This window comes from Macaca nemestrina, chromosome 3 (genome assembly GCF_043159975.1).
Source record: "Macaca nemestrina isolate mMacNem1 chromosome 3, mMacNem.hap1, whole genome shotgun sequence".
Taxonomy (NCBI): domain Eukaryota; kingdom Metazoa; phylum Chordata; class Mammalia; order Primates; family Cercopithecidae; genus Macaca; species Macaca nemestrina.
The window spans coordinates 166281515-166353603 of record NC_092127.1 but is presented as its reverse complement, the minus strand read 5'-3'; the positions used below and the strand labels follow the sequence as shown (position 1 = coordinate 166353603).

The 72089-nt window shown below is 35.4% G+C and overlaps 1 long non-coding RNA gene across 1 annotated transcript; it reads right to left on the bottom strand.

The window, feature by feature from the left end:
* Positions 1–25779: 25779 nt before the first annotated feature.
* LOC105487785 (uncharacterized) lies at positions 25780–36629 on the bottom strand. Its single transcript, XR_011620622.1, has 3 exons — positions 36561–36629; positions 34657–34932; positions 25780–26114 (listed from the first exon to the last, which is right to left on the bottom strand). It is a non-coding gene; the product is annotated as an uncharacterized lncRNA (long non-coding RNA).
* Positions 36630–72089: the final 35460 nt, after the last annotated feature.

Genomic DNA, 72089 nt, shown 5'->3' with positions numbered 1-72089 from the left:
GTTCAAAAACTGGAGAGCTAATAGATGTAGTTGAGTGTTAGCGCCTCAGAGATCTGCATCCTGGAGGAGTAGGAATAGAATTGTAGAAAGTTCATTTCTCGGGGAACGATGTGTGTTGATGTGGGGTCTTTGTGAGGCTGTTTTTCAACTGTACGTTATGAAGCAAAAATTCTTAACAGCTTTGGAAAGTAGATGGTATAATTTTCCTATCATTTTTGTCTCATGAAAGCTTTTATTTATTTTTTTTCTTGTTTTCAAATCTTAATGTCTGTTTTTGCTATTTCTTGGAGAGGGAGATTACATAATGTTAAAACTTTACTGTATTTCTGGAAATAATTACTATCTTACTGTCAATGTGTGTGTATTTATGCTTGAGCAAAACTTATTGTAAGGCTCAAAGGATCCCGTTTAAAAGAAATTTGGTTATGTATAGTTTAATTAAAATAATTTTCCATTTCTACTTCTTAGAATTTTAAACCCATTAGGGCTTTGAGAGATAGCAGCAGCTAAATTGAATGCAATTTATGCCAGGCGTTTTAGGTACATGTGGCAAAAATTGCCAGCTATCCACAGCATTCTTTTTCCATTATTTGGACACACAGATTACATTTCTCAGAATTTCCTACAGGTGAGTACAGTCATATGACTGGATTTTCTTTACAGAAATATAAGTAGAAATAATTTACCATCGTTGGCCTTGCCCACAGAATCCCTCCAGGTGCATTTACCTTCTCTCTTTCTCTCTCTCTTGCTCTCGCTCTTGCGCGCACTCTCTCTCTCTCTCTCTGTTACAGTCTCAGCTGTGGTCAGCCTAGCTCCCTGATGACCACATGATGAAGATCCACCCAGCTGACCTGAATTCCTATCCAATAATTTTATATGAATAGCATATAACATTTTAGTCTGTTAAGCCACTGTTAAGCCAGATGCAGGTTTTGTTACTTCAGCAGCACAGTCTTCCCTAACATATATATATCCATCTCACCTAGGTTTTATGACAATACTGAGAAACAGTTATTATAATCCTCATTTTACCAATGAGAAATCTGAATGATCCAAGGCCAAAGTGCAAGAAAGTAGAAATGCCAAACTGGATTTCTAACTCACTTTGCCAACGCCAAAGCCTGCATCCCAAAATGTCCCATTTAAAAGGTGAGACAACTGTTTGGAACCAGTTTTGTTGAGGAACATCAACTTAGGAGAGTATAAACATGAAGTGGCTTCATTTTTTCCAGTAAACACCAATATTCACAAGTATCTGTTGCAACTTCACTTTGCCAAAGGTATAATAGAAGGAAGGCATAGCGATTCTCATCCTAGCTCTACATTTTTTCAACTGCTGACAATTGTGAAAACAGAGACTTTCACTTTTAAGTATTTATTCTATTCGTTTAAAAAATTCAGTATCAACTCAATATATATATATTTTTTGCTTTGTCTCCACCACCACCATTTGTTTGTGTGGCTGGTTTTAAGCAGAGAGGGACATTGGCTTTGTCTGGCACGGTTTGACCATATCTCAGTAGAGACTGCCTGGTGTAAACACTACCTCTGTCATTTACTAGCAATGTGGCCATGGGCAAGTTATGTCACTTCTCTGTGACATGGTTATTTCACTTGTAAAATGTTGGTGATGATTCTCCCTGTTTCAATAGTTATTTGGGGAAGGAGGTAATGATTAAATGAAGTACTAATGGCAGAATTTAGCATATAATAAAAGCTCAATAAATGTTCGGCTTTTAAAAATGCATTATTTTTGCCCTGGCTGATGGCACCATGCTATATTCCTCTGGTACACAATCATATGGCTCCCCTGCTCTGTACATCCAAGACAAGGCTGTAGCCTCCAATCCTGTTGCTCTCCAGTGTCAAACCTATGGCCTCATGCAGTATTCGACTTCTACATCACTTAGGAACTGCTGATTTACAGTGGAGGGAGGTGGTCCTATTCCACTCTCACTGTCCCTAACATGTTTTACAAGATGTTTTCTCCACTTCTTATCAATGTCAGATGGGATATGATCACTTCTCCCTCACTGATGGAGGAAGAGGAAATGTGCAGCCAATCCTCTAAACTTCATTATTTTCTTCAATCCTTGATCCTGGGCTTTGCAGCGAGAAACAACCTCATCTCCTTTATGGGGAAGGAAGGAAAGAGAATGGCCTTTCTGTGCCTGCTCTTCTCCAGAATACAAGCTTTTGTCTCCAAGCAGGCCTCTTGATTATATTAAGAAGAGTGACATAGCTGTAGGGAATGTATAAATTCCAATAACTGTTCTCTTTGCAGTTGATATGTGGGAAACTGAACATCTTTCATTCTTAGCTGTGGAAGCTCAGTAGTGAATTTCAGGGAAATGGAACCCAACTCAGCACTAATATCATCTAGTTACATTTTAAATTAAATGACTAGATCAAGTCAAAATGATTAAATTAGCTTGTGGTATAGGTAGGCTTAACACCCAATTTTGGCCGGGCGCGGTGTCTCACGCCTGTAATCCCAGCACTTTGGGAGATCGAGGCGGGAGGATCACAAGGTCAGGAGATCGAGACCATCCTGGCTAACATGGTGAAACCTCGTCTCTACTAAAAATACAAAAAATTAGCTGGGTGTAGTGGCGGGCGCTTGTAGTCTCAGGTACTTGGGAAGCTGAGGCAGGAGAACGGCATGAATCCAGGAGGTGGAGCTTGCAGTGAGCGGAGATCGAGCCACTGCAACCCAGCCTGGGTAACAGAGTGAGACTCCACCTCAAAAATGAAAAAAAAAAAAAAAAAAAAAAAAAATCTTTGGGCTCTTGGTACCATATTTCTAAAACATTTTGAGTGCCTCTATCAAGTCCTGAATATAAACAAATAACAAGGCACATATGAATTATTGAATATGCACATATATTTCTATTTTATACATACATATATATTTATGTATAAAATATGTGCATATTCAAAAATAGGAAATATGTATATATGTGTATATTCTTTCAAAGGAAGGAAAAATAAAAACTCTATCTATCTGTAGACCACTTTATGAGGAGAAGAAAAAATTCCTCCCTGTAGGTGATGGCCGTGAAGAAGCAAGTCTTTTTAGAATCTGCTGAAAGGAGAGGGAGAAAAGGAAAGAGAAGGTAAATGTTGCTGTGGCTAATAAGATGCTTTTCATTAGCTCTGGAGCTCGTTTTTAATCTGACAAGTTTTATGATCAGGCCATCTTTTTATAAAAGGGTTTAATACGGATTTCAGCATCACAATATCCATATACTTAACCTTTATTTATGAGGACAATTTCAGAGTATGGTCTTTTCTAGCCTCTCAGTGGCCTCTGCTAAATGTCAATTTTGGTTTAAAGCTGTCATCATGGAGGAGCCCTAGAGGAGCCAAATTTCTCTTCTCTAGACATTATAATGCTGCAGCTTTGACTGCTGCGCACAAATGCAGCTCTTGCATATCTGAAATTTAGACCCACAAAGGGCAATCTAAACTTAGCCTTTTACAAACATGTTTTTAATTCATACACCTTTACAACACAGCTAAGTGTTGTAAAGGTATACGAGTTGGTGATTTCGTGGAAGGATTGGGATTCGTTCCTCTTATATTTGAGAAATTAAAATCAAAGATGGTATTTTTTTTTAATTCATATGACTATATCACAAATAAGACAAGGTCACAAAATATGGTCCCTCAAGCAAAATCGTTACTATATATCCATGAGATTTTCTTTTTACTCTAATATCAAAACCATAGTCTCCAAAAGCTATTAGGCCAACCTATGTTGAAGCAAAGCAATAGGTTCGATTATATAACCAAGCAGTTTATTTTCTTTGCTCTCTGATTATGAGTGGTTGAAACATTGCTTCACAAAACAGTTGCTCATCTAGAATTTGGGACTCATTCAAGCTTCCAGTCATTCTCTTTTGCCTGCTCTTTTTTTCTCAGACTATCTTGCAGAGCTAAGCATACTTGGTAGGTTTTGATTTTGTTATAAGACTATTTGGTTTTTGTGAATTTTTCATTTTCCATTAATTTTGATAAAACTAGTGTTTCTTTAGCTTAGTTGTGAACAAATCACAAGAGATTTGAAAAAATGAAAACTTACGTAGTGGAGTATTTCAGGGAAATTGCTTTTAAGCAAACCAGAAAAAAGTACATGTGAATTGGCAATGAAGGAAAGTTGTTTTCTTTGGTTATGCACTCTGGTAACTAGAAATCACCTTGAGTAAGAAAAAACCAACAGGAAAACCATAAGAAAGACACCTTCAATATATCATCTATGAAAATAATCAGTGAGCCCATGAGTCTAAAGAAAAAAACAAATTCAGTATTCTCAATTGATGATCATTTACTTAACTGTAAATGGTGCTATTACTATTTATGGGACATGTAAAATAACTTCTTTAAATATCTTAATATATTTCATATATGCGTGATGTCTCATGCATTTTAAACTAAAAGAACATATAAAAATGACTGAACATAATTACCATAAACCAAACGATGTCTGTGCAGTTAGTTACTGTAAAGAAAATATATTAGACACATCTCATATTTTGTAATTGTTTCCACAACTTGTGTGCTTAAAGTCTTTCAATGACTTCACATTGCTCTTCAAATAAAAATCTCAAATTTTGAAACACACAAAAGGCCCTGTACACCCTGTCTCTTTTCAGTCCTATTTTGTGTTGTGATTCTCCTCAGTTTTCTCACTGCTCCCATGATGACCAGTTTTTCAGTTCTTCCAACATACTGGGTTCCATTTCAGGGTCTTTACGTATATTTCACAGACATCCATTTCTCTAGCAGTGATACCATTCCCTCCATTTCTCTAGCAGTGATGCCACTCCCTTCCTCACTTCTTCATCCATCATCTCCACGTTTGCTCCTGTACATCCACTTTCAGCCAAAGATGACAGTTTCAGTGAGAACTTCTGTGAATTCCACCTCAAATTTAATTCGGTTTTCTAGAAATATTCTGTCTTTGCTTTATACATTTCATTTTATAGCACATAATTATGTTTATGCATGATATTATGTGCTTAATGTGCATATTAGCTAAACTTTTTGAGAAACAAGAACCCCATTTTACAATTTAGTTTTTCATTTGGTGCTTAACCTAGTTTCTAGTACAGAAAAAGAAGTCTTTGCAGGCATTAGTTAAGTATAATTGAACCACACTTAAATTATTTAAATGATAATTTAGAGACAACTTGAAACTCTGAAATTCCTGGAGGTTGATATAACATAGAGAGTAGAATGGTCTCTAGACATAGTAACACCAGTTGTTCAATCAGGAAGCATTATCAGCCTGGAAGGGGAAGGCTCTTAAGGTATGTACAGAGTTCAGGCCTTCTGAAATTTCATCTGTCTGCTTACATTGCTGGCCAAGACAACTCTATCCAAATATTGTCTTTAAGGAAGTTCAGGCTGACATGTGTAAGAATAGCCCCACGGAAAGAAATGGAGATAATCTCTTCTACTAAAGGTAAGAGCGTAATAGACGTTCAGAGTCACAAGATTAAGAATATTAGTTTTAGTAAGTTCTGTGGCTTTTTCTAAGATTAAAAAAAAGGAAGAACAAAACACAAAAGGTCAGATCCTTTCCCCGCTCAAAGAGATTCAGCCAATGTCTATGCCTCCTCTTCTCTTTGTGCCTACTTCCACTGCTTCACTCATCTCTCTATGTCATAATTTGTCTGTTTACATGCTTTTTTTTTTTTTTTTTTTGAGACGGAGTCTCTCTCTTGTTGCCTAGGCTGGAGTGCAATGGCGCGATCTTGGCTCACTGCAACCTCCGCCTCCTGGGTTCAAGCGATTCTCCTGCTTCAGCTTCCAGAGTAGCTGGGATTACAGGCACCCACCACCACGCCTGGCTAATTTTTGTACTTTTAGTAGAGACTGGGTTTTGCCATGTTGACCAGGCTGGTCTCGAACTCCTGACCTTAGGTGATCTGCCTGCCTTGGCCTCCCAGAGTGCTGGGATTACAGGCATGAGCCATCACGCCCAGCCCTACTAACTTTAAGACTTTCCAGAAGACAATTACATAATTTTGTCAATGACTCATTAAAATAGTTAAGAGCTTTAGAGGTTCTAAAATTTGGATGCTCAAGAAAAAATACACAGTTGACCATTGAACAACACAGGGGTAAGGGGCACTGATCCCCTGCAGAGTCGAAAATCCACATAATAGCTTTTGACTCTGCCAAATCTTAACCACTAATAGTCTACTGTTGACTGGAAGCCTTATTGATAATAAAAACAGTTGATTGACACATATTTTGTATGTTGTATATATTATGTACTGTATTTGCACAATAAAGCTACAGAAAAGAAAATGATTAAAAATCATGAGGGGAGAAAATACATTTACTATTCGTTAGATGGAAATGGATTATCTTAAATGCATTCATCCTCATCATTTTCATGTTGAGTAGGCTGAGTAGGAAGAGGAAGAGGAGGGATTTGGTTTTGCTGTCTCAGGGTGGTAGAGATGGAAGAAAATTGACATATAAGTGGACCCACACCATTCAAACCTGTGTCGTTCAAGAGTAAACTGTATTTTACTGTTCAACTCAGTGTATTTCTCTTCCCCCTTATATAACTAAAACAATATTAACAAAAAATAATACTATCTGTACTTTGTGTAGCATCCTTACTCTCATATTTTCACTCTATTTTACTATATTTTCATTTTTGAAATATGTTCTTCATACGAACCACTTGGTTGGTTTCATTGCCCAGCAATGGTTTGTGAATAGCATTTTGGAAAACAGGGCAATAGACTGTGAGCCAAATGGGGGGGCTATGTCTACCTACGTTTAACAACTCAACACTGACTGGCACACGCTAAGTTTGATGCATAAATTAATGACTGTATCTTTCACAACTAGAAACACTGTATGGGATTTTACGCTCATGTTGCAGAATTTAGTTTAGCTAAAACTTGGGTTCTTGTCACACGACCAGGAAAATTTAGGCACATGGACACATTGGAGGGTGAGCAGAGCAGGATTATTATTCGGCGAAAAGGAAAACAAACAAACAAACAAAGAAACACCTCAGCAAAGCAAGATGGAGTCCTGCTAACAAGACCCCCACCTCACAGACTGATTCCCACGTTACCACAGGGGCTGAAGAGAGCAGGCTCCTCCCCTGCATAAGGCGCAAATTCCCCATGGCTCCACCCACTTCCCCAGTGCGCATGTCGGGCTCCAGTCCTCTGTGGGCATGCCCAGACAAGCCCTGGGCAGGTTCTGCACAAAAAAGTATGATGTAAACACTTGTTGGGTGCGTGCGAGATTCTCTAGGGATCCACTTTTAACTGTTTCGGCATTTGGCTGTTGAATAAATAGGTAGGCAAAACCTTTCAGACTTTGACGGAGGTCTGGGATATTTCTTTATTTGCCATTTGCTGATATAATATAAATAAATATATGTGTAACAAAGTTATAATATGTTAGTCTATTGAAATGTTCATATTAACCAGTAAATTATAAATGAAATGATACAATTGAAATGATAAATAATTTTTAAGATCATTGATTCAAGTACAGGCAATATAGTCCATTATTGAGACACGATTATTAGTTTCATGAATACCTTCTCTATGTATGTATCTCTTTGATACATGCCTGTATCAAAACATCTACATGTACCCCACAGATATATACAACTATTATGTACCTATAATAATCTAAAATTAAAAGTTTAAATAAAGGCCAGACATGGTGGATCATGCCTGTAATTCCAGCACCTTGGGAGGCCGAGGCAGGCAGATCACCTGAGTTCAGTAATAGGAGACCAGCCTGGTCAACATGGTGAAACCCCGTCTCTACTAAAAATAAACAAAAATTATCTGGGCATGGTGGCATGCAACTGTAATCCCAGCTACTCAGGAGGCTGAGGCAGGAGAATTGCTTGAACCTCGGAGGTGGAGGTCATAGTGAGCCGAGATTGTGCTATTGCAGTCCAGCCTGGGTGAGAGTGAGACTCCATCTAAAAAAAAAAAAAAAAAAATTCTTGACAATGTTTCTCTGCTTCTACATAACTTTTTGATGAAAATTTCGAAGTTCAAGTATGAGATCTTTCAAGCATATTAGACACCTTTCTTAAGGTTTTTTCTTCCTGGCCATAATTTGATGCTCTTACTTCTACATTTAGAAAGAAAATCTTCTGATTAAGGAAGAGTTCTTGAAAATGCGTCTGTTTAAACGCAAACACCTAAACAAATCAAAAGTATTACTTTAATAAATAGTGAAAAGTAACGCAAGGAAATTGAGCTAATTAAAGAAAGTGGAAAGGAAAATAAATTATCTTTTGTTCACAAGGACAGTTCTAGCTAGGACACAATGGCCAATGAGGTATTATGAGAAAGCCAGAGAGTATGAAGGACACGAGGGAGTCACTTACCTTTGGAAAAATAAAATAATCTTTAGAGCTAAATATTTCTCCTTTTTTGCTATAGAAATATATTTATTTTATATTTTAAAATTGTACAACTATTATGTATCCATAAAAATTAAAAATAAAAAAGACCTGAATATTTCTGCAACCTCATGCTTTCCTTTAATTTTCCTTCCCAGTGCCTTCAATTCATTAAATTGCTTTCTAACCAATCTCCCTGTCTATAGTCTAGCCCTTTCTACACCACTGTCAGAGTGAGCTCTTACAAATTCAAATCTGATTATGCCATTCTCCAGCTCAAAAAGCTTAAATGACTCCCCAGAGCTCTGAGTGAAAAAAAATCAAAGCCATAGACTGGTACATAAGCGTTGCCACCTGTTTACCTCTCTACGCCTTCTCCCTCCACCTCATCACCAGCATTGCGAGCATCAGCAACAAAACAAGGTTCTCTGTTCCCTGAATGTATTTTTTCTTTTGGATCTCTTTGCACATGATTTCTCCTCCCACTGGCAAGCTCTCCCTGCCTTTGAATACATTTTCAGTTTTTATTCACCCTTTAAAAGAATTTTCTTGCAACTGTATGAAGACTTCTTTACCCTCTGCCTCCGGCCCCTGCCGCCATGAGGACTGTCTCAAACAGACCCAGGCTGATAAAATGGCAGCAAAAACTGCACAGATATCACATGAAGGCAGCCCTCTATTTGACTTCCAATTTTGTTATGGTTATAACTGTTGAAACCTGACAGCGCTACTTGGCTTCTCTCTATTTCAAATTCCTTGGCAAAATGGAGATATGCTGATGCAAAAATTTGAAGTTTGTGGGGGTGACACACAATACAGACTAAAGCAGGGTCATTGTCATTTACAGAAATTATATTTCCAATTGGGAGGGTATATTCACCTTCAAGTCTTATTTTCCTTTGAAGAGGTAGTTTATGTCATCTTTCATATCCATAGTACCTCATACAACCCCAGGGAGTAGGATCTATCATTATTTCCACTTATAGAAGAGGAAAGTGAGTCACAGAGATATTAAGTCGTTGCTCAAAATGACAAACCTTGCATGTGTGGGTGCTGGGCTTTGGCCCTAAGCAGTCTGGCTCCAGAGTTCGTATTCTTAATCAGTAGTCTACGCTGCTTATGCTGTTAGTCTGTTGTAAGACTCTGACAGCCCTATACTGTAATTCCACTTTGTAAGATTCAACTTCTTGATTGGTCAAACAGGAAAAATAAAAATTTGTGAGATAGTGGAGAACATCAAAGCAGACAATGAATGGTGAGCACATTAGTGCTTAGCACGTGGTAGTGAGTAGATGCTAAACTTACGTTGGTTCCCTGATATTTGAATGCCTCTTTCTAATCAACAATAGATAATGTGAAATACATGTACACATTGTTTCAAACTAACTCAGATTCCTCAAAACACATGTGGATAGCATAAAGTGAGGGAACTTTTACATTTCCAGGTTTACTTATAATTATGATCTCTTGCCCCACTCGCCAGACACTGTAACCCCTTCTAACAATGGTGACTCATGATTTTTCAGAATTATTCCGTGTAACATCACGCCATTATCTTCATTCTGGATATTATCTCTATTTTGAATTATTTTTGATCTCTTTAATGACTTTCAAATTACTCATTCTCTAAGGTATGGAATTCTTCCAACTTTCCTGGGCAGAATCAAATGTTCTCTGTTCTCCTCCCAATAATTTTTACTCTCTCAGAGCACACATTAACTTTGCTTACAGTGCCTTATTTGTATTTTTGTTTTTCTTACTGGGTAAGTGATCTTTGAGCAGTGGCTATGTTTTATCATTTTATGAATTCCATATACGATCTAACACAGTACCTGGCACATGACAATTATTTAGTGAGTGGCAGTTCCGGGTTTGAACCTGGTTTGTTCACAGCCATTACAGTTATAGACTAGGGGGAATAATTTCATAAATAGACTTACCTTCTCTATAGTTTAATTTTGTTGTATAACTAAAATGTCTAGATTTAATATGATTATTTCCTTTTAAAAAATGTGTAACAAGTCTGGGCAGGGTGACTCCTACCTGTAATCCCAACACTTTGGGAGGCTGAAAAGAGAATGTTTCTTTTTTTTTTTTTTTTTTTTTTTTTTTTTTTGAGACGGAGTCTTGCTCTGTCGCCCAAGCTGGAGTGCAGTGGTGCGATCCTGGCTCACTGCAAGCTCCACCTCCTGGGTTCACGCCATTCTCCTGCCCCAGCCTCCCGAGTAGCTGGGACTACAGGAGCCTGCCACTGCGCCCGGCTCATTTTTTGTATTTTTAGTAGAGACGGGGTTTCACCGTGGTCTCGATCTCCTGACCTTGTGATCCGCCCGCCTCGGCCTCCCAAAGTGCTGGGATTACAGGCGTGAGCCACCGTGCCCGGCTTGAGAATGTTTCTTGATGCCAGGAATTCAAGACCAACTTGGGCAACATAGCGAGACTTCCTTCTCTAACAAGAACAACAACAAAAATAGTGAGGTGTAGGTACGTGGCTGTAGTAGTCCCAGCTACCAGGGATCACTTGAACCCAAGAGTTTGAGGTTACAGCAAGCTGAGATAATGTCACTGTACTCCATTTTGAATGACATAATGAGGACTTGTCTCTTTTAAAAAAATGTGTAACAGTTCTTCTCAGAAATGCGAATGATTGCATATAAATAACAATAATTAAAAGGATACTATTTTATAAAGTTTCTCTTTGTATTATTTCTTTTTTTTTTTTTTTTTTTTGAGACGGAGTCTCGCTCTGTCACCCAGGCTGGAGTGCAGTGGCCGGATCTCAGCTCACTGCAAGCTCCGCCTCCCGGGTTTACGCCATTCTCCTGCCTCAGCCTCCCGAGTAGCTGGGACTACAGGCGCCTGCCACCTTGCCCGGCTAAGTTTTTGTATTTTTAGTAGAGACAGGGTTTCACTGTGTTAGCCAGGATGGTCTCGATCTCCTGACCTCGTGATCCGCCCGTCTCGGCCTCCCAAAGTGCTGGGATTACAGGCTTGAGCCACCGCGCCCGGCCTCTTTGTATTATTTCTAGAGCACTCTTAATATTAAGACATATTTATAGATTCTGAATAATTCCAGAGTGGACTTAAGTAAGAATGACAAATGCTAGCTTTGACAAATACTGGTTCTCAGAATGAGAACTCATCTCTGAACCTGTGGTTTACTTATAATCTTATATTGTTTCTAGGACATCATTTTTTTCTTGAAATTATCAAATATTTATTTAAAACCAAACTTAAACCTCAAAGGGACTCTCTTTCATCTCAATAGGCATTCAGAAAACTTTTATATTTGGTAAAAAAAAAAATCATATTAAAATGGGAGAGTTCCCTGACCCGCTTTGTAGGACGTGCAACAGGGGTATGCTCATCTGTTGGGCCTCCGCATGCTCTAACCCCTTAAAGGAGGGGCAGCACACACACGGGCAGGTGCAGGAGCCAGAGGAACCAGGGAGAGTGCTTTTGGGCTCTGTCCCCCTGCTAGCATTTAGGGGTGGGTGCTTGCAACTCCCAAAGCCCTAGAGGGTGTGTCACAGTGCTCTTTCAGCTCTGATGTCCACAGACAGCTCAAATGTTTACCAGCTCAGTGCCCTCCTCGACCTGCGTTCTCGTCTGGCATCCAGAAAGAATCAGGTCACATGGACAAACTGAAGGATGGTAAATTAGGGAGATTTTATTGCCAGATGGAGGTGGCTCTCAGCAGGGTGGATGGGGAGCTGGAAAGGGGATGGAGTGGGAAGATGATCTTTCCTTGGGGTTCGGCTGTCCTGCAGCTGATCCCCTCTCCTACAGTCCCCAGCCAAACTCCACTTGATCTTCAGATGTTCTTTCTCTTCTCACCTCCTCTGCCATGCCACTCTTCTGTTCCTCTGCTTTTCCATTTCTCTGTTCATCTGCTCATAGAGCCTGGGGTTTGGGGTTTATATGAGTACAGGATAGGGGGGTGTGGTAGGTCAAAAGGCAAAATCTGTTTTGAGTGCAAAAACAGGAATGGTTGTACCCATTTAGAACTGTGGGTTTCCAGACTTGAGGGTGAGGCTTTTGCTGGGGAGCCACCCTCTTCTACCCAGGATTTCCCTGCCTCCATCAACATTATTTGTTTGTCAAAATAGAGTGATTTCTAAATAAACTATTATATCACACACCAATAAATGATTTAGGAAGAAAACTTGCTTGAAAGGATAGATATTATCTGGCTTGATTTTTATAAAATAATAAAAGGAAATTCACATTAAAAATGACATTTAAGAGTCATGTCTAAAAGTTTTTTAAAAGCATTTTTATTTGAGAATGAGAAGTCGTGACATTAAGAAAATGTATTACAATATTGTTTATCGTGGTCCAGCAATTCTGCAGTCTGCTTAAAGCTTCAGCTTTTTGAAAGGAGGTCCAGTTGCTGCACTGTAATAATGGTTTGCCTTTATTTATGTACCTACCCACTGTTTTTGAAGTCAGGTAATAGCAGCAAATCAAATGGCGTATTCTCATTCCATGTCACACATCTTACCCCTTAAGCATTAGGATAAACAGATGTGGCTTCGCCAAAGCTGTTGTCAGCAATACACTACTTCCAGTGACAATAAATTTTTCCACTAATGATATTAGGTAATAGAATTGGTGTTTTGCACTGTCTTTTCCCACTACTCTATTTTAAGGCAATGCCTTTGTAAACAAACACTTATATAATGCAAAATATTACATGGTGTGAAATAGGCTTGATCCATTAGTATGTTGTGAAGTTTTGGCCTAGGAAAATAAAAGAATATGATGTGATCAGCACAGCAAGGGAAGGGAACATTCTGTGCAACATAAACAACCTGACAAAAGGCAGGATGGCTTAGTTTTATTTATAAAAGCCTTTACATGCTCTTACATTTATGAAAACGTGACCCTCTTGAACTCAGTCTGAGCGATATTAAAATGCTGACAGAGAAACAATAAGGAAGAGTCTGCCAAAACATTTTGCCATCAATGGTGATGCTTTTCATTTATTTTACCCTAGATTAAAAAAGAATAAGGGAATTAGGGAACTAGCTGCTTGTAATTTTAATAGCAAATAAACACCTACCTAATAATACCTCTGAGAAAGTTGTTGGAAATTTATTTTTTATAAGTTCTCATGCCATGAGGGAGAAAAAATTGCTTTTTTCTCTTGAGAAACAGAATTTAAACCACTTAATATCTATTCTATGTAATAAAACAAGGGGAAAATACTGTTTCTGGAGATTTGCTCTCATATAAAAAGTAGGAAAAACATTTCCAGGAATTTTGACATACTACAAGCCACTTCCATAGGCTTTTTAGAGGAAGCACTCAGGATTGTTTTCATAATGTTTCCTCCTCTTCCTCTTTGTTATTTTTCTTTCTCTCCTTTTTTCAAAATAAGTTTATATTTTCAAAATATTCAAGAAAGTATATTTGAGGACTTTAAAAAAGTCCAAATTAAATGTAAAATATCAGGTATGTACTTTTATATATTTTTAATGCAAATATAAATGTAAAGTTTTTAAAAGGCATTGACAACGTTCTGATATGGAACTGTCTTTCTTTTCTGTTTCTTAGGCTAACAGGTCTTCCCTGCTTTTGACTTTCAGCTAGATTCTTCAAAGGCTTGGGGACATGATCCTGTACCCACAGGACACCATACTTATTCTTATTGGAGCACCCAACAAATAGAAACTGTTGTTTATCTATTGGTGTTTTCCTCTCAGTGACAATAAACTTGTCTGGCTTATTGATACATTTCTAACATATAGTATAGCATCTGCTATGAACTAACTACAAACATGATGTTGAGTTGAATTGAATCTCATTGAGTAAAAATGTCATTTGGGTTGAAAATGTGTTTGCTTCTATGTGCTTTTCAGTATATGTATATCTGGTATATTTGTAAATAATTGTGCAAAACTAACATAAATGAAATTACAGACAATTCTTTTTTTTTTCTTTCTATGCAAACACGTATGATTTTATTCTGAGTTTGCAGGTCATAAAGAGATGATCAAAGCATGCTTTCTGCCCTTAAAGGAGCTATAATCTGAAGATATAGGCAGACAAATAGCTAGAATACATGAGTTATAAAATAACTATCCAGACAAGCTGTAATGACATGATAATTAATGCAGGTGGCAGTGGGATTCGAAATAAAAGGATTTGTGTAACAGATACTGTGGAAGTGGAATATATTGTATTTGCCACTTAGATCATTAACAAAAAGAGATATCAGAAGGATTAATTGGTCTTGGTAGAAATATGCCTTTACTCTTAGAGCTGTTGCTTTCAAAGTGCCAAGAAAGCATTTGAATAAAAATGAATGGCAAGCTGTTGAAATTGTGCTGAGAAATTGGAAGATTAAGGTTTAGATATTGTAGTAGGCTGTATCACGGCCACCCAAAGATGTCCACTTCCTAATCCTCAAATCTGTGAATATGATTCTTCATTTGATGGAAAAAGGGACTTCACAGAGGTGATTAAATTAAGGATCCTGTAATGGGAAGATTACCCTGCATTATCTGAGTGGGTGTAATTTAATCACGAAAATTCATATGTGATGGGGTAGGAAGTAAAAAGTCACAGAGAAAATGCATTGATGGGAACAGAGGTCAAAGAGGAGAGAAAATGCTACTCTGTTGACCTTGAAATTGGAGGAAGGGCCATGGACCACATCAGCCTCTAGAAGCTGAAAAATGCAAGAAAATTGCATCACCCTCCAGCCTGTGGAGGCAACAGGCCACTGCTGACACCTTGATTTTGGCCCAGTGAAACCTATTTAAGGCTTCTGACCTCCAGACCCATAAGAAAATAAATCTGTGTTTCTTTAAACTACTACATTTCTGGTAATTTGTCACAGCAGCAATAGAAAACAAACGCAGGTTTTGGTACTTGAAAGTGGGGTACTGGTGAAATAAATACCTAAATATGTGAAAATGACTTTGGAACTGGGTCATAAACAGTGGCTGCAATAATTTCAAGGAGCATAATAGAAAAACCTAGATTTCCTTTGACAGGCTGTTACTCAAAATGTCAATGTTGAAGACTCTCCCTGTGAGGGGTCAGATGGAGATGAGGATGCTAGAGAAAATCTGTGTCGTCTTACATGATACATCATAAACAGACTACTGGTAGAAATATGGAAATTAGAAAGCACTGCTTATGGCCAGGCATGATGGCTCACGCCCATAATCCCAGCACTTTGGGAGGCTGAGGCAGGAGGATCACTTGAGGTTGGGAGTTCGAGACCAGCCTGATCAACATTTAGAAACCCCCCATCTCTACTAAAAATACAAAATTAGCCAGGTGTGGTGGTGCATGCCTGTAATCCCAGCTACTTGGGAGGCTGAGTCAGGGAGAATCGCTTGAACCTGGGAGGCGAAGGTTGTGGTGAGCACCATTGTACTTCAGCCTGGGCAACAAGAGTGAAACTCCGTCTCAAAAAGAAAACAAACAAACTAAAAAACAAAAGCACTGCTGATTAGGGCTAAGAATGAAATTAAGAACAAGCTATAGAAAACTAATACAGATATACAGGTAGTTTTAATTATGTTCAGAGTTGATAGTCTTGACATACACTGAATTGCCATGGAAAGCAATGCAGATGGACAACTTCTGAGAGCCGAGGACCAAACTATTAGGAATATTTTCATTTGGGATGATGAGGAACGTAGCAGAGGTGGAGAAGAAATAGAGAGGGAGTTGTCACGTTATGTGGGATCAAAGGATTAAGGAGTTTAAAGGGGAAAAGGGTTTCGGCAGCATCAAATACTACAAAGAATTTGAAGAATGAAAAATGCTATTGAATTTCATAATCAGGAGACCATTATCGTTCCCAGGAGAGCAATCTCTCTCTGATAATGTGTGGTGAAAACACTGCAAAGTTTTAAAAGTGAAAAAAATAAGTGAGGCAATGAAGGCAGGATATTCAAATAAAATATTTGGTGATAGAAGGAAAATAGTATTGTAACTTGAGGAAGAGATATTTGTAAGGAATGACAAAAAATAGCATTTCCTTTAGGGTATGGAAGCTCAACATGCCGTGGAAGATGGGGAAGAGGTCAATAAAAGGAACTGAGGCATCTATTACAAGATAAAAATGTCATCAAAGAAAATATTTGGCAAGAAAGAATAAAATTTTATATGCAGATATGTTAGCAGATTAAACACAAAGAGGAGACATAGCAAGAAGACTTCGAGTTGGAGAGAAAGGCCAACACTTCTGTACAGTTCTATTAGGAACTGATATTGTATAATAAAAGTAAGAACTTTAGGAATAGGCATCAAGTCTCGAGGTGAGGATGGAGAAAGTTTAGGAAAGGCTTTTTTGGGAGGATCATGAGAGACAGATATTAGGAAGTTGAAAGCAACCCAAAGGGAACCATCAAGGTTAGATAGCAAGCAAGTACTTGCAATTAATGAAAGTAGAATTTCTGCAAACTTCTAGCACTACTACGTAGCTTGGGAGAGAGCAACGAAGACAGAAAATGCAGTTTTCTCAGAACTGTCGAATAGCAAAAAAGTTCAAGATTCTAAGTGGTAGTGAATGCATTTTTAAAACACTTCCCATGTATATAACCTAGAGGCAGAACGGAGCACAATGCAGGTGATGGTCTGAAGTGGCTCAGGTTTGATTTTCACATTCCAGTGGAAGTGTAAATCTAACCTGGGATGCTTGACAAAATTTCCCTGGACCCACTCCAGATATGCCATTTCAATAGAAATAAGGTGCAGCCAAGTTTTTGTGTTGTAATGAGTGCCCCAGGTGATTCCGACACAGGTACTCTGAGTCACATATTGAGAATTATCACTCTGATCCCATATTGAGAATCCTGGCCTTGGAGAATAGAGAGTAAGTTAAGGGGCTATAGGTCACAATGCTAATGAAAACTTGGGTTGTTATTAGAGAGTAGATAAGGTAAAAGAAAACAGTTGTAGGAAAGGGGTTCATGTCAGAGAGTCAGTATTGGAAATGAAGGTTTTTCCAAAAAGTTTATTATATTTTAGGGAAGACAGAAAGTTTTTCTTCTTGTTCCCATCCTTTTCTCACTGCTTGCTACAATCCAAGAAGGATCTATTTCACAGAATTGTAGGACAATAAATTAGTCACATTTAGTAGTCACTGGAGCTATATTGTACAAAACATTGAAACTCATGGGTATAATATTATTCTTTTGCTTTCTCCTTTCATGTAAAAGACATTGTAAGAAATCTAGGGCCTATGAAAAGGCTAGCCAAAGAGATGTGCATGACACTAGTCCAGTTCACAACAAAGTTGTATTTTATCATTGCCTATTTCTGTGTGTTGTTTTTCCTCCAGGAAACTACAATAAAAAAGAAAAATTATGATTTGCAGTTTCCTTGATCTCCTAACAAAATTTAATTTATTAAAATCCCAAACCACATCTGATTCCTCTATCAGAGGTCAAAGACTTATAATGCTTTCATAAGATTGCCTTCTTCTCATTATCATTTGAAAACAGTACATTAGAAGAGATCTAGTGAGAGAAAATGTGTAATATACTAATCATAGAATCTGGTACATACTTAAACCTCAGTAAATGGTCTTGTAGTGGGGTAAGTTAGTGGAAACTCATGTTGGTATTCCATATATCCATTCTGGGAAAGAAATTCAGAGTTACATATAAAAGCAGTGATTTGGGATTCTATGACAAGTTGTTCAATGATTCAGTGATTTAATTTAGTCCAGTGTGGTATGGAAGCAAGCTGACTTCACCACTTTCCTCAAAAACAAACAAACAAACAAAAACAGGCCCAGCACTGTGGCTCACGCCTGTAATCCCAGCACTTTGGGAGGCCAAGGTTGGTGGATCACCTGAGGTCAGGAGTTCGAGACCAGCCTGGGCAACATGGTGAAGCCCTGTCTCTACTAAAAATATAAAAATTTGCTGGATGTGGTGGTACATGCCTGTAATCCCAGCTACTTGGGAGGCTGAGGCAAAATCACTTGAACCCTGGAGGTAGAGGTTGCAATGAGCCGAGATTGGGCCATTGCACTCCAGCCTGGGTGACAAGAGTGAAACTCTGTCTCAAAACAAACAAACAAAAAACTAAAAAACAAAAACAAACATACCATACCAAGATCATCACCAGAAATATCCTAGAACTCTGGGAGGCTAAGGCAGGAAAATCACTTGAACCCAGGAAGTGGAATTTCCAGTGAGCCAGGATTGCACCACTGCCCTCCACACTCCAGCCTGGGCGACAGCGTGAGACTCCATCTCAAAAAACAAAGAGAAAATAAATATCCTAGAAGTCAAATATGAATATGAAACATTTTCTGGGGCTGCAGAGAAGTGAAAAAAGCCCTGAGTCAATGGTAAATGAATTGGACTTCCACATCCATAAACACCCTCTTCTCATTCCACCCAGCATCAAGCATAGAGAAAGCTTTTTCCAACTCATTGTGGCTACACTGGAAAAAGTGAGATTGTGGTGGACAACAAGCTTCTTCATTATCCTGGATTCCCTGGCAGGAGGTTTGTCCCTGCCTTAACTTACAGGAAGATTGTGAGTGCCTGAGGGAACAGGTGTAGACAAAGGGGGAGGTGGGACTACCATCCTCACTCCTGGGAACTCGGCTCTGTAACACTGCCAGAGGATCTGCCAAATCAAAGTTGTTATTCAGCAGCACCATACTGTAGGAGGCATAAACCACTGCATGAACTTAGGCATGAACCACTGACCTGTCTTCCCACATTGCCAGGGTCTTACCTTTGGGTCCTCCCCGATTCAGGAAGGGTGATACACCAGTTGTTTATGAGAGCTGAGGTGAACCTGGGCTTAAGGAGCCATCAAGAGCCAAAAAGTAGGCAGCAACCTTGTGGTAAAGAACTTCTAAGTAAATATATGGAGCCAAAATCAAAACAAATCAGAGAAGAATGAAATAAATAACTAATCCCTCAATTTCATAGACATAGACATAGATCCATAAGAAACAACAGCAAACAGGGAACCATGATCTCTCTAAACAGACAAAGCAAGGAATCAGTAACCGACCCTGATGAGACCGTGATATGTGAGCTCTCTGATCAAGAATTCTAAATAGTAGTTTTAAGAAAACTCAGTGATCTCCAAGATAACATAGAAAATCAATTTGGAAATTTATCAGATAAGTTTAATAAAAAAATTTAAATAATAAAAACATCAAACAGAAATTGCTGAACTGAAAAATTTATTAGAGACCATCAACAGCAGAATGTATCAAGAAGAGGAAGGAATCAGTGTGCTTGAATATAGGATATTTAAAAATACATAATCAAAGGAGAAAAAAGAAGAAAGAATGAAAAACAGAAAAACAACAAAGATCACCCACCAGATATAGAAAATTAGCTCAAGAGACAAAATTTATTGATAATCAAGTGGAAATTGAGGAAGAACAAGAAACATAAACAATATGTAAAGAAATTATAACAGAAAACTCTCCAAAATATGATACAGATATAGCTATCCAGGTACAGGAGGGTCAGAGAATACCAGATTGAGCTCCAGTAAGACCTCCTGAAGACATATAATATTCAGACTCTCAAAGGTCAAGGACAAAGAGCAAATCCTAAAAGCAGCAAGGAAAATGAAGCAAATAACATAAAAAGAAGCTCCAATTTGTCTAGCAACAGATTTCTCAATAGAAACCATACAGGTCAGGAGGGAGAGGAGCAATATTTTCAAAATGTTCAAAGAAAAAGAAAACTGCCACCATGAATATCGTATCCAGCAAAATTGTCCTTCATGGATTAAGGAGAGATGATCTTCCCCAGACAAACAATACCTGAGAGAATTCCCTACCATCAGACTTGTCTTGCAAGAAATGCTAAGGAAAATTCTTCAATCTCAATGAAAGAAAGAAAGAAAGAAAGAAAGAAAGAAAGAAAGAAAGAAAGAAAGAAAGAAAGAAAGAAAGAAAGAAAGAAAGAAAGAAAGAAAGAAAGAGGAAAAAAAAACAAAACAAAACGCTAGCATGAAAATAGAGAGCATTTGAAGGGGCAAAATGTGCTGGTAATATTAAGTACACAAACAGACCCATAGTAATACTATAATTATAGTTTGCAATCCACTCATAAATCTAGTATAAAGCTCAAAAGGCAAATCTATCAAAAACAATAATAGCTACAGAATCTCTTAAGAGACAAGTAACAAAAAATATGTAAATTTAGACAATGCAAAGACAAAATGTGGGGGAATGCAGTTAAAGTGTGGAATTTTTATTTTTTTCATTCTTTTATTTGTGATAAAGAGAAGTTGTCATCTCTATAAAAATAATTTGTTATGTTTGTAAGCCTCAGGGTAACCACAACACAAAAACATATGCAATTCACCAAAAATAAAAAGCAAGAAATTAAAACATGCTGGCAAAGAAAAATAACCGCAAAGAAAGACACCAAGAAAGAATAAACGGTAGAGGGGAGTTAAAACAACCAAAAATGCCAGCCAAAATGGCAGTAGTAAGATCTTACACATTAATAATAACACTGAATGTAAATTGACTCAGTCCTCCAGTTAAAAGGTAAAATGTGACTAACTGGATAAAGAAACAAGAGCTAACTATACTCTGCCTATAAGAAACAGATGTCATGTATAAAGATACACATAGACTGAAAGTAAAGGGATGGATAAAGATATTCTATAACACTGGAAACCAAAAAGGAAAAAAAAAAAAAAAAGCAGGAATAGCTGCACTCATATCAGATAAAAGAGACTACACATTAGAGACTGTGAAAGGATACAAAGAAGGTCACTATATAATGACGAAAATATGTAACAATTATAAATATCTGTGTACCCAACACCAGAGCCCTCAAGTATGTAAAGCAACTATTAATAGATCTATAGGGGGAGATAGACTGAAACACAATAATCCTAAGGGATTATAATATCCCACTTTCAGTAATGAACATATCATCCAGACCAAAAAAAAAAAAAAAAAAATCAACAAAGAAACATCAGAGTTAAACTACAAACTGGACCTAATAGGCCTCATGGACATTTATAGAACTGCTGCAGAATATACATTCTTTTTATCAGCACATGGAACATTCTCCAGAAGAGATCATATTCTAGGCCACAAGACAAGTCTCAGCAAATTCCAAAAAGCAGCAATCATATATCAAGTATCTTTTCTGACCACAATAGAATAAAACTAGAAACCAATCACAGGAACCTTGGAAACTTCACAAACACATGTAAGCAACATGCTCCTGAATGACTGATGAGTCAATGAAGAAATTAGAAAGGAGATTAAAAAATGTTGTGAAACAAATGAAAATGGAAATACAGCATACCCAAATCTATGGGATACAGCAAAAGCTATAGTAGGATGGAAAGTTCTCACAATGAACACTTGTATCAGAAAAGTGGAAAGACTTTAAATAAACAGCATGAAAATGCACCACAAGGAATAAGAATACCAAGAACAAACCAAACTCAAAATTAGTAGAAGAAAAGGAATAATAAAAATCAAAGCAGAAATAAATGAAATTGATACTAAAAACAATATAGAAGATCAACAAAATGAAAAGTGGTCTTTTTTTGAAAAGGAAAATAAAGAAAAACCACAAACTTTTGGCTAGACTAATTAAAAATAAAAGGAGAGAAGACCCAAATAAATAATCTCAGAAGTGACAAAGGAGACATAACAACTGAGTCCACAGAGATACAAAGAATAATTTAAAACTATGATCAATAACTATACTCCATTAAACTGAAAAACATAGAATAAATGGATGAATTCCTGGACACATACACATAATAAGATTAAATTATGAAGAAATAGAAAGCATTCATGAGACAATGAGTATGAAAGCTGTAATAAAAAACCTTCCATCAAAGAAGAGCCCAGGATCTGATGGCTTCACTGCTGAATCTACCAAACATTAAAAAATTAATACCAATTCTACTTAACGTCTTTAAAAAAACTTGAAGAAGAGAGAATTATTCCAAACTCATTTTATGAGGCCAGCATTATCATGATACCAAAACTAGATAAGGATAAAAATAGATGCAAAAATTATCAACAAAATACTAGAAAAACAAATTCAACATTACATTAAAAAAATTAAGCCCTTTGATCAACTGGAATTTACCCCAGGGATGCAAGGATGGTTCAGTATATCCAAATCAGTAAACACGGTACATCACATTAACAGTAACAAGAACAAAAAACATGATTATTTCAGTAGCTGCTGAAAAAGCATTTGATAAATTCAACATCCCTTTATGATTTTTTTTTTTTAAAAAAACCTCATCAAACTGGGTATAGAAGGAACATATATCAAGATAATAAAAGCCACATATAACAAACCCACAGCTAACATTGTACTGAATGGGGAAAAACTGAAAGCCTTTCTTCTAGGATCTGGTGCAAGACAATGATGCCCACTTTTATCATTTTTATGCACCATAATGCTGAAAGTCTTGGCTGGAGCAATTAGGCAAGAGAAAAACAAGGACATCCAAATTGAAAAGGAAGAAATCAATTAGGCTCGTAAGCAGATGACGTAATCTTATACTTAGAAAAACCTAAAGACTCTATCAACAAACTGTTATAACTGGATAAAGGATTTCAGCAAAGTTGCAGGATACAAAATCAACATACAAAAATCAGTAGCATTTATATATGCCAATAGTGAACGATCTGAAAGAGAAATCAAGAAAGCAATCACATTTACAACAGCTACAAAGAATGTAAAATACTTTGGAATCAATTTAACCAAAGAGGTAAAATATTTATCCAAGGAAAAACTACAAAACGTTGATGAAAGAAATTGAGGAAGACACACAAAAAATGAAAAGACATTCCATGCTCATAAATTGGAAGAATTAATATTGTTAAAATGACAATACTACCCAAAGCAATATATAGATTCAATGCAATCCCCGTAAGAATATCAGTGACATTCTTCACAGAAATAGAAAAAAAAAAAGTCCTAAAACTTATAGGGAACCAAAAAAGACTGAATAACCAATGCAATCCTCAGCAACAACAACAAAGCTGGATGCTTCACACTACTTGACTTCAAAATTCACTACAAAACTATGGTAACCAAGCCACATAGCACTAGCATTAAAACAGACACATAAGTCAATGGAACAGAACAGAGGAATCAGATGAAAATCTATGCATTTGCAGTGAACTCATCTTTGACATAGCAAAGAAGATTAAAGTTAGAATTAGACAAGTATTTTCCCAAAGGGATCTTAACTTAATTTCACTGAAACCTCTTCTGTCATAGTTACCAACAAGCTCCATCATACAAAATCCAATGGTTCATTTTTTTATCCACTTCTTTCTTCCTGAAATATTTTTCTCCCTTGGCGTTTTCATGAAGATCAAATAAATTAATATGCATAAAATTAGAATAGTGTCATATATAATAAGTGCCATATGTTCATAATCATAGTAATAATAATTATAATGATGATTACTATTATTGTTATCATTGTTATCTAGCCATTTGGTTTTAAATATAGTTAGTCCTGTTGTTAATGCTCGTTTTGGGAACACAATTTTTTTCAACGAAAGCTATCTATTAGGAAAAAATTTGAGCACATTGTAAATCTCACCCAGGAATAATGCTAGGCTAATGTAGAAAACTGTAATCAGTTGAACTGAGTAATGTAGGACAGACATACACATATCTCATGAGGACAATGAGCTACTCTCATCCACATCTGTTGTTACAACGTTCCTTCCAATTTCAGATAACTTTCCTTGTACCACATCACAATAATATACAAGTTACAACCTTTCCTGAGGCCACCCTGGCCAGATGACTCTACTTCTAACTCTTTTTAAAAATTATTCTCTTTCCCCTTATCCTACTTTTTGTTTTTCTTCTCTATCCTCTGTTTTATTTTCCTTATTTTTATTTTGTTTCATTATTTTCTATACGTCTTCTGTTGTCCTTTTGCACACAGTAAGCAAATTCCTCAAGCAAATTCCACAAGCAAACTTTTGTACCCCTCCTAGGCAGATTGATTCCAGACATAAATATACACATCACTTTCATACTTATTAAGATCCATTTCTCTGTTCAACATACTTACTTAAATTTCATCCAAGGATGTATCTTTATTTTCCCCATAAACTTAGGTGTCCCATGTTTTCCCACTACTGCCAATAGCATCACTCGTAACCCAGTTGTTCAGGCCAAAATCCATTTTTTGTCTTAATTTTTCATTTCTCTCTATCTTTACATCAAATTTTTCTAAAACTCCCATTGGTCATACCTTTAAAATATACCCATATCTCAACTATTTCATACCCTTTTAACTTCCAAGACCACTTATAACCACCATCAATTCTTACTTAGACAACTGAAAGTAGTCTCTTAATTGGTTGTACTGCTTCCTTTATTGTCGTCTCACTCCCATACCCTGCCCCGTTAATCTATTTTGCACGCAGCAATGGGAGTAATCTTTTACAGTTAGATCATTTTATTTCCCTGCTTAAAATCTTCCAGAGGACTTGCAATCCACATCAAATAAAATTCAATCAACTTAAATAGTTTATGTTCCCACCTATTCTGACTACCTTTCTAATACTATATCCTACTCTTCTTTCCCTCCTTAACTAAGACTCAGGAACACAGACCTTCTGGCTCTTTGTAGAAGTGTGAATGATTTTCTATGACAGAAGGGAAGAATGGGACAAAGCAAGGTTTGCCACCATTGTTAAGCAAGCAGCAACTACTAATCCCAGCACTTTGGGAAGCCAAGGCAGGTGGACCACTGGAGGTCACGAGTCCAAGAACAGCCTGGCCAATATGGTGAAACTCTGTCTCTACCAAAAATACAAAAATTAGCTGTATTTTTGTAGTGGCAGGCGCCTGAAGCCCCAGCTACTCGGGAGACTGAGACAGAAGCATTGCATGAACCTGGGAGGCAGAGGTTGCAGTGAGCCGAGATTGCGCCATTGCACTCCAGCCTGCGCAACAGAGAAAGACTCCGTCAAAAGAAAGAGAGAGAGAGAGAGAGAGAGAGAGAGAGAGAGAGAGAAGGGAGGGAGGGAGGGAGGGAAGGAAGGAGCAACTATCTTAAAAGAAGGGAATGCTACTCATTTTTGTACTTTAGGTCTGGCCATGTCTGTTTCCTGTTAGAAACATGTATTGTTGGCCCCTCTGTGTTTGTTGGAAACACTATTTATGTTCTCTTAGGAACATTGTGATTGGAATAACAGTAGGATCTACTTTCTTTTTCTCATTTCTTTAGAGAGGTGGTCTGAGACTAGAATGTCATGCATGATCTTAATCACTCTAGATTCCCTTTACCCTGCTTATTTGTTTCCTAACATTAACTGAAGTAGTCTTGTTTATTTTGCCATTTGACTTGCTTCTGTCTTTTCCAAAGAAATGTAAGTCCCATGATAGCAGCAATTCTCTACTTGTTTATTGTTTTATTCCACCATTGAGAATACTGCCGGACATCTAAGAAGTACTTAATAAATATTCAGTGGAGAAATGAAAATATGGCAGCCTCTTTTGTGGAGCCAGGACTAGTATTAAGTCATGTGGTTCACTTCTTCAAAAGTTTCATGACATTTGAAGACTTTGTCTCCCAAGGCTTGAACACAGTAGTTCCTGGAATCCAGAAGTGGGTCAGAGAGTTGGGAATGAGATGCTGCTTCTCAGTTTCTACACCTGGATCTTTAACTTCTCCCTCCTCACTCATTAAGCTTTACTGGGCTCCTCCATCGCTGGAGCTGCAGAAGAACAAAATGCAGATTTGTAACTGGTTTCATAAGAATCTTGAAATTAGCAGAATGGCTGTTATTAAAAAGTCAAAAAATAGATGCTCGTGAGGTTGTGGAGAAAAGGGAGCACTTATATACTGCTGATGGGAATGTGAATTAGTTCTGCCACTGTGGAAAGGAGTTTGACGATTTCTCAGAAAACTTAAAACAGAGCTACTCTTCAACCCAACAATCTCATTACTGCCTATATACTCAAAGGAATATAAATCGTTCTATTGTAAAGACATATGAATATGTGAGTTCACTGCGGCACTATTTGCAATAGCAAAGACATGGAATCAACCTAAATGCCCATCAATGGTAGACTGGATAAAGGAAATGTGGCACATATGCACCACAGAATACTAGGCAGCCATAAAAAAGAATGAAATCATGTCCTTTGCTGCAACATGGATGGAGCTGGAGGCCATGATCCAAAGTGCATTAATGCAACAACAACGAGAAACTAAATATGGCACATTTTCACTTAGAGATGGGAGCTAAACATTGAATACACATGGACACAAAGACAGGAACAAGAAACACTGGGGTCTAGTTGATGGCGGAATGTGGTAGGAGGGTGAGGATTGAAAAGTTACCTCTCGGATACTGTGCTTGTTACCTGAGTGATGAAATAATCTGTACATCAAACCCCTGCAACATGCAGTTTACCTATGTAACAAACTGCACATGTACTCCCTGAATCTAAAGTTAAAGTCAGAAAAGGGGAAAAATAATATTGTACAGTGCATTCTCAGTTAAGCAGATTTAAAAGGTTAATTTATTCTCTAGTGGGGTTCTTTTCTGGGTTTTTTGGAAACCACCCAAGGGACTCTCTTATGCAAAGTTCCACTCATGTAGAAATACACAGCTGCGGCCGGGCGCGGTGGCTCAAGCCTGTAATCCCAGCACTTTGGGAGGCCGAGACGGGTGGATCACGAGGTCAGGAGATCGAGACCATCCTGGGTAACACAGTGAAACCCCGTCTCTACTAAAAAATACAAAAAAACTAGCCGGGCGAGGTGGCGGGCGCCTGTAGTCCCAGCTACTCGGGAGGCTGAGGCAGGAGAATGGCCTGAACCCGGGAGGCGGAGCTTGCAGTGAGCTGAGATCCGGCCACTGCACTCTAGCAAGGGGGACAGAGTGAGACTCCGTCTCAAAAAAAAAAAAAAAAAAAAGAAATACACAGCTGCTGGCCACTCATCACTCTCCACTCGTCCCCTTGGCTTCTAGTGGGTTACTTCTCTGTGGTGCTCATTTCATGTCCTTGTGCTATTCTTTTGTCCTTGTGGGCAGGTATCCTCTCAGGACCATTCCATCTGGCTTCCTTTTTCAGAACCCATCTATATACATGCCATTGTCCTACCAAACACTTGAAAGCATTAGCCATACTTAAGATTTCTTTTCTTCTTACTCAGCCAACAGGCAGAGGATGCTCCAGCCAAAATCTCTAGCTTTTAGACTATTCCAGGTAGGTGAAAATCAGAAACGTAGCTGTATGTTCCTCTATCTCCAGGGAACCATGTAAAACTCTCCAATTTATTTTCAGTCCGCATCACCTGGATTGAAATGAGAGGGAGAGAGGGAACTGTCCTCTCCTTCTCTCTGTGGACAGAAGTAATGGGGAAACCCAGAATATACCAACAAGTCTTTCCTTATGTCTGGACTTCTCAAATTCCAAGGAATGCTTTTCTCCTCACATATATACTTAGGGTTAGAGGTAGGTGCAGGCTGAATGCGTAGTACTATCTTCTAGCAAGTCTACGTAGATAGATTGGAAACTTGATTGAGAATGTAGGACTTAAAACATTGTCTCCTATTTTGAGTCCCCTGCAAACATCTGAGATAACAGGGAAACGTTACTTTTTTTTTTTTTTTTTTTTTTTTTGAGACAGAGCCTCACACCACCGCCAGGATGGAGTGCAGTGGCGCCATCTCAGCTCACTGCAACCTCCACCTCCTGGGTTCAAGCAATTCTCCTGTCTTAGCTTCCCGAGTAGCTGGGACTACAGGCGCACACCACCACAGCCAGTTAATTTTTGTATTTTTAGTAGAAACGGGGTTTCATCATCTTGGCCAGGATGGTCTTGATTTCTTGACCTCGTGATCCACTTGCCTTGGCCTCCCAAAGTGTTGGGATTACAGGTGTGAGCCACCGGGCCTAGCTAAAATGTTACTTTTAACATTCTGTTACATACATAAATATTCAAAAGTGCTTCTGCTGTTAAGTTTTAGCTGGAACTTGTTGATTCATGTAATTGTGAGGTAGACAGGTAATTCTGGCTTCTGTTATAGTTGGATCCGGGACCTCAAATGATCCCAACAGCACCCTCCCTCTGTCTCATTAATTGCTGTTCTCATTTTTTTTTTTATCTTTCTCTTACTTAGGAGATTCTGTTTTCTGATGGAAATTATCTCATATGATTAACGTAAATATGGTTTGGTTAAGAAAAATGGATAAATCATGAAATTTTATGGTCTTAACAAGGTATAAAACACCACTTGACTACCAACAATTGTCATTGGTTTAATATCCTATTAACTAGGATAAATTAGGTTCCTGTATTATTTTTCCATTGATTTTGTTGAAAAGATAATATAAATCTTCAGCAACTATATGCATTAACGAGAGAATGGTAAAGTATATTTAATAGTGGAAAGTATATTAGTACACACATATTATTATTGGCAAAATGCACAAAGAAATTGAGTTATAAATCTGCCCTACTGCTCTCTATGTAACTATTTCTACTGAGGTTCTCATAATATTATACACATATATTTGTTGACCTTCTAGACAAAGAAATACATTCTGTGATATGTGAAGTATATTGTAACCCAGAAGAGGAATGTTTTCCCCAGTGAGGGTTCATTTAAATAATTGTATCATCACCATGGTGGGGTTATGTTTTTTTTGGTTTTTTCACAACACGGTCTATGGTACACAGCCTCGGTAACTATAGTCCCTAAAGTGAGATAAAATATGTTAGAGAAGAAATGAACACCTGCTGGAGTTATTTTTGTTTTGACTAGAGGCACTTTGATATTCAGCTAGAGAGAGGCATATGCAAGGGAAAGGATGTATACAGTGATTAAAACCATGTTTTCTTGCCAGTGGGGGTTCTATACACATTTTATCACTGTTTCTGGAGGTAAAACAAGAAGGTGTGTAACCTTTGTATCCCACGGCCACACCATTAATCTCATCCAGAATGAAGACAGAAGGTCTCAGTATGTGGTACCCATAGAACAGATATATTTTAATAGACCAGAGCTTGATGCTATCACAAACACCAGCATTTGCCAAGTTTAACATGAAATAAACTCTACTCTTACAAATAAGTGAAATAGAATAAAATACATAAAACATCTGTTTTTAAGTTATTTTAAGGTTTGTAAATGAAATGAGACACCTCCTGGCTCAATCAACTTGTTTTTATGAGTTAATGGGCTGTGATGCCAAGTTTTCTTTTAATACTAAAATCCATTTTAAGGTGGTTCTTATAGCCTTTAGTGAAATGATGCTTCTCTAGAAAGAAAGGGTTTGTTTGTTTGTTTGTTTGTTTTGTTTTGTTTTTAGAGATTTCTGTGATGCCTGCTTGCTCACAAATAGTGCATGGTGTTTGTTTGGCACATATATGAGCACCTAACATTGTATGTATAATGAATTGTTTAAGAGATATATTAGTGGGTTATCATTTAGCTCATGGCCAATACTGGGAATCTGGTGGAAGGGAGCAACTTTTTAGAAAGACCACTTTTAGGGCTCCAACTGCTTGGTTTACAAAATCTTATTTATTTGTCTTTTATATTATTCATTTATTATAATTATTAATTACTATTTCCCTGTTTTTCTCCATCTCAAAAAAAGCAACAAAAAAGGAAAAAGAAATGTGTGTTCATGAAAAGCTTTTAGTAACTAAAACTAATTAGTGAAATTTAAAAAACAAAGTTCTGTAAGAACTGGGATATGACCCAAAAAACTGTTAGAACAAAATACACCAGTTTAAAAATACCTATAAAGGAGCAGGACATCCAAAAGCCATCAAGATGCACCCTTTCTCAACTTTGTAGTCCTTCTTTCTTCATTTATTGCTGCACTACGGACTGTTTTCAAGTTCAGGGAATTCAGAAAATCCCACCCTAAACATGGCACCTTGGCATGTTGATTGTTTTAAATTGAAGAAACTTAAAAAAAAAAAAAAAAAAAACAGATGTAGAATGGGCACTTTGACCTTAAAAGCAAGAGATAAAACTCCCACGTAGAAGAGGTGTCCTCTCTGTACCTTAAGGAAGAAAGATGTTCCTATTATGAGAAAGGGCAGTCAAAACCCAGAGAAATCTGTACGAGCAAACTTTGTTCGAATAACCCTTATTTTCCTACTCACAATTAGCTACCATAGTCCCAAATCCCCTTTCTTTGTCACGTTTTCACGCTGTCTGCCACTTGGTCCTACTCAGTAGATAAGTGTTCAACTCTGCTTCTTGGGGTCTTCATTTCTTTTTGAGAGATTCCATGTCATGCGAAACTTATATTAAATACATTTACATATTTTTCTTCTGTTAATCTATCGTATGCTAGTCTAATTCTCAGGCTTAGCTGAAAAACCTTAAGAGGGTAGAGATAAAATTTTGCCTCCCCTACGGTTTTCAGAAATATTCTTTTTGATGCCTACTCTGAGGTTTGCTGTAGTAAAAATGTTCTTAGCTTAGTGTTTGGCATTAGGAAAAGCAATCAATGTTAATAATTATTTATAGGTATTGGTAAAGATATCCCAATGACCCCATCTGTATTAGGCAGGATAGATTAGGGACTGCTGAAATTATAAATGGGCCTACTGGCTGTCTCGGGCAGCTACTGCATCTGGCGACTTAGATATCTAGACTACTGTCACCTTGTATTTTGTTTATCCCAATGAATGCACATCCTTTATAATCACTGTGTAGGGGAAGGCAGTTCTGGAGTGTAACCTAACTGCAACTAGACTGGGAAATGTGGGAGGACATATATTCAGTATGTAGAAAATATTTGGGTTACATCAGTCGTATAGCAAGGACATATTTATCTGATTTGTAATATGATTACTCAATCAATAGTAGTTGTATGTGATAATTTTCTATACTTTAAGTAACAGGCTGAAAAAAACAATAGTACTGGTTAAAACCCTTATATGGAGAGTGACGTATTCTGGAAATAAACGAATAATTGAGTATTTAAAATATAACTTTCTTATATATTTTACATTCTTAGAAGGATCATATTTCAAAGTAGAAAGCCATGCTCTATGCTAATGGCTAGAATGGCTTACTTTATATTCAAACTATCTTCATTATTTAAGTACACTGTAGACTTTTGAACTGATACTTGTGTCGTATAATGTTCTTCAGGTTTCATTAATTAGAGTATTTATTATATATTTTACTTCAGTTAAGTTACATATGTGATTCTATTTTCAACAAATATTTACTAGTAAATATGTTACTTAATCATACATAGTAAAATTTAATAAATATATTATATTAATATTTTGACCTAAATTTCCATATGTGAGTTATTATTTCAAAGTTTGAATAGGTTATTTTTTCCCAAAACTATTAATAGTCAGAGCTACAGAACAATGGATATTCTAGGATCAGAAATCTCCTGCCAGTATGGTTCTTACATGGTCTTTGAAGATTATCCAATAGAGATAGAGGTTTTTTTTTTTTTTTTTTTCCAATTCTTGATTTACCTAACTTCAATTACTTGGTCGCATGTAGTAGAAAGGAAAAAGGAAGGGAGAAAAAGAAAAAAAAGAACCTATATTTAAAATATTGTCTCAGATCATGTAAAAGAGTGGATACATAGACAAACTACTGGAAGGTAATCAAATTTTGTCTTTTTATCTGTCTACATTAAGCAATAAAAAACTTCTTGTTCACGTAAAATTGAAAAAATGTTTTTTTTTTGTTATTCAGAAGGAATAATTTATTCTTCCAACTCATGAAATTTTGTGTGTTTGGAATGATTGTGGTGAAATTGATTTATATCTACATCTATGGTAAATTTTCACTGTATACAAAATGATGCCAATGATGAAATAACATTTGTTGAAAGCTTACCACATGCCAATTATTTTTTAACCTTGTCACACACTTTATTAAATTGTTAATTAATTAAAATTACCTGATGGGACTTCCCTTTTGTACCCTTTTGCTTTTAAGAAAATGTAAGCATGAATATTAAATAATGGTATGATGAGAATATTTACAAATATTAAAGCAATTTATATTTCAGTCAGTCATAGAGAATGTTTTCTTGTAGTTTTCTACTGTTAAGATTAAATTCCAAGGCAATGCTATTGAGAATAAGTCAGCCATATCTACTTTGAGACTTACAGCAAAATTTTGGATTCTAGATTGAGACAATGCATTAGAAATCTACACATTTTGGAGATAAAAAATGTTTTTTTTTATTTTTAATTTTATTTATTTATTTATTTTTGAGACAAAGTCTTTCTCTGTCACCCAGACTTGAGTTCTATGGCGGGATCTCAGCTCACTGCAACCTCCACCTCCCGGGTTCAAATGATTCTTCTGCCTCAGCCTCTCTAGTAGCTGGGACTGCAGGCATGTGCCACCACGTCTGGCTAATTTTTGTATTTTTAGTAGAGATGGGGTTTCACCATATTGGTCAGTGTGGTCCTGAACTCCTGACCTCAGGTGATCTGCCCACCTCGGCCTCCCAAAGTGCTAACATTACAGGTGTGAGCCACTGCACCCAGACAAAAAATGTTTTATTTTTTTAATACCAACTTCTTTGCACTCTTTGGATTTTTTTCCTAGATTCAAATAATGAAAATTGACTATAAACAACAAGTAGAGAGGGCTCAGATTATAACCAAAGATTAAGTTCCCATTCAACAGGAAATGTAAATAGAAGCCCATTCAGATAGGAAAAAGGAGAATGGATAGATATCGTTGGATCTTTATGTATCCTTGTTTCTCAACATTTCCTCCAACATCCTGTGATCAACGGGGCAGTGAGTGTCCTTTTGAAGAGTCTGTAATCATTTGATCTCTTGTGTTCATTTCACCATATACATAACTTTGGTAAGGAAGTAGACAGAAAGGAGGGAGGGATAAAAGGAAGAATAAAGAGATGAAAGGATGGAAGAAAGGAAAGAAGGAGGTAAGAGAGGAATGAGACGGGAAAGAGGGATGATATCCAGAAGGAAATTGAGGAATAATGGGATCAATTATTGAAATATTTTTGTTATTCCTGGGATTACACCCTAGAAAAGTCATTGCTTTTCAACCCTAATGATTTTTCAATTCTACTGACACATTAGAACCATCTGGAGAAATTTTTATGGGTATTACCCAGGACCCACTTGTAGAAGCTAAGCATCTCAGTCCATTAAAAGTAATTCAGCTGTTCCAGTTTAAAATTTAGGTTTTTTTTTTTTTTTTCAGATATTTTGTCACAAGACTGTTTGAAAATAAATTTAGGCTGGGTGTGGTGGCTCACACCTGTAACCCCAGCACTTTGGGAGGCCCAGGTGGGCAGATCACCTGAGGTCAGGAGTTAGAGACCAGTCTGGCCAACATGGTGAAGCCCCGACTCTATTAAAAATACAAAAATTAGCCGGATGTGGTGGCATTAGCCTGTATTCTCAGCTACCCAGGAGACTGAGGTAGGAGAATCCCTTGAACCCAGGAGGCAGAGGTTGCAGTGAGCCGAGATTGCACCACTGCACTCCAGCCTGGAAGACTAAGAAGAATTTTTTTTTTCTCAAAAAAAAAAAAAAAAGAAATCCATTCAAAATGAATCTTAATATTAAAACTGTCCTCTCATTTAAACAGTCCCTCCACCTTTTCTCCATCTTCCTCTTTCTTCTACAACTCATGCTCTCTAAGATGGCAATAGGGCAATAGGTTAGGGGGGATGGAGATTGGAATGACTTCAAGAGTTTGAGATGGAGGAGTCTGATCTTCATTCCATACCCTCTTCCTTGCTGATTTCTGCTGAGATGATTGATTTGATTCATCATTGTATATTTGCCTCTATCCACTGTACACCTGCTTCTCATGAAGTTCTTCTCTCACTGTGTTGGCTACAAATATCTCTGCTCTCTAGCTTGGCTTCTGATTCTGGGATTCACCTACTTTGAATCTTACCTACCTTAAATTCTTCTATCAACTATTCCAACCCTGCTGTAACCATTACGGGGGAGTGTGATAAATTGGGAACCCCATCAATACTATGTACAGCCTGCAGGCTAACTCCTACCTTCTATCTAGCCATAACAACTTCACCATGCCATTTCTACTCATGATCCACATGCAGTGAGCCATCAATAAGAAGAATGACTCCTGCAGACCTACACAATGGACCATTCACTGCTAGAGAGAATACAGCTACATTTTTTTTTTCTAAAAAAAAATTAAATATATTTCAGAGGTTGTATCATGCCACATAGTTTTATTTGCACTTAATTAACTGAACTGCCATGGACATATAAGTACTTACATAGTGCTTGTATGTTTCCAAGTCTGTGAGTATTAAGTATTTTTATACAGAATGATTCACATCTTTTTTTTTTTAGATTTAGTACACACTTCAAAGCTTTAACATTGAAACTAAGTTAGGTGATGTATATTGCTAGTTAGGTTGTGATATCCAGAGGTTCATGGAGAGATCAGATAGTGAGTCAGTTTAATCACATAATTTATACAAGAAGGTCTCCTGCACTGGAATTTGTCCACCTCCTTGGAATTCTCTACTCATCTATGCAGAATGTTGGCCCTAAGGGAAATCAGAAAGAAAGCTCCAGGTAAGTCTCACAGTAGGATCTACCTTCCTTCATTCTTCTTCACTTTTAACCTCTTAGTCTCCACCTTCCCATCAGAAAAATATTTGACCTCCTTCTTGGCTCTCTTGCCATATTCTGCATTCTTCACTTTATGGTTTTCAGTAAAAGTTCAATGCTGTTTATCTAATTTGGCACTTCCTCTCCCTGATGCAAGCTGATACGAATCTTTTCAAATACTAAATTCTTACAGGTTGAAAAGTGCATTGATTTCAGGTTATTTCACTTATTGTAAGTTGAAAAGAAAATACTAAGAAGAATTTCATTTAACTTATTTATTCTAGGCTATATCTGTTCTGTATATGAAGCCATAAATGACAATTAACTAATAGACAAGGGCCTTAGAACAACATATATATACAAAGAAAGCTTGTGGTTTAATATTTCCGAATATTATACCCTGCATATGCAACGGACCTTGTAAATATTTGGACAATAGTAATCAATACTTTTAAAAGATACTGTTATTTCTTTATGTTTCAACCTCCTTTTGTTTATCTGTTTTGATAAGGTTAGGCTTTGTGTCCCCACCCAAATCTCATCTTGAATTGTGATCCCCAGGTATTGAGGGAGAGACCTGGTGGAAGGTGATTGAATCAGGGAAACAGTCTTTCCCCATTCTGTTCTAGTAATAGTGGGTTCTCACAAGATCTGATTGTTTTGTAAGTTGCAGTTTTTCCTCCTTTGCTTGCTTCCCTCTCCTGTTACCATGTAACAAAAGTCCTTGCTTCCCCTTCGCCTTCCACCATGATTGTAAGTTTCCTGAGGCCTCCCCAGCCATGTGGAGCTGTGAGTCAATTAAATGTCTTTCCCTTATAAATTTTACCCAGTTTCAGGTATTTCTTTACAGCAGTGTGAAAATGGACTAAAACATATGTCTTGATCCATCTCCTTAATAACTACCACCTGTCTGCCAACTTCACTTGATTCTATAATTTCTAGTTTCTGAGACTGACACCTTCAACAATGACCTATTGCTATAAATAGGTCTGTGTATTAATTGATTTCCAGAATCTGAAACTTATTCTATCTCATTTCAACCATGCTTCTGATAATAATAAAAACTCAATATATTAAAAAATTATTTTAAAAATCCACATTATTTACAAGTTAGATTATGCAAACCATAGTTTCAGTAGGTAACTTACAGACCCTCCAATTCATATTTGTAACATAAAATTACATTTATATTATATAAATGAGCCGCAGATGGCCTCTGTGCATTGGCACTAAGGTGCTTTATTTCTTCACTATAGTTTGAGGCCTATTTGCTCAAAAATCTGCCAACATCAAACCCAAATTTTTACATATCTAATTTAAAAAAAAATAACCCACATGAGAAGATCATAGCCATTTTGAACTTATTTGTTTTATACTACCTTTAAAACCTTATACAACAACTGTTACCCATTAATAAGATAAGACCTTATAGTTATAAGGACCCAAGCTGCTATGAACCTTCAGAGTTCTCTGACCCAAAGACTCCCTGATGTACTGCAGAGCAACATCACCTAGACATGTAAGCACTCGCTTCCGTTCCCCTCTCCCCTGGAAGTTCCCTTACCCTCCTCTCCTGGATGGTGGCTCCTGGGCTAAGCCTCCGGCTAGTATCATGCTGTAAGGGTCTTCATATCTCATGCAGTCCTGTCCAAGTACCACCCATTAATGCTCATTGTGTGTTATTGCCTATTGTGATTCTATCTTTCCCTTGATCAACCTCAAATCCCTCAAACCCCCTATAATTTCCCATCTCAGACACCAGAGATTCTTGAACTCAAAATCTGTAACACTGTACCTCGGTCAGAAGTAAGTCATCAGGCAGGGAATTGATACCATCTCCTTACAAAAGTATTTACAGCATTGAGATCTTTTACAAGCACATATGTATTTAAAATATTGATATCTACTATTAATCGAATTTTACCAAATGGCAGACACTTTACAAGGCAGTTTGCAAATATCACATTTAACATAATTACCATGACAATAAAATAAAGTAGGTGCTATTATTTCTATTTTATCTATAAGGAAAATGAGATTTAGAAAACTTATATAAATTACCCCAAACAAAATAATTTTTTCATGGGAGGACTGAGCCATGATTAAATCAAGTCTTTCTTCTAATAAAATGTTTAGTCTTTTTATCTTTCACTACCTTATATTCCTCTTGTGGTGACTTTTATTATTTTTATAATCTTTGTTTTGTTTGTTCTGTTTCACTAAGCAACTGTTTTTTTCTGATTTTTACTGTGCATATTAGTTCTACTTCCCATACAAAATAAAAACAAATGAAAAAACTCTTTAAAAATATTGCATTAACCCTGAAGAAAAAACTACGTTTTTTGTCCTCATATTCTATTTAATATCCACAAATCATTTTATTTAAATTGACTTTCAGTTAATCAAGTTCTTGATGATTATAAATATAAATTATGTATACTTTTGGCATAAATGCTAAACAAATATGTTGCAATAAATGCAGATATACAAATATTCTAGTGGGGTATATCCTATACATATTTACAGCAGGAATGCACTGAAGGAATTTTTTTTCTTTAATATTTCCATTTAGGTAACTAAGTTACTTGGTAAATTAAGTTTAGCAATGAAATATGACCATTTGTACTTAATGTAAGTGAAAAGTGGTAGCGTCAAATAATCAGAAATCTGGAGAGCTTGCTAATTGAAAAGATCAGTGGAGGAAGTGCATCTTCAAATGGCCATCATTAGGTCCTAGGAAAGGCTGAGGGAATGTGGTTCATGAAAAGTCCAAACATAATTTAGTCAGTATGCAAGGAAAACTTGGTTCTATGAGTTTGAATCACAGTTAACTAAAAATCTAGTGAGACTGAGCTAGACATCAGAATAATGTGTGTTTATAACAAGAAATAAAACATCACATGGATCAGATTATTTGTATCATTAAATCTCAAGGGGGAAGACAAAGAGTCAATAAAAGGCAGCATTTTTATTTGCTATGAAAATTCCAGAACATAAAGATAGGAAATACTCAAAACTTTTTATTGAGCACTGTATCAGAAAGCAAATTTTTATAGGAATTAAAGACTATATATTGAACAAAGACTCAAAATAAGGGGAATTGGCTGTGTTAAATGTTTAATAACATCAAGTTTAGTTAGCTAGTCTAAACATCTAATCATAGGTACTATCTTGTCAACAAGTAGTGAAAAATATTTATTTTCTCCTGTGATTTATACTTAGCCCTGTCCTTATGATAACCCAGACACTAGAATGAGAAACATTCAAATTTCCATGGGCAATGGATCCACTTTCTTAGGCAATGGCTAAATTAAACACAGAAGGCAAGTATCTCTATCTGTATGGTTCCTCCTTCTGTAAAAATATATCCTTCAGTTTTATCTTAGCATGTCAGTGGTGTCCTTCTGCTCAGGAAATCCCTTCTTCCCCTTGGGTTAATACTGAGATTTAATTATCAAAGAGCAATCTTATCTTCTTCACTTTCTAGCATTAGGGGCAACTTATTGGACTCTCTCTTTCCAATGCTAACCAAACCGATGTTTTGATCCATTAAACAGTGACAAAGTGTTTCATGTAATTCTTCCTCTCCTGAGTGGTAGAGATGGGAATCTTCAACTTATAAAATATGTATATCACTTTTTACATGCTGCTCTGGTATACTTAAATGAATGATGTGTGTGTGTGTGTGTGTATGTGTGTGTGTGTGTGTGTGTGTGTGTTTTGAGATGGAATTTCGCTCTTGTTGCCTAGGCTGGAGTGAAATGGCAAAATCTCAGCTCAATGCAACCTTGCCTCTCCGGTTCAAACGATTCTCCTGCCTCAGCCTCTTAAGGAGCTGGGATTACAGGCATGTGCCATTATACCCGGCTAATTTTATATTTTTAGTAGAGACGGGGTTTCTCCATGTTGGTCAGGCTGGTCTCAAACTGTCGACCTTAGGTGACCCACCGGCGTTGGCCTCCCAAAGTGCTGGGATTACAGGTGTGCACCACCGCACCTGGCCTATATGTGTCTATTTTTAAATGTCCCTTCTTGTGTCATAAACTTCTTGGTGTAACTCATTCTTTAGTATTTCTCAGTACCTTGAACTGTGTCTTGCCCTGAGTATACACTCAATAACTGGTTGTAAAAATAAACTGAAATCAACTGAACCACTGTTAGCCATTGCCAAAAACCTGATGAAGGGAAAGGCATATCCTTTTTCATATTCTGCTGTTTTATAAAAGCAGAAGCAAAATGTTCTTCAGAGTTCAAAGCAGACAGGGCAAATTAGAATTCATACATAAAGGAGAGGAGACATTCGTTACTTGGAGTTTCAGAATATTTACGATTTGGGGCCTGTTTTCCCAGTACTTTGGGAGGCAAAGGTGGGTGGATCACTTGAGGTCAGGAGTTCAAGACCAGCCTGGCCAACATGGTGAAACCCCATCTCTACTAAAAATACAAAAATTAGCTGGGTGTGGTGGCGCGCGCCTGTAATCCCAGCTACTCGGGAGGCTGAGGCAGGGGAATTGCGTGAGCCTGCGTTGATGGGGGGCCAAGAATGCGCCATGGCACTCCAGCCTGGGTGACAGAGTGAAACTTTGCCTCAAAATAAAAAAAAGAGAATATTTATAATTTTTGAACTTTAATCTATAAAATGTTATATATATGTCTCTCTAACTATATACATACATATTTGTGTGTGTGTGTGTGTATGTGAGAGAGAGAGAAGGGTTGGTATCTGCCTCCATGAAGAGTCTTCTTTCAGGTTCTCTATTACGAGATTGGTTTACAAAGTATATGAAATGGAATATTAAAAGCTTGCAATCAACATACTCTCTTTCATGGAGATTTATCATCGTGATTACTGAGGGCAACTTAGCATTGAAACATTGAGAATAAAAAAGAGGACAAAGATTTAGGATGAAAACCTTTTGATTATGTTAATCATTAGCAGATTTTCAGGATGAGAAGTATGATAAGTGACTGCTATCCAGTTTTCCCTACAATCAACCTTCTTTATGGGAGGCATTTTCTTGCGGAAGAAAATGTGGAAGGCACTGTCTTCCAAAAAGAACAGCTCACTGCCCAAAAATTTGAATTTCATTTCCTGAAATGCCATTGGAATAAGGCACATCTTCATTGTTAAAAGAATTTCTCATTGTAGTTGGTCAAACGTGCTTGTGTGTGATATTCAGCAATAAATAATCTCTGATGTTTCAGATCTGGTTTCAGAAAACACTGCATCCAGCAATGGGAAAAAGGGAAATTGTATCACTTCATCTGCTCTGAGTTAGAAAACCCCAGAATCTTGTTCCACAGGGGAATCATGTCACTGGAGCTACCTACCATGGCCGCAGAAAATTTAATAAAAGACTCAGCGACAGCAAGAAGCTCTCAAGGTGAGGTGGTGCTATAGTTTTATTACCTTAACCGTGCCTGCATAATAAAACCATTACGGAGCCACAGTAAATATTGTAAATCATGCATTCTCGCCTATAAAAGTTCATAATGAACTGAGCATAAATATCAGTAAAATATATGAATAACAAAACTACTCAAATACATACTGCATAGTAATGAAGACAGAAGTTTATTCTTGACTTTTCTGGGGTGCAGCTTAAAATGCTATTGCCAGCCGCTGGAGAAACCCAGTGACGAAAAGCAAAAGACAGAAAACTGGGAGCTGGTAAACAATGGCTTCTGCTTGTAGTAACCCTGTCACTTAGAACAAATTCTTGCACTGGTATTTTCTGAATACAGGATTTATCAGCTTTCTTTGTGTTATTGTGTGCATTTACGTGAGTCACTGAAGCAGAGGGTTCGTTGCTTATCCAACAGCAATCTGAGATTGTTTCTTGTATATAGGACCCTGAATAGTTTCAAGCATTTACCCACCGGATTGCGATTCTGTTCTCTTTCAGGGGTGGATACAATAAATCTATTCTAAAACTCATACGTATTTTGCCAGTGACTGGTTTAGGAGTGGGTATGGATCGTGATTTAGTTAGTGCAATGTGTATATAGGGACTCCTTTCCTACATGATTTGTACAAATAGGAGGCCTTGAGTTAAGCAGGCCCATAATCCATTTATAACCATTCTGTAACTGTGAATGGAACACATTTCTGAATAAGGCCAACAAATAACGTTGGTATAAAGAAACAGAAAAAACCTGAGTCGTGGATAATGCTAGTAAACTGCTGAATTAACTTACCTCCTAATTTCTTTCGTTGCTTTTTTTCTTTTTCTTTCTTTTTTTTTTTTTTGAGACAGAGTCTTACTCTGTCGCCCAGGGTGGAGTGCAGCGGCATGATCTCGGCTCACTGCAAGCTTCGCCTCCTGGGTTCATGCCATTCTCCTGCCTCAGCCTCCTGCGTAGCTGGGACTACAGTGCCCACTACCACTTCCAGCTAATTTTAATATTTTAATGTGAGATAATACATTAAAATAAATAAAATGTGAGGTAATACATGTGAGATAAACATTTTGCGATGTTTAGACTAGGAAGTCAATATTTTCTATTACTTGGAGTTGAAATCAACCTCAGTGATAGATACAAGATTCTTAAGAGGAATCCCCATTTGTAGAAAATGTTGATTCAGAAGACAATTATTTATTTATTCATTTATTTTTATATATATATATTTTTTGAGACAGAGTCTCGCTCTGTTGCCCAGGCTGGAGTGTAGTGGCTCAATCTTGGCTCACTGCAACCTCCTCCTCCCAGGTTCAAGAGATTCTCCTGCCTCAGTCTCTCGAGCAGCTGGGATTATAGGCATGCACTACCACGCCTGGCTAATTTTTTTATTTTATTTTATTTTTTTAGTAGCGACAGCGTTTCACCATGCTGGCCAGGCTGGTCTCAAACTCCTGACCTCAGGTGATCCACCTGCCTTGGCCTCCCAAAGTTCTGAGATTGCGGGCATGAGCCACTGCGCCTGTCCCAGAAGACAATTATTTAAAAATTGTCAATGGAATCTGTGATATCTTTATACACAAAGTAAATTTATTAAAGACAGTAATAACTAGCCTATTGGGTTATATGGATAACATATTTAGATTATATAGGTCTTGCATTATTTTCTCTAGGATGTGTTTTTATAGCACACATTATTCAAATTTGTATTAATTCTTAACAGCTTTTCCCCTTGTAGAATATCATAAAAATAACATAGAATCCTAAGAAAATAAATACTAGCACTTTTTAATAGAATTTTCAGAAAACATGATTTTTGTTCATTTTTTGACGTATAATTGTTGGCATTATTCCCTAAATTCTAAATTTTAATGAGTAAATGAAAGAACTATCTTAAGTCGTATAGAAATTTTACTCAAATTATGATTTTTATAGTTATGTGCCACTTTATCTTATATGTATTTTCAGGCCAAGAAACTTGTTTGATATTAAGCAAATCACTAATAGCTATACCACAGTTATTTTTCATTCATGTTTAGGGATCTTGATAATACTAAGCCCCGAAAGCAGCCATTGCTTATTTATGAAAATTCTCAAAATAATAACATGAAGTTGTCAGTTGAAGTCACAACCTTTATAACCAAGAAATTACGCAGGGCATGACCTGAGATGGATTCATTTTCTTTTAGTCTATGATTTATTTATATCATTTTCAGTTAAAATATGAAAATGACAAATATGTCAAAAAATCATTCTAGATGAAAGAGTCTATAACACTAATTCAAAAATTGATTTAAAAAATTTTGATTAGATGTTTTCCATTGGTGTTATTATGTCAAAGATGATGATGCCGAGTCCATAGCCCTAAAGGAGTACATGTACCTAATAATCTTAATATGTCCACCTTTTGAAACTTTATTAGGGCAAGGAATTTATAGACAATTTATTCACTCAATAATTACCTATTGAGTCAGTCGATCTATCATCTATCTATCGATGTATGTATCTCAGACATCTTACTAAGTGCTGAATAACTAAATATATAATTTCCAATCACGTGAGAAAGTCTATGGAGCTGGAGAATCAGTAAATAGAGAAAAAAAGAAAAATAAAACAACACAGCACATCATTACAGAATATGAGAATATGTAATCACTATAAATAAACCAATGCAATTTTGTATGTTGCCCTTTCATTTATAAAGTAACAGGGACTGGGAATTAGGTTGGGGAGTATACTTACAGGTTTTGCAGTGAAGACCCAGCTGTAGAAATGGTCTTTCTGGAAACCAGATGATGAAAAAGAACTGATCCTGCAGGAGCAGAGAAATTGACCTGAAGTGTGTAAACAGCTCATCTAAAGGTCTTGAAGCTGAAAAGGGCTTGCACCATTTGAGCAGAAAGTTCAATGTACATGGCTCATAGTTCTCATACATCTATTAGATTTATTTTATCTCCTGCCTTTTTCGTTTATTATTTCTCTCTTTTGTTACAGAAATAAAGCCATACCAGTCTGATTTTTATAATAATTATATGGTTGAAGTACAATATTTTTTCAGTTTTATTGAGGTGTAATCGATGAGGTATCAAGTTTAAATGAGAGGAGTGAATAGGACTGGGCCAAGAGCATTTAGCTCCTTGCACTTCTAATCAAGTTTGAAATATATGACCCTTTTTGTATCTGAATGCTCTCTTTTATGTCTAGTTTTCCAATTAACCTTGAATCTGTATTTAAATTTTCAACTTGAATTATGTTCTTCCCTACCAGGCTTGCCCAGGAATTTTTCCAGGGAGGAAGGAAGTCTTTTCAATACAATAGGGTTTGAATGTGAAAGGAGATACAGATAAAATCTTACCTATCACAATCTGACTTGGCACTGAGGTCCTCATTAGTTTGAAGAGAGTGTTAAGTACCCAGGCTTTGTAAAGACTTGCCTGAATTTGAATTCTGCTTCAACTTCTCAGTTGCTGGATGGCCTTGTACAAATTATTACACTTCTATCTGCATTTTCTTCACCTTTAAATAATGCTAATATCTACTGTACAGTGTAAGTATAAATAAAATGCCCAATGTACTGCATTTTGTAGAGACAATATTCAGCATGTGATAGCAATTCCTTACTTTGATTATTTATACATGTGTTTTTTCTAGACTATAATTCCCCTAGTTTTTTGTTTGCTTTAAAATATGCCTCATTACAGGATTAACAGGGCATTCTAGCAATTCATTAAGTGTTCAAAATCATACATTGTTTTCAATAAAATTCTAAGAATTACTTTCATTATTAAACAAACTATTGATTCTTTATAGCGAAAGTGTCAAATAGGACAAGTTGTTAAAATAATTATAAGCACATAAATCAGAACTTTCATTCTATTGACTATCAACAAATATCTACTAGGTATGTGCTAAGCAATTAGAAAACTATGTTATTGTGTGTAATTATAAAAATATGGTTGATTTCGATTTAATCATTACAGAGTACTGCTGGATTTCTATAACATACACAATTGAATTTATTTCTTCATTCAATATATATAATTGAATTTTAATGTGAACTTAATATAGAGAACATTCTAGTGGGAAATAGTATTTCTCTCTTTCCCTCTCTTTCTTTCATTCTGGTTTTCCTTGGTTGTAGTAAAATAAGTTTTTGGCACAGGTCTTCACGGTTAGGAGACTAGTTACGTAGTGGCAAATTGAGTAAATAAAGAAAATGAGAATAAAGAAAGGCAAGTTTATTATTGTAAAAGAAAGAAGTTACAAACTTATTATAAAGTTTTTATAAACTTATTATATAATAATAAACTTATAAGTTTATAATAAGTTATAAACTTATTATAAAAATCAGACTGGTATGGCTTTATTTCTGTAACAAAAGTGAGAAATAAGTAACCTCTTCTTTTTATGAAGGGAAAAAGTGAAAGCAAAAATAAACCTGTGATGTTGAATTTGAATGGTTATATATGTGCCAATTCATGGTTTTAGATCAATTTGTCAATAGCTGTATATACATGTGTGTGTGCATGTGTTTGTGTGTGTGTGTTTGTACCATATAAATGTGCATGTGCATGTGTGTGTGTATACATATATATATTATTCATCTTGTTAAAAATTCATCTTATTTGGTCCCTAATTAAAGAGGGCAAATGAGTAATGGCACTAACTATAGCTAAAACTGCAGACATTTCTATTCGTTTTTTTTCTCTCTCTCTCTTTCCAATGTGTGTGTGTGTGTGTGTGTGTGTGTGTGTGTGTGTGTGAATATAAAAATCTTTGTATATTATTTTTTCCTCATAAATGGATGTACACAATCTGTCATTGTGGGATTCACCGTCAACATACTCTAGCACTTTTTAAAATGACTATCCTATAGCAAAGACTTGGAACCAACCAAAATGTTCATCAATGATAAACTGGTTAAAGAAAATTTGGCACATACACACCATGGAATACTATGCTCCCATAAAAAAAGATGAGTTCATGTCCTTTGCAGGGACATGGATGAAGGTGGAAACCATCATTCTCAGCAAACGAACACAAGAATAGAAAACCAAATGCTTCATGTTCTCACTCATAAGTGGGAGTTGAACAATGAGAACACATGGGCACAGGGAGGGGAACATCACATACTGTGGCCTGTCGGGGGTTGGGGGCTAGGGAAGGGATAGCATTAGGAGAAATACCTAAGGTAGGTGACGAGTTGATGGGTGCAGCAAACCACCATGGCACGTGTATACCTATGTAACAAAACTGCACGTTCTGCACATGTACCCCAGAACTTCAAGTATAATTTTAAAAAATGAGTATCCTTTTGTAAATGGCTGATTTCTATTGGTTCTCTCTCTCTCTCTTCATATACACACACACACACACACACACATATATGTATATATATATGTGGGTCTTTAAAAGGTTTATAGGGGCCGAGACTTCACCACTACACAATATATTCATGTAACAAAACTGCCCTTGTACCACTTATTTTTGGCATCAAAATAAACTTATACTGACTTGTTATAACATATCAAAACAGGATCTGGTTGGAGGCACTAAGAAGGATATCAGTTTAAAAATAGCCCATATCAGAGCAACATGAATTCTGCTAAAATTGAAGCAAGAAGAAACACCAAATTTATGGTGAAGCTTGGGTGAAAGAATGATGAAATCACTGATGCTTTACAAAAAGTTTATAGGGACAAAGCCCAGAAAAAAACATCAACCATTTACAAAAGGATACTTATTTTAAGAAGGGACCAGATGATATTGAAGGTGAAGTCCATAGCAACAAATTATTCACACCTATCTGTAAGGAAAAAAATTCCTCTTGTTTGTGCCCTAAGTGGAGAGGACAAATGATTTATGGCACAAAAAATAATAAATAAATAAAATACAAACAGCCAATACCTTAGGCATTTCTATTTTTTCAGCTTACACAACTCTGACTAAAACATTAAAGTTGAGCAAAGTTTCCACTTGATGGGTACCAAAACTGTTACACTCAGCTGCAGACAGGAGCCAACGTTTCAACGGAAATTTTAAACAAATGGATTCAAGATCCTGAAGCATTTCTTTGAATAATTGTAACAGGAGATGAGACATGGCTTTACCAATACAATTCTGAAGAAAATGCACAATCAAATCAATGGCTATCAAGATGTGGAAGTGGTCCAGTCAAAGCAAAAGCAGACCAGTCAAGAGCAAAGATCACGGTGACAGTTTCGTGAGATGCTCAAGGCATTGGTTTGTTGGCTTTCTGGGGAGACAAAGAATGATAACATTTGCTTATTATGAGAGTATTTTGAGAAAATTAGCCAAAGCTTTAGCAAAAACATGCCCAGAATACTATTCTCCACCAACAAGGATCAAGACTCCTGGAGGAGTGGTTGGTTCCAGAAATAGAAAGGGAGAATACCAGAATCTAAGAAATTGCTCACAGAACAGTTACATCAAAAGGACACAGGAAACAACTTGAACAGAGTCTCACTGATACAATTTGCAATAATTTGATCATTAACATAAAGTAAGATAGTAAAAAATGTTAAATCACTAAATTCAATTAGAATTCATAAAATCATACTAACATACATTGCAAATGAATAAACATCTAAATAAATAAAAATAAGAAAATATTTGCCTTTCAATGGAATATCAGTAAATATAGAATAAGTGGTACAATTAGGAATTCACTGTTATGAAATTATCATAGTAATAATTGTATCAGGCAAGTAACAATGGGTGTTAAAATGAGGGATAAAATTTTTATGAAGGAAAAGATGTTTCTCCTCACAAAATATTTATCAATTACTTGTTAGTTAGTAAGTCCAAAATAATGATTACTATTACAGGGAGACACCTTATAAATACCATTTTAACTTAGCAATAAATGTTAACATCACCAACCATAGGAAAAATCAGCATTGTGCATTTCCTACATGAAGCACTGAGAAGAGCCCAGCAATCCTTCCATGATATTTCTTACAAATCCCCATTTTCTGAACATAACTGTGAAGAAATATCCACACCAATATGAACTGAGGGACATTCAAAAATGTTATTCATTTTATTTTTAACATTTTGCTTACAAGAAATTGCCAATCTCCCAAACTGGTGTTTCTTACAACTTCTTTTTAGAGATATATAATAATTTTACATATGTGTGAAGTACATGTGATATTCTGATAGATACATGCATACAGAGTATCATAGTCAAATCAAGCTATTCAGATATTTATTACCTCAAATATTTAACATTCGTTTGTGTTGGAGATATTTCAAATTTTCTCTTCTAGTTATTTTGAAATATGCAGTAAATTATTAACTACAGTCACTCTACTGTGCTATCAAACACTAGAACTTATTACAGACTCTATCTGTATGTTTGTATCCATTAACCAACCTCTTTTTATACCCACACTCCAAGCCTCTCCAGCCTCTGGGAACCATCATTCCACTCTTCATATTCACAAGATCAACTTTCTTAGCTCCCATATGAGTGAGAGCATGCACTATTTGTCTCTCAGTAACTGGCTTATTTACTTAATATAATAACTTCCACTTTCCATCTATGTTGCTACAAATGACAGGATTTCATTCTTTTTATGGTTGAATAATACTCAATTGTGTAAATATACTATATTTTCTCTATCCATTCATCCATTGCTGGAGACTTACATTGATTTCGTATCTTGGCTATTGTGAAAAGTGCTATAAAAAACATGGGAGTAGAGTTATTCCTTTGATATATTGCTTTCCTTTACTTTGCATAATAACCAGCAGTGGGATTGATGGATGAAATGGTGGTTCTGATTTTAGTTTTTTATTTTTTTTTGAAAAATCTCCATTCTTCTTATAACGGCTGTACTAATTTATATTTCCAACAACAGTGTATGAGCGTCCCCCTTTTCTGCATCCTTGCCAACATCTGTTATTGTTGTCTTTTTTTATATAAGCCATTCTAATTCAGGTAAGATCATATTTCTTTGTGGTTTTGATTTGCATTTCCCTGATGATTAGTAGTGTAGCACATTTTCTCACATACCTGTTGGCCTTTTGTATGTCTTCTTTCAAAAAATGTCTTATAACTTAATAAATTTTACTTCTGGAAATCCTTACTAGGGCAATCAGGCAGGAGAAAAAAATAAAAGGAATCCAAATTAGAAAAGAAGGCATCAAATTATCCCTGGTCATGGATGATATAATCTTATACCTAGAAAACCCTAAAGACTCCAGCAAAAATCTCTTAGATTTGATAAATAAATTAAGTAAAGTTTTAGGAGACAACATTAGTGTACAGAAATTAATGTACAGAAATTTCTGTACACCAATAACTACTTAGCTGAGGAACAAATCAAAAAGGGAATCCCATTTACAATAGCTACAAAAAAAACTTAGAAACTATATTTAACCAAGGAAGTGAAAGATCTTTACAAAAAGAACTACAAAACACTGATGAAAGAAATTGTAGATGACACAAATGGAATATCATCCCATGCTTATGGATTGAAGACACAATATCACTAAAATGACACACTGCTCAAAGCAATCTACAGATTTAACTCAATCTCTATCAAATTACCAACATTATTTCTCACAGAATTAGAAAATACAATCCTAAAATTTATGTGCGACCCCAAAATAGCCCAAATATCCAAAGTAATCCTAAATCACAAAACAAAACAAACTCAAAACTGGAAACATCAATTACCTGACCTCAAATTATACTACAAAGCTATAGTAAGCAAAGCAGCATGGTAGTAGTATAGAACTAGACACATTGATCAATGAAACTGAATAGAAAACTCCAAAATAAAGCCACATACCTACAACCAACTGGTCTTTGATAAGCTCATTGACAATATACACTAGGGAAAGAACACCCTATTCAATAAATTGTGCTGAGAAAATGGGATAGCCACATGCAGAAGAACAAAACTGGAGTCATATCTCTCGCCATATACAAAAATTAACTCAAGATGGACTAAAGACTTAAATGTACAACCTGAAACTATAGAAATCTTAGAAGAGAACCTAGAAATAACTATTCTGTACATTTGCCTAGGCAAAAAATTTATCATCAAATTCTCAAAATCAAACACAACAGAAAACAAAAATAGACAAATGGATCTTTATTAAACTATAAATCTTCTGTATAACAAAAGAAACAATAAACAGTGTAAACAGACATCCTACAGAATGTGAAAAAATATTTTCAATATATGCATCTGACAAAGGACTAATATCCAGAATCTACAAGGAACTCAAACAACTCAATAAGAAAAAAAAAAAAAAAAATAGAAGCAAATAACCCTATTACAAAGTGGGCAAATGATAGGAACAAACATTTTTTGAAAGAAGACATACAAGTGACCAAAAAAAAAAAAATTCAATAAATGTTCAGCATCACTAATCATCAGAGGAATGTAAGTTAAAATCACAGTAAGATATCATCTTCTACCAATCAGAACGGCTATTGTTAAAATGTCAAAAAACAACAAATGTTGGTAAGGTTGTGGGAAAAAGGGAATGCTTATACACTGCTGGTGGGAATATAAATTAGTGCAATCTTTATAGATAAGAGTATGGAGATTGCACACAGAACGAAAAATAGAACTACCATTCTATCCAGCGATTCCACTATTGGCTGTATACACAAAAGGAAATAAATAAATAAATAAATAAATAAATAAATAAACAATACCTGCACTCACATGCTTATCACAGCACTACTCACAATAGCAAAGATATGGAATCAACCCATGTGTCCATCAATGGAGGATTGGAAAAAGAAAATAAGGTGTATGTATACATACATACACGTATACACACACACACACACACACACACCATGAAACACTACTCAGCCATATAAAGAGCATAAAATTTTGTCTTTGTCAGTAACATGGATGAAAGTGGAGACCATTTTCCTAAATGAAATAACTGAGAAACTTAACTGGGCATGGTGGAATGTGCCTGTAATCCCAGCTACTCAGTAAAATCAAATAACACATTCTCACTTAGAAGTGAGAGCTACACAATGTGTACACATGGACATACAAAGTGGAATAATAGATATTGGAGATTCCAAAAGGTGGGAAGGTAGGAGGATGTTGAGGGTTGACAAATTACCTACTGAGTATGATATGTTCACTATTCAGGAGATGAGCGCACTCAAAGTAATAAATGCACGTAAGAAATATGCACTTGTACCCTCTAAATCTATAACAACAATAAAATGAAAATTTGAAATAAAAAGTTAAAAGCAAAATCAAAAAAGAAACAAGCAGACAAAATCATTACAATATGAAAAGAATAATGAAGTAAATACACAAAAGGTCACCTGGCAGAGGGCATCTACTATAGATAGATCATCAGGAAAAAGAAGAAGAAACAGTATTGATACTGAGTTCTGAGAGATGTAGAGAGATTAGCCAGGCAAAAAGTAGAACAACCTCCCAGACAGACAGCATAGCATCTGCAAAGGTCCTGATACAGGAAGGAATTCAGTATATTCGAGGAAGGCAAAGATTTAATGTAGCTGGAGCCAGGGCAAAATTGAAGTTGGAGAGAAAGACAAATCAATGCATACAGCATAATTTGTTGATTCCTCTAGCAGATATCATGAGGTCAGATTGAGCCTGGGACTTTCTTGGCTTCTTCCCATTTTCTAGCTTGTTTCTTCCATACGTTTAGTTTTTCCTGAGCTTATTTTCCCAATAAACCATTTACACCTAAATCCTGGCATCAAAGTCAGTATTTGGGAATGTAACAAATCAAACTCTAAATCCACTGCATAAAATATAGAGATAAATAAGAATGCAATATTGTTTTTGAGATGTTACTAAGTGTCAGAGAACATTGTATGATTAATAAATCATAGACTTCTTAACATAAAGTCCCTAGTGAGCTGGCAAAAAGTCATAGAGTCATAGAATTTTACAGCTGAGAGAAGCGCCTTTGAAATAATCTAATGCAAGCTTCTCATTTTACCAATGAACTGAGGCTTGAGCAATTTGGGAATTCTTATCAAGAACTTGTCAGAAAGGTCATACTTTATGACCCTGTAATCCATTTTTTATGGAACATAGCCTAGGTAAGTAGTCATAAACTCAAAGATTTATGTATAGAGATTTTCATCTGACTATTATATAGAATAGTAAAATATTTGGAAGCCATCTAAATGTCCAAAATACGAGAAAGGGTAAACACATTACAGACTGTGTATTGGCATATTTATTCATATAATAAAAATGATACTTTAAGAGAATATTTAAGAGATGTGAAAAAGCTCACAATTTGAAGTGGAAAAAAACATTAAAACAGGACCATTCATTAGAAGAAATGAAAGGAAGGTATATATCAAATTATTAATACTGGTTATCTCTGGGTACTTGATTTATATTTCCTTTTTTATACTATCATATATTTCCAAAACTCTCCAGAGTAAGCTCATGCATTACTTTTATTAGTTTTATATTTTAAAACATTATAAAAAGAAATACAAATGGGCTGTTACAGAAAAAATATGACATTTTCCAAGGTCAAACTGACACATCACTCAGGGTTGGAACTTGCATTTGGGAATCCTAATTCCTAATCCTGGTCTCTATTTTCCCATAATAAAATGATTTTTTTTTAGTGGAGCAGAGAATTTCAAAAGTGAATTGTTTGGTTAAAAATTATTTAGTAACTTCCTGGCATAGGTGGAAGTATATGTAAGGATCTAATATTTCAGGTCTTCTGGTTTTGTCCTTCTCCATCTCTTCCTTTCCTTTTGTTTCTTATTTCTTGCCTCAGTTTCTTTCACTGATCTTCTATTTCAGTCTTCTTTGAGAAGCAGAATTCTCTTCAGTTTTTCTTTAATGGAATATTATCATCAGTACTTTTATTTACCTATGAGGCTACTTGTAGTCATTTTGAAAAATAAATAGAACCTTTTTCTCTAAATAGTAGCTTAAAGAGCTTGACTTACTCAAGTAAATATCCATTGGTTGGTAGGAATGTATAAGGAGGAACAATGTGTTTGTTTCTTCCAAAGTATTTTTTCAACATATTCCTTTGGAAAATGGTAATACATTTACATGGGAGTCAAGAAGCTAATGACAATTAATTAAAGTTTTTCCAATAGATTGTGATTATTTCAACCACATTTTCATTTAATATTAATGAGTCTCAGAGTAAAAAGTACAAATGGAGGCCAACTGGCATATGTCTTAATGCTTACAGGTTATAAAACATGACAACAAATATGAAACCTTGACAAATACATGTTTAGAGTGACTTGGAAAGATGGATTTGAATTTAGAATTTTTGTAACCATGTGGAGGGAGCTAGCCCACAGAGCCATCTCTTCCCCCTTCTCTTACTAACTGCAGCTCCAGTGCTCCCTGGTTAGGATTTCATGCACACACAGTAGACAACAGGACAGATATTTAAGTTTCATCCATACCTGCTCTTATAGCCTGATGTGGTTTGGCTCTGTGTCCCCACCCAAATCTTATCTCAAATTGTAATCTCCATAATCCCCATGTATTGAGGGAAGGATCTGTTAGGAGGTGATTGGATTCACAGGGTGGTTCCCTCTTGCTTTTCTTGTTACAGTGAGTGAGTTCCCATGAGATCTGATGGTTTCATAAGGGCCTCTTCCCCCTATGCTCTTGCTCTTCTCTGTTCTGGCTCCTTGCGAAGAAGATGTTGGCTTCCCCTTCAGCTTCCACCATGATTGTAAGTTTCCTGAGATCTCCAGCCATGTGAAACTGTGAGCCAATTAAACCTCTTTCCTTTATCAATTACCTAGTCTCTCGTATTTCTTTATGGCAGTATGAAAAAGGACTAATACATAGTATTTCCTTGGTCCTTTCATAGTTCTCGGTTTTTGAACATGCCTGGCATAATCTGCTATTCCGAGGATGGACTCAAAGAGGAGGTCCCTGAAGGTCTTGGAAGTTCAGGCTGTTTGAGAAGTGATTTCTGGGGTCTCATGTATCCATACCATGGCCTTGTCTTCTTAGCCCTATGAATTCTTTGATTCATGGGTGGCATGTGTGGCCAGAAGAGTACCAAAGCGAGTTCCTCTAATGTGTGGAGCTCAGGGCTGAGTAGTTTTGCCTGAGCTTAAAATTTTGTATTTCAGGAAAATTCTCATTATCATTTACCATTTGGTTCCAATGGACACCCACCCTCTTTTTTGAGTTTTTTTTTTTTTTTTCCTCCAACAATAACATTTTTCAAATCCATGTTACAATATAATGAGTAGGATATGGACATTGACATGATGCACTGATCTTATGTAAATTTCCTCAATTTTACTTACATTCATGTGTGTGAGTTTAGTTCAATCAGTTTTATACTATATGCATTAATCTTCTATGACTGCCATAGCAAAATATCACAGACTGGGTAGTTTAAACAATGGAAATTTATTTTCTCACAGTTCTGGAGGCCGTTAGTTCAAGGTCAGGGTGCCAGGCTTCAGATGGCTGCTTTCCTGCTGTGTTTTCACATGGCCTTTTCTCTATGTGTGCGCAGGGAGAGAGAGCTGATTTTGGTGTCTCCTTTTCTTTGTATAAGGACACCAAGCCTATTGAATTAGGGCTCCATACTTATAACCTCATTGGACCTGATTACCTGCTTAAAGTCTCTATCTCTAAGCACCATCATGTTGGGGGATAAGGCTTCAACATATGAATTTTAGGGGGACACAATTCCGTCTATAACAAATGTAGTTTCCACAACATACACCACCATCCTTGTCAAAATATTGAACAGCTCCATCAGCACAAATGTCCCTTCTAGTCTCCTTTTATAACCGCAGTCACCTCCTTCATTACATGATCCCCATCAACTACTATTCTGTTTTTCCTTTCTATAATTTTATTTTGAAAATATTATGTCATTGAGGTAATACATTATATAACATTTTGAGTTGATCAATTTTCACTCAGAATCATTCCTTGGAGATTCAACAAGCTGTTGTGTATATTAATATTTCATTCCTTTTTATTGCTGAATTTTATTGCATGCCAGAGCTATACCATGATTTTGTTTAACCTTTTCTGCATTGAGAGACATCTGGATTATCTCCAGTTTGGGATTATTATGAATAAAGCTGCTATGAACATTTACGCACATTATTTTTTTGTGCATGCGAACATGCACAAAAACGCATGTTTTTGTGTGAGCATAAGCTTTCATTTTTTTTGCTCTGCAGAGTATGCAGGTTTTGGGCTGTGTGATAATTGTATGCTTAGTTTTATAACAAATTGCCACAGTGTTTTCCAGAGTGGTCACACCATTTTACATTCTCACCAGTGTATGTATAAGTGATCCAGTTTCTTCACATGCCCACCAACATTTGGTGTTGTCATTATTTACATTTAGCCATTCTGGCAGTTAAAGCTCATTGGTAATGATATCTTAGTGTGGTTTTAGTTAACATTCCACTGATGATTAATCATAGTGAACATATTTTCATGTGTATACTTTCCATCTCTATATCTTCTTCAGTGAAATATCTGCTTTCATCTCTTCTCAGTTTTCAAATTGAGTTTTGTTTTGTTTTGTTTTTGCTTTCATTGATGTGTTTTAAGAGTTCTTAATACAGCCTAGATTTTAATTTATTGAAGGTAAATGGACTACAAATACTTTTGTGTGTACTCACTTCAAATTATTGTGCATTCTTGCTGGATTGACTCTTCTCATTATGCAACAACTCTGTTTTTCTCTGGTGACTTTGTTCTGTTATCTACTTGATGAGATATTTACTAATTACTTTTACTTTTTTGATTAATATTTGTAGGGTATATATCTTTCCTTTTTCTTAACTTTAACCTACCTGTATTATTTAATTAGAAATGTATTTATTTTGTAAATAGCATAAAGTTGACCATTTTTAAAAATCCATTATGTTAATCTCTGGTTTTTGATTGATGGATTTAGACCACTTATATTTAATTTTGATATGTTAGAGCTTAAATTTGCCTTATTATTGGTTTTCTTTTGTTTTTATTCCTCTGTTTCTCTTTTCTTACCTTCTTGTGAGTTATTTAAACATTTGAAAAGATTTCATCTTGATGATTTATATAATTTTTTAAGTGTATTTATTTTTATGGTAGTTTTTGTGGTGCCTTGTTGAGGCTGTTACAATATACATTGGTTACTTATCACATTCTAGCTGTATAACATTTTATCACTTCCAGTAAGTGTTGGAATTCTCACTTCCATTTAGGTCCCTTTCCTGCCCCAACTTTTAAATATCATTGTCTTCAATATCAGATACTGATACATATTTTGTTTCAATTATCAAACTTGATTCATAAAACTCATGAAGGAAAGCATAGTTTCTTGTCATTTCATTGTTCCCTTCTCCTTCCTAATGCTCCAAGACTACTTCAGAGCTGGATTACCTTACGCTGGGTGAGGGGACATAAAGCACCCTGATGTTATGTCATTTCTCTGGTCCTGAGATCTGAAACACTTTGCCTTTAAAAACAAAACAAAACAAAAACAAAGCAAACAAAAAACAAGCAACAACAATAACAGCAACAAATCTGTTCAGTCATCTCTTTGGTTGGCTCTTGTATCATTTCCAGGATTTAGAGTTGCATTTAGTTGGGGAGGATCAGTGCAAAAAAAAATTGCCTGTATGTGAGATGTATGAGTGATCCGGTTTCTCCACATCCCCACCAACTTTAGGTGTTGTTATTGTTTATTTTACCTAATTGTAACTTTGTACTCATTTAATTGTAATTCCTTTTAACTGTCACTTTGTACCCATTGGTGTTTATATATAAAAAGCCATTTTATTAATCATTTTCAGAAGCAACTATCTAGGGATACTGAAAGTTAGCTTTATAAAAATGTTTAGTAAGAATTTAAAAACAAGTAAACACAAATATTATTACATTTACTTTCCAATTTTTAAAGTGGCATATACCCAAAATGAGCCTGCCTCTGAATGTAACTACTCATTTCCTACTGTCATTCATCACCCTGGATCATATCTTAAAAATATTGATTCCTTATTTCAAGTACGTCTCAAACGAGTACTAGCTTATCATTACTTCTGCTGCTTCTTATGTTTGCATCATTAAAACAAAATAGCTGACACATATTTTGAAACCTTTGACACCTCCTGATTTTGTGGCAAAGAACACACTATCTTCCTTACTCCATAATTGAAAAACGTTTTAGTTTATAGATTTATAAACATAATTTAGAAGGACTTAACCAATTAATAAATTCATTTTGACTATTTCCTGCTACTCTCTATATTCACCTGTCTTCAGCATTTGTTTGCTTACAAATTCTATCAGGTGCATTTTGGCACTTAAACCTTTTTAAAAATGAAATCCTGCCCCAGTTTCTTTCAGCAAAATGGGATCGTCCAGGTGCTTGTCACAAAACACTAATGATGAAGTCCTTCCTGTTGACTGGCTATTTGGATGAGAATGACATAATTTGTTTTATATCCTTAGAAATATGTAATTCACACATTAAATACTGGGTTTGAGCAAATTCATTCACGATGTTATTGTTTAAAGACACATCATCTGGAATTTTACTTATATAAGATCAATTTCACCCTTTTTAGAGTTAGGACTCAGCGCTGCTATCTTTTTACGTTTATCTTTCGATGCATGTAATTACAGTGAGATGTCTTCTTCTGATAATTTTCTTCTCTTTACCTTTAAGAGCAGAAAAGAATAAATTGTGAACTTGATCTCTGTCCAATGAAAGCTAGAAAGCCAAATGCAAATATGGTGCTTCTGGTCTTATTTTACAGTGTCTTGAAAGATGATGCAATATGTTAGCCTATGTAATAAGAATACTTCAAAATTTTGCATTAGTGACAATGTATTGCACTGTTGATTCAAGTAGAGTAGTTAGTGTATTTATCACCACAGGTATGCATTTCACTCTTTGAAGAGAGTACATCATTCTTCTATTTTCTTATTACTTCAGTGTATTTTAGTGCAGTGTGAATAATTCATGAGTAATGGTTAAATAACAACAGTATGGATTAATACTGATGATTAGTAGCTTAGGCAGCTAATAAGGTGGAAAATTTTTTAAAAAAGTTTCAAGGTATACAAAGTTACCATTCAAATCCCATAATGTATCTTAGATTTACACAAGGTACAATGAATCGTTAGGGTAATTGTAAGTAGAATTAAATTTCATTCTATTAAACATAAGTATTTTTCTTTCAAAAATCTCTAAGAAAGGATAAAATTCATGAAATATATGTTACTACATAAAGAACTGCTCAGAAAAGGAGCAGAAAATTTAAAATTGGGCGTAATGGAGCTTGTTATTATCCGGAAGGTTTATGGAGATAGGATATCAATTGATCTGCAGTTGCAGAATAAGATACAGAGGACTCCAGGCTGGGCGTGGTGGCTCACGCCTGTAATCCCAGCACTTTGGGAGGCCGAGGTGGGCAGATCACCCGAGGTCAGGAGTTCAAGATCAGCCTGGTCAACATGGTGAAAACCCCTTCTCTACTAAAAATAAAAAAAAAAAGTAGCCAGGCAAGATGGTATGTGCCTTTAATCCCAGCTACTTGGGAGGCTGAGGCAGGAGAACTGCTTAAACACGAGGTAGAGGTTTCAGTGAACCGAGATCGTGCCATTGCACTCCAGCCTGGGTAACTTTTTTTTTTTTGAGACTCCGTCTCAAAAAAAAAAAAAGATACAGAGGACTCCAAAAGGAAAATTTTACATGACAGATGAGGGTCTATAAATAATTACCTGAATTTAAACCTAAATTATAAATTTAGACTAATAATCTTCAAACTTTTTTGTGAAGTTTGAGAAATGATGTAATCTCCATGGGAATTTTAAAATTGACATACATATTTTGAAGTCATGTTTCAATAATGCAGTGATGTAATGTTTATAATATAGTAAATATTGATATTTTCAAATAAAACTGTGACATCATTTTTCAACTCTAGTCAATGGAATATAAATGACATAGGGTTTCAATTTCTACTGTATCCTTTTAGAAACATACGGAAAATTTCTTCCTTAAAGCTGGGAAGTGTTACCTCTTCCTCTTTTCTCCTTTAATTGGTATTTCTCATCAATTTCCTCACAAAACTTAGTCTTAATGTTTTCTTTAGTGATCATTTGTTAATCATCCTTTTATACTTCTTTACAACTGTGTGTATATGTAATTAAATTTATTTTCATAGTAGTTACCATTGTCTCTATTATTTTATTCTTTTTATAGTACATCTAAAAGAATTATTACTAACAGTTGATTAAAACATGATACATACATTGCAGAATTTTTCTCATTTTTAAAACATTATTTATGTATTTATTTTCCAATTGACACACTGTAATTTGATGTTTTGATAAATATCTATTGTACAATGATTTAATTAGAATAGTTAGTGTATCAATCACCATGTGCATTTACCATTTCTTTATGGTGAGAACATTCGAAAGTCTCTCTTCTCCACGATATCAATAGACATTATTTTACTGTTAACCATTGTCACCCTATTATGCAATAGAACACTAAAATTTATTCCTTTTACCTAATTGTAACTTCGTATCCATTGACCAACATTTCCCTACCCCCACCAAATCTACCCTCCCCTCTCAGATGTTTGATATCCTCTGCTCTACTCTCTGCTTCTATTATATCAAATATATTTTTTAAATATTCCACATCTGAGTGAGATCATGGCGGATTTGTCTGTGTTTGACTTATTTCATTTAATATAATGTCTTCTAGGTATATCCATGTTGTCACATGTGACAGGATTCTATTACTTTTTATGGCTGAATAGTATTCAATTATATATATACACCACATTTTCTGTATTCATTTATTGTTGAACACATAGGTCGTTTCTATATCTTGGGTTTTGTAAATAGTGCTATAAGAAGCATGAGAGTTCAGGTTTCTCTTTGACACGTTGATTTTTATTTTCTTTGAATATATCCCCAATAGTGGGATTCTGTTTTTAATTTTTGAGGAACCTCCTTACTGTATTTTTGTAATAGCTGCACTAGTTTACAATCCCACCAACAGTGATAAGCATCTGTTTTCTTCACATCCTTGTCAATATTTATTTTCATTTTTTGGGTAATACCCATTCTAAATTGAGTGAAGTTATATCTCATTCTGGTTTTGATTCACATTTCTCTGATGATCAGTGATATTCAGCATTTTTTATACAACTATTGGCCATTAGTATATCTTCTTTTCTGAAATGTCTGTTAAGGTATTTTATCCATGTTTACATACCAGGTTTTATTTTTGCTGTTTAGTTGTTTAAATTTCTTACATGTTTAGGACGTAGACCCTTTGTCACATATATAGTTTGCAAATATTTTCTCCCATTCTGTATGTTGTCTCTTCAAAACCTTTCACAAGTTTTCTTTGCCATATGAAAGCTTTTGAGGTTGATGGAATCTCATTTATCCATTTTTGTTTTGCTGCCTATGCTTTTGAGGTCTTATTTTAAAAATTCTTACCCAGCCTAATGTCATGAAGCATTTTTCTTAAATTTTCTTCTAATAGTTTCATATATTTGTGTTTTACATTTCAGCCTTTAATCCATTTTTTTGGTTGTTGTTGTATATGGCAATAGGTAGAGTTCTAATGTTATTCTTCTTCACGTAGTTATTCCATTTCTCCAGCATCATTTATTGAAGACACTCTCTTTCCTCCAAAGTGTGTTCTTGATACCTTTGTTCAAAATCAGTTGTTTATAAATATGTGGATATTTTTCTGGGGTCTTTGTTCTGTTCCATAGGTCTATGTGTCTGTTTTTATGCCAGTACCATGATGTTTTGGTTATAATAGTGTTGTAATATATTTTGAAGTCAGATAGTAATGCCTCCAGGCATCAGGATTGCTTTGAATATTTGGTGTCCTTTGTGGTTTCATATGTATTTTATAATTGCTTTTTCTATTTTTGTGAAGAATGCCATTGATATTTTGATAGATATTACATTAAATCTATACATTTCTTTGTGTAGTGTGGCCATTTTAGCAGTTTTAATTTTTCATTCCATGAATATGGGATACGCTTTCATATATTAGTGTCTTCTTCAATTTCTTTCATTAAGTTTTACAGATTTCAGTGTAGAGATCTTTCACCTCCTTGGTTAGGTTTTTTACTGGGTAAATGTTTTTGGTAACTATCATAAATTGTTAGGGACAAGCTACCCCAGCCGCCCCCCGCCCTCCCCACACACACACTTCAATGTAGCTGATCCTTATACTGAATACCCCATAGCTGCATTCCTGAACCCTTATCTAGGCACTACAGCAAGGTCAACAGACTTGCTTACAGCCCTCGGGGTGGCATGGGGTAGCTAATGAGAAAGGTAGATAAACCTAAGTTACACCCTCTTGTAAATTCCTATATTGTAAGCCGGTCATGGGATGATATGTGGTAGTTAACCGACAAACAACCCCAGGGTCTCTCTCCGCCATATAAAGCCCTCATTTTGTAAGCTCAGGGCTGCCTCCTCTGACTGGTGGAGCAGCCTGGCAGGTTAATAAACTCACTCGCCTGATCTTGAGTCTCTCTCTCTTGTCCTTTCTCTCCTCTAACCTTATATAAATGACATGATTTTAGTTCATGTTTTGCATGTAGAAATACCACTGATTTTTGTATGTTGACTTTTTATCCTGCAACTTTACTACATCTGTTTATTCATTCTAATAGTTTTGTTTGTTTTGATGGGATCTTTAGAGTTTCTCTATATAAGATCATGTCATCTGCAAACAGAGACAATTTCACTTCCTCTTTTACAGTTTGAATGCCATTTCTTTCTTTCATTTGCCTAATTGCTCTGGCTACAACTTCCATTATTATGCTAAGAGAGGTGGTGAAAGGCATGTGCCTTTCATAGCATCAGGGTGCTTTGCGTCCCCTCACCCAAGTATGAGCTTATCCTCATGAAGTATTATGTTATCTGTCAGTTTTGTTATATATGGTCTTTATTCTGAGAAAGATACAGTGTATATTTAGTTTGCTGAGAATTTTTGTCATGAAGTGATGTTGAATTTTATCCAATTTTCCCCCCACATCTATTGGATAATCATGTGGTTTTTGTCTTTCTGTTAACATGGTGTATCACATTTATTGAGTGAAATATGTTAAAACATCCTTACATTCCTGGGATGAATACTACTTTATGATAGTGAATGATCTTTTAAATGTGCTCTTGGATTCCGTTTGCTAGTATTTCATTGAGAAATTTTTCATTTTTGTTCATCAGTAATATTGGTTTGTAGTTTTATATTTTTTCTGTTATGTCTTTGGTTTTAGAATAAGAATAATGCTGGCTTTGTAAAATAAGTTTAGAAATATTCCCTCCTTTTCGGTTTTCTGGAAAATTTGAGGAGAATTTAGTTTATCTTCAACAGTGAAGCCATCAAGTCCTGTGCTTTTCTTTGATGAAAGAGTTTTTATGAGCAACTCAATGTTTTCACTTCCTGTTGGTCTGTTCAGATTTTCTATTTCTTCATAATTTAATCTTAGTAGATTGTATGTGTCCAGAAATGTATCTGTTTCTTCTATATTATCAAATGTGTTGGTATGTAGTTATTTGTAATAGTCTCTTATGATCCTTTATATTTCTGTAGTGTCAGACGTAATGTCTCTTTTTTCATCGCTGATTTGATTTATTTGTCTTTTCTCTTTTTTTTTACTTAGTCTAGCTAAAGGCTTGTTAATTTTATCTTTTCAAAAACAACTCTTCGTTTTGTTCTTTTTATTGTTTTTGTCTCTATTTCATTTATTTCTTCTTTGTGCTTTACTATTTCCTTTCTTCTACTAATTTTGGGTTTATTCTTATTTTTCTAGTTCCCCAATATAAATCGTTAGATTGTTTATTAAAATTTTCTTTTTTTGATGTGTGAATTTATTACTATTATATAAACTTTTTTCTTAAAACTGCTTTTCCTATGGTTTATGGATTTTGTTATGATGTGTTTTCACTCTCATTTATTTCTAGCAAACTTTTAATTTTTCTTTTAATTTCTCTTTTGACCCATTGTTTGTTGAAGAGTATGTTGTTTAATGTCCATATATTTGTAATGTTTCCTGAGTTTTTCTCATTGTTGATTTCTAATTTTACAGTGTTATGATAAAAGATACTTGATATGATCTCTGTCTTCTTAAATGTGTTAAGGCTTGTTTTGTATCCTAATGTGATTTAGTCTAAAAAAATGTTTCAGATGCAGTTGAGAAGAATGTGTGTTCGACATCTATTGGAAGGATTATTCTGTAAACGTATATTAGTTCTATTTGGTCTATAGTCCAGTGTTTCTTTGTCCATGTTTTTCTCCAGATGGTCTGTCCAATGTGGAAAGTGGGGTGTTAATGCACCCTACTGTTATTGTATTGCAGTCTATCTCTCCTTTTAAGTTTGGATAGTATAAATATTTTTTAAATATTACCAAAACTCAATTGATTAATAAATATATTGCACATTTTAAAACCATAAAAGTAGCATTAATTTTTTTTTCATGTCTACTCTTTTAATGATATAAATGGATTTGGAATTTATTTTTACCTTGATTTAAATTGTAGTGAATATTTTTGTTGGGTAGAGAGAGTTTGAATTTTGTTGGGTAAAGAGAGTTTCAAAATATGTCCTGGAAATACTAGTTCCGTTATTTGGGACATGAAAGAAGGGTGATCATTCATATGCAGAGTCCTGAAATAGTTCGAGCTGTGCTTTCTAAGGTTGATTTAATAAATATAATAAAGTGTCTTATGTTACCTCCTCAATACCAATCACTTTCTGTAGATAAAATAATATTTATTTGTAGTTCAATTTATATTTGTTACGTGGAGAACTACAATAAAACAAAGCTTATAACATGAATATTACATAGTATATATATTAAGACATTGGCAGATCTATCTTAAATTTATACCATCATAATATTAATGGACTAAAAAACATTTCCAAAAATATGGACAGTAGGCTATTAACTTTAGTTATTGGAATATTCACAATTATTCGTATTTTTGCTTCCATATCCATATTATAATTTTAAAGGTATAATTATTTAATATATTACTAATTTCCTTTGTAAATGTACATAAAGGAAATAAATTATTTTTATTAGAATTCAGGTTTTAAAAAGTTGATCAATTTGACAATCTTTATAATTCCCGGTGAGAAAAGAAATAGAAAAATCAGCTGCCAGCTATGTCTAAATGATTTATAATAACAATGTTTATTATTTTTTAATGTACTAAGTATGCAAGGCATTCAGTTTATTTTATTTGGACTCAATTTTTCTAAGGTGTTTAATTTTCATTTAAAATAAAATCTGTTGTATTATTAAATTTTGATAAGATAAATGTATGCATGCTTATTTTTTATTTATTTATTTATTTTTTTAAATGGAGTTTCACTCTTGTTGCCCAGGCTGGAGTACAATGGCACTCACCACAACCTCTGCCTCCCGGGTTCAAGCGATTCTCCTCCCTCAGCCTCCTGAGTAGCTGGGATTACAGGCATGCACCACCACCCCAGGTAATTTTGTATTTTTAATAGAGACGGAGTTTCTCCATGTTGGTCAGGCTGGTCTTGAACTCCCGACCTCAGGTGATCTGCCTGCTTCAGCCTGCCAAAGTGCTGGGATTACAGGCATGAGCCATCGCGCCAGGCTGCATGCCTAAATTTCTACATCTTTCTTTACTTTCTTGAGTATGTACATTAATGCTGAAATTTTAGAATTAAACATTTTATCATTTTAAATGTAGTATTCATTAAACAAATGCCATAACTCATTATGGTAAGCAGAATAAAGACTCTAATCCCTGGGACACTTAAATATGATACCATGTGTGGCCAAAGGGATTTCGCAGGAGTAATTATAGTTACAGACTTTGAGATTGAGAAATTACCCCAGATTATCCAGGCGAGCCTGCAATGAATTAAAGGTAGCCTGTGCATTAGTTTTCTGAAGCTGCAGCAACAAAGTATCACAAACTGTGTGACATAAACAATGGAAATTTATTGTCTAGCAGAGTTGGCTCCTTCTAAGGGCTGTGAGGGAAAATCTTGCCACACCTCTCTCCCGGCTTCTGGTAGCCTCAGGCGTTTCTTTATTTGTAGATTGTGTTCCCTCTGTGTTTTCACATCATCTTCCTTCACATGTCTGTCTCTGAGTCCAAATTTTCTCTCTTCCTAAGGACACCAGTCATATTAGATTAGGGTCTACACTAATGACTCCATTTTAACTAGATTACCTCTTTAAAGACCTTATCTCCAAATTAGTTCCCATTCTCAGATACGGGGGTTAGAAATCCAACATACCTGTTTTTTGGTGACACAGGTCAATCCATAGGAGCCTGGGTTACATATTTTTATTACTACAATTCCTAAAATAGGAGATAAATCTGTTTTCAGCAAGTGCGTCGTGTCTCATACTGTTCTATGTGTGGACCCCAGATGGTCAAACTCTGTGTTCTGTGAATGCTGTGGAGAGACGACAGCAGAAAAAAATGGCAAAAGATGAAAATTTCTTCCAGAAATGCCAGAAAACCAAACTCATTGTTCAAGAGTTGGCACATGAGCCTGCTCATTACCTCTGATTCAAGAAACAGTTTGTGGTCATAGCACCGTTGCCAATGTCCTGTGGACTGAGCTATAAATGTGGTAAAGAGTGAGGATGACTAATTTCTAATCACAAGAGTAAAAAAGTTGTGGTGGCAGGTTTAAAAAAATACATAATGGCACCAAAACTGACTACTCTAATAGAGGAATATTCAAGTTGTTATTTTTAAAAATCTTACTTTGCTTGAATATAACACGCAGTCTTTTAATCAGGAAATAACTATTTACATTTTCATTGTGAAATTTAAATAAAAAATGCTATACAGCTATACAGCAATAAGCTGGTAGAGAACAGTTATAGCATGTTCATGTAAAATCTAGATATTTCTTTTTGATATTATATATTATAGGACTGAGTCAGTATATTTCTTTTGATATTATTGTTATTTTAAAATTAAATGTAGATAATTTTGTTTCTATAGTAAAACTGAACTGCTTCAAGTTTAGAGTCAGAAATCTCGAGCACTCATCTCAACTCTAATTTAACTATGGCAATTTAAAAAATCTTTTGAATCATCAACAGAATAACAATGACACCAGTGAAAGTTAAATAAATGCACGCTATTATATTAAGTAGTCATATTAAGCAGTTCATTACATTAAACAATGAATTCCAATGTTAATATTTTAAAATTTTTGAAATTAAATTTATTGATGTGTATATTTGTTTCTATGACAAAAAATTATTCTTAAGTTTGGACTTTTAAAAAGAAATATGTCAGATATAATTATAATTGCATTTAAATTTGGTCAATTGTATGATGTGTCAGTTGATTTCTGTAGAAAGAGGATGGCAAGATAGCCATGCAAACAGTTTATTGGGGAAATAAATTCAATGGCAGCATTCTTCAGAATATGATATAAAACAGAGAGCTGTAAAAGAAAATGAGGAAAGAAACAGGATTGCACAAGAAGAATCTCCATCCATTATGCACACTGGATAGTGCTGGCCAACCCAAGTGGGAGTTCACAAGCCAAGACTTCCCATTAAAGAAGACTTATGTTGGCCAGCGATGGACAAACTCTTGTACCTACACTATAACCAATCATTGGGTGGGTTTCAAAGTTGAGATGAATCCGGAAGCTCTTTGCATAGAGATTGTCAGCTGATAGCCCTCCTTGCAGCAAAATGAGTCATTTTTTGAAGGAAAGTTGCATAGTCCATGCATTATGCCACCTAGGCTCAAGTATCTGCACATTTGACATGTTGCTTCTCCATGATTCAGATATATGTCAAATAAATATACTTCCTTGTATTCAATCTTATACTTTAGACCCTTGGTCGAACACATTCACAATACAATCTTAAAAGTATAACCAGCTCCTACTAATACCATATGGTTAATACTTTTTTATTGATATTGCTGTGTACAACTTTATCGAGTTATATTTAATTCACCATACAAGCACCTTTTCGAAATGTACAGTTAAGTGGTTTTTGGGATATTCACAGGTTTGTGCAATCATTACCGAAATCTATTTTCAGAGCATTTTCAATTTCCTTGAAAGAAACTTCTTACCCATTAGCTGTCATTCCCCAATCTCTTGACACTCACCCCTACAGAACCACCAATATGCTTTCTCTTTCTATGAATTTGCCAATTCTAAACATTTCATGTAAATTTAATCATATAATACACAACATTTTGCATCAGACTTCTTTCTCTGGCATAATGTTTACAAGGCTTATCTGTGTTACAACATGTATCTCTATTTAATTTTTTTTTACTGTAGGATAATACTCTATTGTATGGGTATAACTAATTTTATTATCCATTCATTGGTTGATGAATATTTATGTTGTTTCACTTTGGAACTACTGTGAATAAAACTGTTATGAACAGTCATGTACATTTTTTTGTGTGTGGACATACGTTTTCATTTCTCTTAGGTATAAGGAACTGCCATGCTATTTTGCAGAGTAGCCACACCATTTTATGTTCCTACTAGCAATGTATAAGGGCGTCAAAATTTTCCACAAACTCATCTCACATTTTTTGAAAATTTTATTTTAGCTATCCTAGTGAATTTAATGGCATATCACATTATGATTTGGATTAGCATTCCAGTATTGAAAACGATGTTTAACATCTTTTTATGCATTTATTGGCTATTAGTATATCTGTTTTTTGAAAATATTTGTCTTGATAATTTGCCTACTGTTTAACTGTGTCATTTATCTTTTTCTTGTTGAATTGTAAGAGTTTCTTGTATATTCTAGATACTAGAGACTTAGATCTATGAGGTGCAAAATATGTTAACCTTATTTCCACTTTGTCTTGATTTTTGTAGCTCTTAAGTTTGAAAGTAGGAAGTTTGAAATTATCCTCCAAATTTTTTTTCAAAATTATTTTGGTTATTTTTATGTGAACTTTTCTGTCAACTTACTGATTTCAGAACAAAAAGTTTCCATTTTGACAAATGTTAAGTCTTCAAATTCATAAATATTAATATAGAATGTCATTTCATGTATTTGGATATCCTGTAATTTTTTCAACAATTTTTTGGTTTTCAGTGTATAAGTTTTGCACTTCTTTTTAATAAATTTTATTATAAATATAATTATTTAAATATTTCATTTCTGTTGTTAATTGCTAGTAAATATTCATAAAATTGATTTTTGTATGTTGTTTTTTGCCACTCACGTGGATGAACTGGATTATTAGTCCTAATAGTTTTTTTCTTTTTCTATTAGGAATCTTAATAGTGGATTCCTTAGATTTTTCTATAAACAAGGCCATGCCATGTTCAAATAGATATAGTTTTCCTTTTTTTTTTTCATTTTGAACTTTTTTTATTTCTCACTTCCAGTACAGTGCTAAATAGAAATGTCTTCCCCTCAACTTGGAGGGAAATATGTCTTTCTTTGTTAAGCATGATGTTAGCTGAGGTTCTTAAAAAAATAGATGGCTTTTATCAGGTTGAAGATGTTTCTTTTCATGTCTAGGTTGTTGAATATTTTTATCATTAAAGGGTGTTGGATATCATCAAATGCGCCTTCTGTATCTACTGAGATGGTTATGTCATTTTTGTCCTTTATGTTATTAATATAGCATATTACATTGATATATTTTTAATAGTAAACCAACCTTGCACTTCTGATATAAGGTGGAAGGTTATATATTGACTTGAAATTTTCTTCTTTCTTAATGTAGTGCAGACATTTACAGTTATAAATTGCCCTCTCAGCACTGTTTTTGCATCCCGTAAGTTTTGGTTTGTTGTGTTTTTGTTTTATATTCCAATTTTCCTTTTTATTTCTTCTATAATATATTTGTTTTTTAAAGGTATGTTATTTAATTTGTATATATTTGTAAATTTCCAAAATTTTATTATCTTTTTGATACCCAAATTAGATTCATTGTAATCAGAGACCAGATAAATTTTTCATATGATTGTAATTCATTTAAATTTATTGAAGCTAGTTGTATAGCCTCTCACATTGTTTATTTTTGGTAACATGCCTGGTGGGTATCTGCTGTTGAGGAGAGGAGTGTCCTATAGATGTCTATTAATTCCAGCTTGTTTATAGCGTTGTCCAGATTTTCTATATTCTTGTTTATCTTCTGCCTATTTGTGCTATCTATTATTAAAAGTCTCCTGCTATTATTGCTGACTTGTCTATTTCTACCTTTCAGTCTGTCAGTTTTTAAAAAAATTTATATTGGTACTTTTTTTTGGTGCATATGTATGTATAGTGTTATATGCTTGATATGGTTTGGCTGTGTCCTTATCCAAATCTCATCTTGAATTGTAGCTCCCACATTTCCCCTGTGTAGTCGGAGGGACCCAGTGAGAGGTAATTGAATCATGAAGGTGGGTCTTTCCTGTGCTGTTCTTGTGTTAGTGAATAAGCCTCACAAGATCTGGTGATTTTATAAGGGGGAGTTTCCCTGGGAGCACAAGCTTTCTCTTTGCCTGCTGCCATCCATGTAAGATGTGACTTGCTCATCCTTGCCTTCTGCCATGATTGTGAGGCCTACCCAGTCACGTTGAACTATAAGTCCATTAAACCTCTTTCTTTGGTAAATTGTTCAGTCTCAGGTATATCTTTCTCAGCAGCATAAAAACTAAGTAATAAAATCACCTTGAAAGATTGGCACTCTTTTTCTTATGCAATGTACTTTGTTGCTAGTGATAAATTTTTTTCTGGAAGTCTATTTCTTACGAATTAGTGTGGTCACTTCAGCTCTCTTGGGTAGCTTCTTGTATAATAGATATTTTTCTATTGCTTTACTTGTTAACTATTTGTTTTTTCCACTTTGGGGTTTTTGCTGTTTACTGTGTAAATGTATATAGTTGTATATGTTTTTTTATACATTCTGACAATTTTTGCCTTTTGAGTTAGATGTTTAATCCATTTACAGTTAGTCTTATTACTGCTGAATTAGTATTTATGTCTGCTGTTTTGTTCTTTGTGTTCTGTACCTTGTATGTATTTTAACCTGTATTCAAAGATCTCTGCCTTCTTTTGCGTTAAATTGATATTTTCTAGTGTATTTTAAAATTCCCTTGTGTTTGAAAATATTACTGTATTATATTGATTAATGCTTGCAGCTACCCTAATATATAGTCCCTTGCTTCTTTTTTCAGGCCTATTGCATTACTTGCTCTGTTATTGATTTGGGCCTGCCCATGATGAACATGTATTTTACTTGAGAGCTAAAGTAAATCCTGAAAGTACTCCAGGTCTACGTATTAGGTACTGCAGGATTTTTTTTTTTTTTTACAGCTAATTAGCAATTCCTTGATAGAAGATTTGAGTATCTGAGTATTTCACCTTTATGATGCCATAGATATCATGTGAGTTTTTCTGTTTTAATTTTAATTATCTTATTATGCATTAATTTGTTTTCATTGCCCGGGTTTTCATGATTATGTCAAGGTTCAGAGACATAAATTTTGTATACTTTTATCAAATAGCTCAAGTTGGTTTAGACATATCTAAAAAATATTAAATGTTTAAACTTAGTGTAAAACTCAATGATTCATGTTTCATGATCAACTAGAGGTAAAGCACTATATTGTTCTTATTCTATATTATATTACAGGTTTATATCTTATCCTACATTGCATTTCAGTTTTCCCATTGATCTTGGAATTAAAACTTGTATATCTCTATAGTTTGGACATGGAACCCAATAATTGATCTATAGTAGTATTAATATAGGTATGTTTAATATAGGTGTGCTACTCCCTTTGTTACTTAAAGCCCTTTTTGCCCTTGAGATTTGACAGCCTCCTCTGTGTTATAACAGTCTGTATCAGGCAACCCCATTTTAAATAAATTCTCTTCACCCTACTTGTACTGTGACATCCATAGTGACTTCCTTCCCACCTAGACTCAATTCATTCTCTGTCACCGTTAGGGGGTAATCCCTATCCTATATAAAAACCCAATTTACCCTCCCCTCAGCTTATGGTATTTTGTGCCCAGTTGCTCTTCTGCTCAACTCTGACATCTGAGTCACCACACGTTCTTCCTAAATGGCTGCATTTCTCACCCTGCTTGGGCTCCAACACCTGGCTTTGGGCTATCCTGCCTCTTTTTTTCCCCATCAACCCAGGTGTGGACATCAAACTTTCTTGGCACCATTTAATAACTAATTAAATGTCAATTCTTAGAAAATGTCCTCTTCTTCCCTGTCTCTGTCTTCTTTGTCTCTCTTTGCAGTGGATATTGTTAAAAAGAGTACAATCATTGAATTTTGCGAGTGGAGTTGGTGAACCCAGACTTAAAATATCACTTTTTTTTTTTTTTTTTTTTTGAGACGGAGTCTCAAGCTGTTGCCCAGGCTGGAGTGCAGTGGCGCGATCTCGGCTCACTGCAAGCTCCGCCTCCCGGGTTCCCGCCATTCTCCTGCCTCAGCCTCCTGAGTAGCTGGGACTACAGGCGCCCGCCACCGCGCCCGGCTAATTTTTTGTATTTTTAGTAGAGACGGGGTTTCACTGTGGTCTCGATCTCCTGACCTTGTGATCCGCCCGCCTCGGCCTCCCAAAGTGCTGGGATTACAGGCTTGAGCCACCGCGCCCGGCCCAAATATCACTTCTAAAGTCAAAGTGTTGGCATCTAGATTTAATGGTGAATAAAAGCATTATATGACACCCTAGGATTACTGAATGCCTTACATTGTATAACAGACTCAAATCATCTCATCCAGGCTTGAAAGAAATGTATGTTTTACTGATCATTGTTAGACAGATAAACCCCTTGAGAATATTCCCAGAAAAGGGTTGTACAGCATTCCAAAAAATTCTAGTGGTATAAAATTTACCACTATAGAATTCACTTATAGGGTCTAATTTTATATTCTATAACCAAAAATAAAGAAAAAAAATTATAACATAAATTATTCCTTCCTTCCATCCTTCCTTACCTCATCAATAAATATTTTTGAGGAACTATTAGGTGATAAATATTTTATCCATAATAGCTTAAAAATAAACAAAAATTTCTGATTTCCTAAAGTTTCCATTCTAATGGAGTGAAAAAAGCAAAACAAGATTAATAAGTAACATACAATATTGTTATTGTCTTTGGTAATTGCAATTTATTTGGAGGAGAATAAAGCAAAAAGAGGGGATGTGGAGTGTCAGCAAGCACAGGTGGTACTCCGGGGAATTTAAACAAAAAGGGTGTATAGATGTAGTAATGGTACCATAGATGTTAGGTCCTAATCCTTGAATTTTTAATGGTTATTTTATATGGAAATTGCTTTGCGGGTGTGATTAAGCTAAGGATGTTGAGATGGGAAGATTATCTAGGTCAGCAGGGTGAGTCCTAAATGCATTCATTAAGTATCCTTTAAAAAGCAAAGCAGTAGAAAATTTGACACATACAGAAAAGGCAAAGTGAAGATAGAGAATAGAGACTTTTGAAGATTAGAGTGAGTCTACTACAAGCTAAGGAATGCCAGCAGCCGCCTCAAGGTGAAAGAGGCAAGGAACGGATTTTCCTCTAGAGCTTCTGGCAGGAGTATGACCCTGCCAAAAACCTTGATTTGGCCTAGTGAAACTTATTTAGACTTCTGGCCTCTAGAACTGTGAGAGAATACAATTCTGTTGTTTTAAACTGCCTCATT